General features: G+C 49.9%; 3 protein-coding genes across 22 annotated transcripts in view; 1 reads left to right on the forward strand and 2 right to left on the reverse strand.

The window, feature by feature from the left end:
- Positions 1–6450: 6450 nt before the first annotated feature.
- On the reverse strand, positions 6451–22489 carry PROM2 (prominin 2). Of its 12 annotated transcripts, XM_081484786.1 has the most exons (25): positions 22095–22317; positions 21824–21945; positions 21414–21463; positions 20396–20613; positions 20192–20312; positions 19840–19903; positions 19540–19629; positions 19097–19296; positions 18390–18464; positions 17537–17600; positions 17136–17295; positions 16683–16835; positions 15332–15455; positions 14680–14771; positions 14485–14569; positions 11614–11760; positions 11040–11111; positions 10008–10100; positions 9819–9872; positions 9452–9532; positions 9185–9253; positions 8439–8528; positions 8145–8251; positions 7727–7801; positions 6451–7538 (listed from the first exon to the last, which is right to left on the reverse strand). In XM_081484786.1, exons 5-24 carry the CDS (start codon positions 20309–20311, stop codon positions 7738–7740), a joined length of 2004 nt encoding a protein of 667 aa, XP_081340912.1. In that variant the 5' UTR covers position 20312; positions 20396–20613; positions 21414–21463; positions 21824–21945; positions 22095–22317; the 3' UTR covers positions 6451–7538; positions 7727–7737. The 12 variants fall into 12 exon arrangements, with proteins under 12 accessions (XP_081340912.1, XP_081340904.1, XP_081340905.1 ...); XM_081484778.1 differs by lacking the exon at positions 21824–21945 and having other exon boundaries at positions 7731–7801; positions 8439–8501; positions 20411–20613; positions 22095–22489; XM_081484779.1 differs by lacking the exon at positions 21824–21945 and having other exon boundaries at positions 8439–8501; positions 20411–20613; positions 22095–22489.
- Positions 22490–40911: 18422 nt separating this feature from the next.
- Positions 40912–64751, reverse strand: LOC145503957 (uncharacterized). 6 transcript variants are annotated; one of them, XM_081484788.1, is made up of 6 exons: positions 64703–64751; positions 59291–59359; positions 57720–57846; positions 56287–56400; positions 54794–55765; positions 40912–42348 (listed from the first exon to the last, which is right to left on the reverse strand). In XM_081484788.1, exons 2-6 carry the CDS (start codon positions 59330–59332, stop codon positions 41411–41413), a joined length of 2193 nt encoding a protein of 730 aa, XP_081340914.1. In that variant the 5' UTR covers positions 59333–59359; positions 64703–64751; the 3' UTR covers positions 40912–41410. The 6 variants fall into 6 exon arrangements, with proteins under 6 accessions (XP_081340914.1, XP_081340916.1, XP_081340917.1 ...); XM_081484792.1 differs by lacking the exons at positions 40912–42348; positions 64703–64751 and adding exons at positions 62039–62107; positions 63153–63774 and having other exon boundaries at positions 52715–55765; XM_081484790.1 differs by lacking the exons at positions 54794–55765; positions 56287–56400; positions 57720–57846; positions 59291–59359; positions 64703–64751 and adding exons at positions 44883–44969; positions 45749–45851; positions 49918–50006; positions 51005–51112 and having other exon boundaries at positions 40912–42681.
- A 1-nt stretch (position 64752) lies between these two features.
- ZNF514 (zinc finger protein 514) overlaps positions 64753–68870 on the forward strand; it is a 12279-nt gene continuing 8161 nt past the window's right edge. Inside the window, exons 1-2 of one of the 4 annotated variants that reach the window (XM_081484795.1) lie at positions 64753–64993; positions 68123–68244. In XM_081484795.1, the coding sequence (XP_081340921.1) occupies positions 64977–64993; positions 68123–68244 (139 nt within the window). In that variant the 5' untranslated portion in view covers positions 64753–64976. Of the gene's footprint in view, positions 66205–68122; positions 68245–68870 lie in introns of all 4 variants that reach the window. The other 3 variants (XM_081484796.1, XM_081484797.1, XM_081484798.1) reach the window with 3 other exon arrangements.

Below are 68870 nucleotides of genomic sequence, written 5' to 3' on the forward strand. Positions count from 1 at the left end.
GGGATCAAACCTGTGTCTCTTATGTCTCCTGCATTGGCAGGTGGGTTCTTTACCACTGGCGCCACTGGGACCTAGAAAGTGACAAAGCTGGTACACAAAGCCCATTACTTTCATCCCTAAGTGATGTACACAGCTAAGACCCTGCCGAACCTCCCATGCTGCATACATCAGCTTGGGACTTCGCCAGTCGTGCTGTCCATGACAGACCTGGCCATAATTATGGCCTAGTCAGCATGAGGCAGGACCAGAGAAGGCCCCAATCCCCGCTCCTGGTTTGGGGTGAGGGCTGAACTTCCATTACCAGATATGCTTTCTTCTGAATTCACAAGTTAATGAGCTTCAAGGAGCTCATCTTACGAAAAAACCCAAATGAGCTTTTTTACCCAATACAACAAAACAGGGCAGCTGCCCACACGCCCCCCACCACCAGTCCTCTACCACCTTGGGCCTGGAGAACCTCCAACCGTAGCTGCCACTAAGGGTGTCCCCTCATAAAACACACATGGGGTTGGCCTGCATGATCCGTGCCCCCATCTCTTTTCTCCTTAGCGCCCACAGGGAGGGGTTTTCCTAGAGCACCCTGAGCTGGTCCTGCCCAGGCCTGTGGGAAATGCAGGAAAGAGAAAGGTTAGGAGAGTGTGAAGGTCAAGGACACCCTGGAGCAGAGCTCCCCACATGGGCCTCAGCAAGCCTAGCAGTGGTATGGACACGTAGGCGGTGGCTAACTCTCCTTGTGAATGTCTGGGAGTTTCTGGAGATTCTTTGGCAGTGCATCAGACCCAAAAAGGAGAAGGCAATGGCAACCCACTCCGGTACTCTTGCCTGGAAAATCCCATGGACAGAGGAGCCTGGTAGGCTGCAGTCCATGGGGTCGCTAAGAGTCGGACATGACTGAGCGACTTCACTTTCACTTTTCACTTTCATGCATTGGAGAAGGAAATGGCAACCCACTCCAGTGTTCTTGCCTGGAGAATCCCAGGGACAGCGGAGCCTGGTGGGCTTCCGTCTATGGGGTCGCACAGAGTCGGACACGACTGAAGCGACTTAGCAGCAGCAGCAGCAGACCCAAAAAAGGTTAAGGAAGACTGCAGAAGGGCCTCAGTTTGTCAGCCACGATCCTCAGCCTCATGGCTCTCAGCTGTGCTTTCCCTTGTGCTGGGGGTTGATGAGCCCCAGGAGGGGGAGTTTGGAAGTGGGAAGGAATGGACCATTTCAAGCCTGGAAGAAGCTTGCATTTGGGAGGAGGCAGTGGCAAGCCATCTGAGCCAGCAGGGGGCCTCACTCTAATCCCATCTTGGTGAGGGCTCACATTGACCTATCCACAAGCCTTGGGGGTCTTCTGGACCTTCCTCAATTGTTGCAAACAATCCCCTCCACTTCCAGACCCAAGGCAGATTCCGCCTGCAATGCTAGAGACCTCAGTTTGATCCCTGGGTCAAGAAGATCCCCTGGAGAAGGAAATGGCAACCCAATGCAGTATTCTTGCCTGGAGAATTCCATGGACAGAGGAGCCTGGTGGGCTACAGTCCATGGGGCTGCAAAGAATTGGACATGACTGAGCGACAATACTTTCTTTCCAGATCCAACTTCAAATCCTTCCTCCTTGGTACCCCAAACCTGGATTCATGGAGTCCCCACTCTGTATCTTTTTTCCAGATTCCTTTGAGCCTGGTTCTGCTTACCCTTGGCTGAGTGGCACAAGAGACAGACAGTACAGTTTCAGGGTTTAGGTCCTTGCTCCACCAAGAGCCCCTACCTGTGAGGAAAGCCTCTCTGGGTGGTGGTGGGTCTCCCCAGGCAGGTGGAGGCTCCTCCCCACAGGAATTCAAGAAGAGTCTGTTGCCCTCAAACGGTTCTTCCCTGAAGGCCACAGCACCCAGGTGTCCCATGAAGTGGCACAGCTGTGGCATTGTCTTACTTGTCTTTATTTGTCTTTCACTGCCTGGAAACCTCTTCCGCTGCCCGCCTTTCTGGGACTGGATGGAAGCCCTGGCAGATCTGAGATGATGCTTGGTAGGGGTATACAGTGGTTCACTCCATCTCACCAGACCGTCTCAGCTCCAGTCCAGGCCTCGGTCAAGGCCAGCCCTCCTGGCACACAGCCGGGGTCTCCGCCCAACTCTGGGGGCAGGGCACAGCTCCCCAGTGGATCCATCCTGGGCTGTGCTCTGGGTTTGGCGAAAGTTGAAGGTCGGAAGCTATATGCCTGCTTCCCACGGGCCCCTCCACGGGTCCTCAGAGCCTGGCCATCGCTGGGCACCCCTGCACCTTGCCCCTGATGTCATTTGGTCCTCCCACCTTCCCTCGGGGCATCATGTGGACCTCAGGGGCGCCAAGGAGACTCCACACCCACAGGCAGACCCGTCTCCCCTCCGCTGGGGCCTGTGCACACTCCAGGCAGCCTCCACGCTGACCCTCCCTCACAGGGGGCCCTCGTCTGGCTTACTGGCCTCTCCTTGGCTCTGTGAGAGAAGAGCCAGCCTGTCTCTTGCTCTCTAGACCTTGAGGTGGGGCTGGGGCATCAGTTGCTGGGTTCCTCAAACCGCAGGGGATCCTGGGAAGCCCTGTGCTGGGTCTTCATTGCTGCACAGGCTTCCTCTAAGTGTGGTGAGCAGGGGCTCCTCTAGTTGCAGTGAGCAGGCTTCTCAGTGTGGTGGCTTCTCTTGCTGTGGAGCATGGGCTCTAGGCATTCAGGCTGCAGCAGCTGCGGCTCGTGGGCTTGGTAGCTGTGATGCACAGCCTTAGTTACTCCTCGGCTTGTCAAAGCTTCCAAGACCCGGGATCGAACCAGTCTCCTGCACTGGCAGGAGGATTCTTATCCACTGAGCCACCAAGGAAGCCCTGAAGGTTTTCTTTAAAGCCCCTTTCTTCTGGCTTGATGTGAAGGGAGGGTTCCCCCTGTTGTGTTCAGCTCACCACCCCCTAAAATTCCCCTTCAACCTCAAAGCCTGACTCCTGGGCACCGCTAGTGTGGTGAGGGCTCAGGCTATTGAAATTCTGCATCACTGCTGGGCAAAGGTAGGGGCCAGGCAGGGTCATCTCTGTGTACACCTCACCTTCCCCTTGCTGGGTACTGTGGGTGCTGTATTTGTAAGAGGGGTGACTGTTAACTGCTCCAGGAGTGGCACATCTCGTAAGTGCAGGAAGGATTAGGGGCCATAGAGAAGGGGCTTCATGCCAGTAGCACAGTATCACCTGAATTATAAAGAGCCACCATTATCAATTGTTTCTTTGGGGTAAGTGGGGTCCTTTCTACTCAGCCCACATCCAGTCCTGTGCCTTAGTTTTCTCAACCATAAACAGGTGATAAGTGTCTAGAGCTCTTAGTAAAGAGCTTCCTTGGTGGCTCAGCAGTAAAGAATCTGCCTGCCAATGCAGGAGACTTGGGTTCGATCCCTGGGTTGGGAAGATCCCCTGAAGAAAGAAATGGCAACCCACTCCAGTATTCTTGCCTGGGAAATCCCATGAACCCAAGAGCGTTAGCCTATTAACAAACAATGTTGTGATAGTTTCAGGTGGAGAGGGAAGGGACTCAGCCATACCTACTCGTGTATCCATTCTCTCCCAAACTCCCCTCCCATCCAGGCTGCCACATAAATTGAGCAGAGTTCCTTGTGCTGTATAGTAGGTCCTTGTTGGTTACCCATTTTAAATATAGCAGTGTGGACATGCCCATCCCAAACTATCTTTACCCCATTCTTCACCCCCGGTTCTCTAAGTCTGTGAGTCTGTTTCTGTTTTGTAAGTAAGCTCATTTGTATCTGAGACGAGACAGTTAAGAGAGCATCACCGACTCAATGGACATGAATTTGAGCAAACTCCCAGAGATAGTGGAGAACAGAGGAGCCTGGTGTTCTACGGTCCATGGGGTCACAAAGAGTCGGACACAACTTAGTGACTTAACAACAACAGTCTCTTAGTAAGTCCATGAGCAATGCTTAGCACACTTCCTCATTTATACTCAGAGCCCAATAAATGAAACTGTTTGTCCCCTCAGGTAGCCTGAGCGGGCCCCTGGCCATCTGACTTCTTTGCATACCTGGAGCCAGCCGGAACTGCTCTGGCCAGCCACCTGGGACCTGGCCCATGTGGCATTTCTCTGGCAGAATCTGCCACCTGTGGCTCATGGCCTTTGCTCTGGGGTGGCCAGGCTGGCAGAACTCCCAGGGCCTCTCATCTGTCTTCTCTCCTGTCACAGGGACAGCGAGGACACTTGGATCACATCTCCTTGGAGATGGTCCTCCCTCCCATACACCTACAGGGAACGTGGGCTGGCAGCGTGCCCAGGAGGAAACCTCCGGGGCCACCAGGGTCAAGGCATCTGAATCCAAGTCCTGGCAGGACTTCAGCGTATGGGACCTTGACTCAGCCACAGAGTTTCTCAGAGCTTCACCTGCTCAACCGTGAAACAAGGATGCCACTCTGCCTGCTTTGGGGAATGTCCTGAGAATAGATGAGACTATGAACCTCGAAGGGGCTTTGTTTCACACACAAAGGATAAGCATTTTAGGATCCCAGCACTTTAAAAACTTGGAAAATATGTAGTTTATTTCTCCTTGTGGCCATTTCTGTCACCTGCTGAGCGCCACCCTCACCCACAGGTTATCAGAGCCTACAAGTGATGCTCCCTGAATTGAGCTCCTTTGAAAAGTCCATGTTCAGTGCACTAGGCCAAGGTTTCTAGATACTAAATTCAATGAATGGCAGCCTTTCCCAATTCACAGGGGGAAAATCAGCTAGTTTTTTAGGACTATTACTTCTGATCATGTTGGACTAGGTAACTTGGACTAAATTCCCAACTGAGGACAACTAAAAGCTGCTCAAAAAATATTTTTTGAAAGTTTGATTCAGGGGTGCATGCTTAGTTGCTTCAGGTGTATTCAACTCTGTGTGACCCCATGACTGTAGCCCACTAGACTCCTCTGTCCACGGGATTCTCCAGGCAAGAATACTGGAGTGGGTTGCCATGCTCTCCTCCAGGGGATCTTCCTGACCCAGGGATCGAAACCCAAGATCGAATCTTGTCTGCTGCATTGGCAGATGAGTTATCACTAGTACCGCCTGGGAAGCCCTTGATTCAAGGGTATCAGGGAGCAAACAAGACAGTAAAGAAATCACAGGGCCAAGATCTGGAAAAAGAAAGAAACCCAGAGACATTTGGGGCTACTTTCTCCCTAAAGGATCTGGTGATACAGCAAAGATGCTGAGCAGAGCTGTTGACAGCTTCTGGATCTAAGGAGGTCAAAACTAGGGCCACCAAGAGCAGGGGCGTTGCCAGAAAAATCCTTCATGCTTTAGGTTGGGACCCCAGATGGTTTCATCCCCAAAGTATGAATGAACTGGAAACAGACAAGTGCTCCAAGGCACTGCAAATCATCTCAGTCCCTGAAAGTCAATTAAAACAACTTGGTTTGCAGGATCACAAGCCATCTGCCCAATGTACACATAATCCTCATGGAGCACATTAACCACATTCTGCCTCAAATTAGCTCTATAGATTTACAGATGAAATATGTGGCACTTAATTTTTTCCAAGTAGGCAAGGAGACAATACTAACAAAAACCAACAGAAACAATAGACAATAGAAATAGGCTCACAGAGGCTCCTTATTAGGGAGTTACTGAACTTAAACTATACCTAGTTTGGTCAAATATATAAAAGACAGGCAATGTTGATAGAGAATTAGAAATGATTTTTTAATCATTTTCTATTTTTATCCCATCAATTTCATTCTTAAAATGCAAGGTGCTACAGTTCCCTACGCAGGACAACAGATGAAAAGCAAGCCAAGAATGTTCTGGGAAAAGTCAAAAAGAGGCAACTGTGTCACATTTAAGGATGCTGGTCTGAGAGTGTGTTGGCAATAGTGAAAACTGGGACACCATCCCAATTTCTAGGAGCAAATTTGTTGCTGGTTGGTAAGATGCAATTAAAAACAGACACCCCCTGAAAACTCAGCAGATTCTTATCTTAAAGGGCTTTGCTCCTTTGAACAGGGACCTGCCTCCCTCTTCACTTATATCTGCCCAGACCCAGCTCTGCCCCTGGCCCAGAGTAGTCATAGCAAAAAAAAAAAAGAGAGAGAAATAGCAGCATTTGAGTATTTGTTTTGTGCCAGTCCCCTGCCAAGGGGTTTCCACACATTGTTACATTATTTACAACCCTATGAGATGGCTATGACTCTCTTCCCATTTTACAGGTGGAAAAACTGAGGTCTGGAGGATCCATGGATCATGTTCAAGGTACCCTGGTCACCATGCACTAGAGCCCAGAGTGAAGCCAGGTCTGACTGCTCCCAGAGTGGGCCCCACCCCCACCTGCTTATTGTTGGGGTGACCCCTGGATGCCTGTGGTCAGAGGAGGCCTTGAAGTTCCCTCTCCACACTCATTGAACACCAACCACATCCAGGGCCCCAGCCTGGGAGAGTTGAAAGACCCAAGGCCAAGGCTTAGCCAAGGAAAACACTTTAATGGATCCAAGGTCCTGTCCACTTCCTGTTCTTTCTCTTCCTCTTCCCCACTGCCAGAACTCAGGATCCAACACAAAGATGGAGATGGGATGACACCGGCCACATGCATGGGACTGAAGGAGTAAGGGCCATCGTGCAAAATCCTCTTGTGGCCACCAGATCTCTCCTGGAAAAGCTGGGTAGCTGTCAAAGAGGCTCCTTTCTTGGGTGCTGAGGGTGAGCCCCCACTGTAGCCCACACCCTAAGTCCCTTCCTAGGAAGCCAGTGTTCAGAGAAGGGCAAAGGGGCAGCAGCGTGATTCCCAGTCCAAGGTGCAGGTGGGGGCTCAGCCTTCACATGGGCCTCCTGCACTCTTGGGGCCAGAAATCCAGGCCGGGGTCTGTGGAGGGATGGTCCCAGTGCCCTAGGAGTGGAGGGCTCAGGGGAAACGAAGCAGAGCCTGCAGCTGTCCCAGGCCATGGAGGCCCCTGGCTTGCTTGGTGGCTTTACCTGATCAGTGTGGTTGGGCAGGAGGTGTCTTGGAGTCAGCAGGTAGTGGGATAAGGTAAAGAGGGGACACAGGGGGAAAGGGCTTTCCAGGGGGAGGAAGTGAGGGCCGGGGAGGGAACAGAGCAAAGAGGGCAAGTGGGGGGCCAGAGGAGAGGAGGGAAGTGAGCAAGGAGCTTGGAGAGGCGCAGGGAGGGGGCATGGGACAGCGTGGGGCTGGGCAGGGTCTCTGTCCCCCCCAGGGGCTGGGGGGGGGGTTCCTCTAGGTGGACAACAGGCTCTTCCTGGTGCTGATATACTGCAGGGAGGAGGAGAAGGGAGACACCAGAGGGATTCTGTTGGCTCTGAAGTTCAAAAGAAGCTAAGTGTGTTTTTGAGAATGAATGAATGAAGGGGTCATGAGCAGAAAATGGGGTGCAAAGGGATTAGCAAGAGGGTGTCTGGTAACTGGAGACAGGGGACAACCCAGGCCTGGATGCCAGCCTGGGCTCTGGCAGCAAAAGTGACAGAAGTCCTCTGGTCCCAGCCAAGTCAGTGGGGAGGCAGGCAGCCCCGAACGTCACCCTGCGGCCATACCCGTGCTGTGGATTAAGAACCAAGTTGGGGAGGGGGAGGAGGTGGGAGAGGAAGAGCCGAGCTCAGGCCTGTCTGTCCTGGCCACATCCCAGAACCTTCCTCCTGGGCCCTGGGGACCCCAGATCCCAGCCCTCCCCTTCCCTTCTTGCCCCCACCGGTGGCACCAAGGAATTACGGGCTTGGAAAAACTCACTCACTGGGGTCCTAGAGCTTCAGGGAGGTGACCCGGGGGATGTGGAAGAGCTGCGTCTCCTCGGAGCTGGTGGAGCTGCAGCATTGTCGCAGGGGATGAGTGCGTGAGCCCCCAGGCCCAGACCCTCAGCCCCAACACAGGAACAAGCCCAGAGCCCAGAAGAGCAGAGTTCCCCAAAGCTATGAACGGTGGGTGTGTTACAGCAAGAAGGCTTAGGGGCGGACACATGGAAGAACTTTATGGCCCTGGAGCTCCTCAGAGTATGTGACTCTTCAGGGTTAGGCACAGGCTTCCCTGGCCTGGAGGGGTGTGTGTCTTAAGAAGCGGGAGTGTGGGCAGCAGGGGGCCGGGTCCAGCAGCTGGAAGGGCTCCTTCCTCAGCCCCTTCTGCCCCCCTCTAGCCCTGGCAGCCTCCTCACCTGAGTCGTTTCCGGATGGGACGGAAGTACTTGGAGGTCTTGACAGCAAAGACGATGCTGGGGATCAGGAAGAAGGTGCACCACCCCAGGCAGAACCAGAAGGCGTTCTGGGACAGAGGATGTGAGGTCAGCACGCTGTGCTGGGCAGCGGCACCCTCCCACACTGCTCGAGACCCCAGTCCCCCCCAGACTCAATGAAGGACGTGGGGAAGGACCAGGGTGTAGGCTCACGCTGCCCTTCCCGTGGCAGCCTCCACGTCCATGAGCCCTGATGAGCTGAGGCAGGGCACTCACCCAGGGGTCAGCCACCATGTCACACAGGATCACACGGCCATTGTCCAGGGCTCTGGAGAGGGGCTGGCAGGTGGCAATGTGCTGAGTCACCTGTGGTGTTGACATGAGGCAGGTACATGCCAACACACTCAGACCCACGGGTGTTCAGAGAGAGGCTGACAAGGACGCGGGACAGGCCCAGGCAGGGGAACACAGAGCGATGAGGACCCACTGACATTGGCTTGTCGCTCACCTCCTGCACTTCCCACCCCATTCACCAGCCTGTGTTAAGCCCCTGCTGTGTGCCCAGAGATGTCCTCCAAGTCACTCACACTGGAAGACAACATGTGTGCACACACACAGTGCACTGCACACATTCATACCCACACATGCATGCAAACACACTCAGGGCTAAGCAAGACCCCTCCAGCCCAGTGCGAGCGGCAGACTGCCTGCAGAAGCTGTGATCAGCAAGGGCCCACAGAAGGAGGCAGACTCTGAGGGTTGTGCTGGCCTCAGACAGGCTAGCAAGGGGCCAGCACGAGGAAGGGCAGGGGGCCGATGGTTGGTGTGTCCTAGAGAGCTACACTGACCATGCTCAGGCCTCAGAGAAGGGCTGTGGCAGAGGCTGGGGGTGGGCAGAACTCAGCATCCGGATGCCAGGTTTGGGAGTTTGGGCCCAGGGCACCCCAGGGGCTCTAGGGGGCAGAGGAAGGTAAATATCTGGGAGCTTGCCTGAGGCCAGGAGGGTCTGAGCCCCTACTCACCTCCTCTCTCACCCAGGCCATGTACTGGGAGAAGTAGCCCATCTCCCGCATCAGGAAACACTCACTTTCCTGCAAGAAAGAGAGGAGTCCTGGGCTGGTAAGGGTCCCAGGCACCATCAGGACAGGCTGAGCTGTCTTTCCTGGGAGCCCCCAGTGAGGGAGCAGGGCTGGAAAATCCTAGGGTGTGAGGCCCCTGTGCCTTAACCACTCAACTCACTTCCAACTCTAAGGCTGCCCCCTGTCCCTGCCCCACGCCCCCCCACTCACATTCCTCAGGATATGGGTGGCCCGGGTAGGCAGCTCTCCTTTCAGGTGAGTGACTCTGTCCAGGACACCTGAGGTCTCCGACTGGGAGAGGAGAGAGGATCCATCAGGGAACAGTCACTCATTCACTCGTCCCTCCATTAACTCAACATACAACACACAACACACTCAACTTGGGATGGGGGGTGTTAGGCCCCAAGGACACAGAGGCCATATATGGTGGTCCCTGGGGGTCTGCCCACCCAGCCTCCACCTCCACTGGGACAGATCAGAGCAGGCAAGGTTTCGAGTCAGCTGAACCCCCAAGTCCTTCCTCCCTCTACTGCCCACCTACCCCATCCCACCCTCCCCACCCCTCCCTAGCGGCCACCTGGAGATGTGGGGCAGAGGATGCTAATGCCTGGATGCTGTGGTTGAGTTCAGCCTGTGAAAGAGTGGGCAGGGCTGGTTAGGGGAAGGGCTGGGCAGGAGGGAGGGTTCACAGCACCCCCCTCCTCTTCCACGCCCCCTCCCTGCATCTCCTCTCCAGGTCCCCAGCTCCCTGAGTGTCCAGACGTACCACAAGGCTCTGCTGGGGGAGGACCTTCTCCTGGTGGAGGTGTTGGAGCGCTTGGGCCTCCTCCTGCAGCTGCTGCCCCAGCGCAGCATTGCCCTGAGGGGAGACAGATCAGAATGGCACTCTGCCCAGGCCAAGACAGCCTCTGCCAACATATCCTTCACCAAACTGCTCAACAAGACACACTGCAGGGCGTGGAAAGTGCTGGAATCAGAGGCTGGGCTCAGAGGCAGGAAACTGAGGCCTCCTGAAGCTCCTGGACCACATCTGGGTTGGGGGGCCTACCTGAGCCCAAGTTCCAAGTTCAGCTCTCACTTGCTCTGCCCACCATGGGGGAACTGGGGAGGGCTGTCTGTGAGATGTCTCAAAGAGAACTTTTAAAACTCTCAATATTTATAAAGACAAAGTATTCTTTTTTCCAGTAGATTTTAAGCTTCTAGAGGCAACTGTCATGGCATCTGATCCATCCCACTGTCCTCACAGCATCTGATCCTGTGGATGCTACAAGCTGTGTGCACCTACTAATGCCTGCCCAGCTGTGTGATGTCAGACCACATCTGACATCATCTGATCTGAGGTGAGGGATAATCTACTTTAGAGATGAAGGCCCAGAGATGTAGAAAGATTTGCCCAAGGCCCCACAGCCAATTAGTGGTAGAGTTTGAGTCAGAACTGACCCTACAAAACTGACCCTTCATCCCAGTGAGGGGCCCAGGGTCTCAGCCCTCAGTGGTGGGGGCCCTCAATCCCCTGCCTTTGCCCTCATCCCATCCCCAATTCATAAGAGACACGGGTTCAATCCTGGGGTTGGGAAGATCCCCTGGAGGATGGCATGGCAACCCATTCCAGTATTCTTGCCTGGAAAATTCCGTGGATGGAGGAGCCTGGCAGGCTACAGTCCATGGGATCACAAAAAGTCGGACACGACTAAAGCAACTTCACACACACACCTCCCCAAGTCAGGCACTCTTGCCCATCCCCTCTCCCTGGCTTCTGTCTCCAGCCTGCCCAGCAGGGTCGCTGCTCCCTTCTCACTTGGGTCTGGGACAGTCCCTCCAGCTCTTGGGCCAGCTTCTCCACGTCGCTATTCACCACTGGCTTCTGAATCTAGAGATAGACAGGAGAGGCCAAGAGGGGATGAACCCCGGTTCCTCCAAGCCTAGAATTCCCAGTATTTTGAAAGTACCCACACCAGCTAAGTCTACTACAACAACACATCAGTCACAATGGGTTTGACCTGAAATTGTGGAATATATAAGACATTTTCCATTAGGAAAGAAGAAAAAAGTGAGGCACCCTCTGGTGTAACCCAATGGAGAGGCAACTTCCCAAGAGCCTTTGTAACAACAGTGGGTTCAGGACCATGGAGAACGATACCTGTGGTTGGGTGGGGCGCATTCACTCCCCCAGCCGGGGGTGGGAGGGAGGGGAGGGTGGCACTCTGGGACACAGGGTCTGGGGACATCCCCAACAGAAGAGGCCCCAGAGACACGTAGGGGAGTCAAAGGAGAGTGGAGGGCCCAAATGAGGTGAGATAGTACCCCACCCCCACCTCCTCTGTAGGCCCCACTGATCTACCAAGGTCTGGCATGAGGTGCCCACTGCTGACCTCGGCAAGGAAGCCAGGGTAGTGGATGCTCTCAAGCCCACTGCTCTGCAGAGCCTCCAGGTCCCGGCGGGCCGCTGGGCTCAGCAGGTCCAGATTCTTCACATCCACTTTGAGCTTCTGCAACTCCTGCTGCAGCTTGACAGTGTACTGGGAGGGAGGGGGCAGGCTGGAGCCATGCTCAGTGGCTGAGCCAGGACCCCAAAGCTGCTGTCCCAGGTGAGGAACCCCTCAAGGCCCTCCTTCTGTATATCGAGGACACTACCAGCCCCGGACAGGGTCCTAGCAGGCCTCTGCCCCCTACTCTCCCCACCCCCAACTCTAACTCACCCTCAACAAGACTCAGCTCTCCTCCAGCACCTGTCTGGCTACTGGACAGCAACACAGACCTTCCAAGGTCACCCAGTAGAAATAGCTTCCTTGGCCCCTCTTTATTATATCACCTTGTATTAAGGTCTTCATAGCATGCTATTTACTTATTTAACACATAGTGTGCTATGTGCTTTGGGCTTCCCTGGTGGCTCAGATGATAAGGAATCTGCCTGCAATGCAGGAGACCCGGGTTTAATCCCTGAATAGGGAAGATCCCTGGAGAAGGGAATGGCTACCCTCTTCAGTATTCTTGCCTGGAGAATTCCATGGACAGAGGAGCCTGGCAGGCTGTAGGGTTGCAAAGAGTTGGGCATGGCTGAGCAACTAACACACACATGCTATGTACTTTATTATATCACCAAGTATGCTATTTACTTATGTGGGTACTTGTTTATTGCCATCAGCCCCATGAGAATGGCATCTTCTCTGCTCAATTCTGTACCAAACCAGCAGTGTCTAGAGCAGAGATTCACATGTGATGGGTTCAGTACAAGTTTGTTGAATGGGTAAAAATAAATGAATGAATGAATGGACACAATCAACATTTCTAAGATTTGTTGTTGTTCAGTTGCTCAGTGGTGTCTGACTCTTTGCGACTCAGTGCTCATGGACTGCAGCACACCAGGCTTCCCTGTCCTTCACTATCTCCTGGAGTTTGCTCAAACTCATGTCCATTGAGTTGATGATGCCATCCAACCATCTCATCCTCTGTTGCCCCCTTCTCTTCTTGCCCTCAATCTTTCCCAGCATCAAGGTCTTTTGCAATGAGTCGGCTCTTCGCAACAGGCAGCCAAATTATTTCTAAGATAGAGCAGTTTAAAAAGGGATTCGACATTTTCCAACCATTGCTGGGAGAGATTTAAAGGGCATGAAATTCAGCCCCAAGTTTCACAGATGAGAAGCTGAAGCCAGGAAGGGCATCAGAGGATGCAGCTCAGCCTACCTCTCCCCATCCCCCACACTGCCTTCCTCAGGGGAGCAAAGGCCCATCCTCTCAGAGGCCAGAACCTTAGAGAAGGTTTTAGGCATCAGTAACAGACAGGTACACGTGTCTCCAGATGGGCAGAGCCCTCCTGGGGCCCGGGAAGGCACACCTTGTCTTACTTATCTCTGCATCATCAGCTCACTATTACCTCCTTTGAGGACAAGTTCTCCTAAGGTCGTATTTGGAATGTTGCCAGATGGCCCCCAAGGACTGCTCAATTCCTCTGGACCTGAAGCTCTTCTGTGACTTGGACCCCTTCCATGGACCAGGGCTGAGGGCGCCCCCTCCTTCCAGTCAGCAGAGCACAGGACCTCATCTCAGTGCTTAGGCCCCTCACAGAAGCCCTTCCTGGCCAGCTTTCATCCTGCAGCCTCCCACAAGGACAGAGTCTGCTCAGTCGACCTCCCATCTGATTAGAGATGTTGAAGGAGGAGGTGGCGACAGTGTTAGGGAAACTGCCCCAGTTTATACAGTTTAAGACATGGAGTTGGGACTGAAAATCTGGACCACTTGGCTATGCTGTGCTGTGGGCTAGGAATGGATGGTGAATTCAAAAGGAGTTGGAAGGGGACTTCCCTGGCAGTCCAGTGGTTAAGACTCTGCACTCCCCATGCAGGGGGCACAGGTTTGATCCCTGGTTGAGGAACTAAGATCCCACATGCCCCATAGGATGGCCTAAAAATAAATGCATAAAAATAAAGCAACAACAATGAAAATGCCATGAAAAAAAATAAAAGGGGCAGAAAATGCAAGTAGATACTTAAATAAATATTTTTTAAAAAGGAGTTGGAAGGATTCTGCAGGATTTAGCATCCTAGGAGGAGCGGAGGGAGGACAGGAGGGGTATTTTTACAGCCTCTGTGCACCCTTGGGAGAACCACATTCACAAAGCACGTCTCCTCTCATGAAGCAGATTTTCCTTCTCTTTGTTCTCGAACTGTCTCTTGCCAGTGTGAATAAGTTTCTCCAGTTCTACACACCAAGTTCTGGCAAAGTCCAATGGTTAGGGAACAGGCTGGTGGGGAGTCAAATCCTGACATCGCCTACGGGCTGTGTGAGCTCAGGCGGGGGCTGTAGGGAGCCCTACTCTAGTGGTACCCAGCTTCATCACCATCATTTTCACTGTCACAGCCCTCCCCAACCTCCCCACTCACAACTGGAGCATCCCAACCGATGCCTGTCCTGGGTCAGGACACACACCCGAGTCCTCTCACTCACTGTCACCACCCTGTCCGGTCTCAACCTCAGCTGTGTTCGGTTTTCCTAGGAGCACAGCACTCTGAGCTGATCACAGCCTCCAGGCACTCATGCGCCCACCCACACACTCTGGAACCTTCCCTGGGCTCTAGCCCTGGGCCATGCCCTGAGCTTGCACCTGGCTCTCCTGCCCCGGAGGCACCTCCATTGCCCTTGCGGACTTCTCCGGTTAAAGGAGAAGTTTCCTCCATAAAGGCAAGACCAAAAAAGGGGGGACCTGCAGAAGGGGGTCCCCACTGTGTTCCAGAAGGTTCTCTCACCTGGCTGATATCCAGGTGCTTCTCCAGGTCATAGGAGTCATTGAGCTGCAGGACAGTCCAGAGTGCAGCCCCTTGCTTGCACTGCCTGGGGATGGACATGGGAGATGACAGATGGAAGGGCAGGTGTGTCGTCCTAACGGGACACCCACCTTAGTGCCCCCTCACACCCCACTCCAGCCCAGGCTGCCCACTCACTCATAGGCCAGGAGGATGCTGAGGTTCTTCTTCAGGCCAAGAAGTTGGGACAAGTTCATGGACGGTGGCAAGTTCCCTGGAGTGTCTACAAACTGGGGGTGGGGCACGAGGGAATGGGCTTGGAGCAGGGAGTAGGGGACAGGGCTGCCCCACCTTCCCAGGGCCTGGTCCCCTGCCACCCTGGCAGAGCAGAGACCACACCCCTTTGACTTCAGCTCACACCTGCCTCTATCTCCAGTCATTCTTGGGCCCTAAATCCTTGCAGGGACTCTCCAGGAATCTCTAGGTGGGTGGCCAGCCTGCTCTTCGGCAGAGGATCTGGGCCAGCATCTCAGCTCACTTGCTCAGTGCAATAGGGAACCAGGATCCCCAATTCCCAGACTTAGTGTTAGGAAACAGAGGGGCTCATGTCTGGGTGCCATCCCTAGAGGTCCCTGCCTGGGGCCTGGGTGGCCTCCCAGGGACTCACTGGCTCTTTTCTCTTACTCCTTATTTACTGGTGAATTTCCGTCTCTCTTCTTAGCTGTCTCCATCATTCTTCCTGTGCCTTTCGCCCTCTGGCCCCCTCTGGCTCCCAACTTCCTTCTGAACCTCTAACTCTACCCATGTCTCTCTCCATGTTCCTCTGGGCCCCAGGGGTAAGTAAGCCCACCTCGTATAGCTCTCCGCTCTCCCAGCTCTGGCACACCAGCGTCTGCACATTGCCGCCCACCAGGAAGGTAGAGAAGACAAGGAGGATGAGGGGCACAGCGAAGAGGAAGCTGAAGCCCACACCCCTGAGGAAGGTGGAGGGACACGGTTGAGATGGGTTGAGGGGGGAGGATGCCCTGGACCATGCTCTCCATCCCCATTCTGCATCCCGGGGCCACCTTGGTCAGTGAGCCAGCCCCAGGGCAGGGTCCTCTGGGGAGAGGACCTCACAGGTCTCGGCCTCCAGGGCAGGAGAAAGGACTCAAAACTGGTGACTGTCCCACCTCATCCCGCCCCATCCCCACTCCATGCCCTGGATGGCAGCCTAGAGGAGAGGGCAGCTGTTTTGCTCAAAGAGCCGGGGCTTCAGGATGAGGGGGACACATGTATACCTCTGGCTGATTCATGTTGATGTATGGCAAAAACCATTACAATATTGTAATTATCCTCTAATTAAATAAATCAATTTTTTAGAAAAAGAGCCAGGGCTGCTGGTCTCTGGGCCAAGGGCACTTGCAGGTGGCCAGCTCCAAGGCTCAGCCTCAACATGACTACCTGGCATGGCCAGCCATGACTCACCCATGACTCACCAGCAGGGGCAGCCACCTATGGCATCTAAGTAGGACCCATACGACCATCCAGAGCTTCTTTATGAGGTAGGGATGGGTCCACGCCAGGGTTTGAAGCTTGGGGAGTGAAACGTGGGCTGGATTTCACTCACCCCTTGGGCCAGGCCCCTTTATGCAGTGCCCACCCTGCACAACTAAATGTGGCAGCCCTGGCCTTAGAGATGATCTAGTTCAGGGATGGCAAACAGATTCTACCTCTGGTGCCACCTGCTAATGGCTGGATACTGGATTAAGAAGGATTCTGAGGCTCAGAGAGAAAAGTGCCCATTGATTATTATAGTTAGCAAAGTTGCCATTTTCTTCTCCAGGGGATCTTCCCAACCCAGGGATCGAACCCTCATCTCCTGCATTGGCATGCAGACTCTTCACTGCTGAGCCACCATTATTCATCTGGGCTCAGAGAGAAAGGCACCCATCAATTACTATAGTTGCCACCAGTGGGGAAGGGGAAGTGCTTCCTCTTTGCCATTCCTGCTCTAGGCCAACCTTTTTATACAAAGAAGGACACTGAGGCCCAGTTGGGTTATAATTCACCCAGGGCCATGCAGCAAGTTGGCCCAGAGCCAGACCAGAGCTCAGTCTCTTGATCCCCAGGAGCAGCTTCTGTAGTCACACTAGCAGCATGAGAAGAATGTGCCAGCCCGGTGGGCAGAGACCCTTCCCCTCTCCCCCAGCCCTTCTTACACCATGAGGAAGCGGGCTCCGGCTTCTCCCTTGGCTTCCGAGTGGCTGGGGTCCTCTCTGGCAGACAGCCCCCAGATGCCCAGGTTGAGGCCCAGCAGGTTACATACCACCACGAGCAGGACCACAGAACACAGCACGCAGCCTGCAATCCACCTGCCAAGGAGGAGGTGGGGAGTCAGGGAAACAAGTGGGGGCTGACTGAGGACCTACTGGCTGGGTGAGGCGCCTAACCCTGAGGCCGGGGCTTTAGAAGGGTGACTTCCTATAGGGTCCTCAGGCTCAGATCCCCAGGGCGCACAACTAAGTCGGGGGCATGCAGGCCCAATGAGTAAGGGGTCTTGGCTTAAATGGAGGCAGGGACTTAGTACAAGGAGGGCTGACTAGGGTTGGAAACCAGGCCCAGGGTGGCTGAGAGGCTGAGCCGCCACCCCCACCCCCTCCGCAGGTTTCCACCTGTATCTCTCATATCTCTGCACTTCCTCCAGGAAGGGGCGGCTGCTCTCTTCGACCTCCTCCAGTGCCTGGCTCCAGCGAGAAGCTGCCTCCCAGACTGGGAACGCTTCTCCCATTGTGTTTAGCCCTCTGGGCTGCTCGGCCACCACCTTCTTCAGCTCTGCCCAAAGCAGCAGGGGCTTAAGGGATGGGGAAGACTCCCCAGGGGCCCAGGAAGGAGACAGATGGACAGGAAGAACATCAGGGATGCATAGAGATGGTCTAGCGGGCCTGCCCACCCCAGAGGGCAGCCTTCAGCCTCCCCCACCCCACTGTCCTGCTCCATTCTTGACAAGCTTCTTTGGTAGGAGTGTGGTGGGGGCATTCTGGACAGCCTGTCTGGCCCCTGGGCAGGCCCTCACCTCTGACCATGTCGGCCGTCTGCAAGGCAGCCAGGATTGGGAGGGCGTTGAAGGTGGTGTTCTCCTGCCGGAACCAAATGAGGCTGTGCCTCCTGTTTTCCACCCGGGGGGCCCAGCTTGGGGGACCCTTGTTTCACCAGGTCCGGGGGGAGAGCATCCCTCCATGGTGCTTCCAGCCCAGGAAATCAGGGAAATGGGTTTCCTTTTGCTCTCTTGGTCCTTCTCCCCTCCCTCGGCTCAGGCTGACTCAACTCCCCCAAACACGGCTCCTTTCTGTCTCCACCCTCCTGCTGGGACTATTGCGGCAGAGTCCCAGCCATTGTTTCATCTCTCCCAGCCATTCTACATAGGACCCTCTGTTTCCCTAAAGTCCAGCTCTGGGCTATTCTTCCAGCCTCCGGTTCCACTTCCTTCCTCCTGGAATACTTTGCTCTAGTCACCCAGCACAACTGACTCAGCAGTTCCCCAACCCTGGCATTTTCCAGGCCCTGGGTCACAGGTGCTGACTCACCCTGCACCCTCCTCCCACAGCCCGTCTCCACCCAGGAGAAGCTGCCTGTTTTCTGGGGCTCAGGGTGTGAGCTCGCTCCCTAGCCATCCCCAGCCCACAGCTCATGAGGATCCTAGCCCTTCCTTCTGAACTCCAGGCCTACCTCCCCCACCAGACTGTGCATGCAAGGACCAGCATCGTGAGCCTCCAGTCCAGAGTGCCACGTGGTAGGTGAGGCCCTGATTGGACCCAAGCCTTAGGTTCAACTGGCCTCCCACCACAAAAGAGCAGAACTGAGGTCTCTCAGTTTTGAGTTCCCAGGCAGGCGGGAGAGAAGTCAGGTAGCCCAGGGCAGGTACTCACCTCCCAGACCATGCTGTAGAAGTTGGCTTCTGGGACGCCTTTCAGCCGATGTAGGACATGGTCCACGGAGGGCAACTGAAATGGTTTTTTGAGAGGGGGTTGTTATGACAAAGTCCATGAAGAAGCCTGGGAGGGGTCCCTGGGGAAGGATGGGGGCAGAGGCCTCTGAACATTCAGTGTTCTCATGTTTACGATGGGGACCACCACAGCCCCGACAGCCCTGGGTGATAGTGAGAACTCAGGAAGCTAAGTCGTGACTTCCCTGGTGGTCCAGTGGTAGGGACATGGGTTCTATCCCTGATCTGGGAAGATCCCACATGCTGTGGGGCAACTAAGCCCATGCATGCTCCACAATAAGAGAAGCCACGGCAATGAGAAGCCTGTGCACCACAACCGGAGAGTAGCCCCCACTCGCCACAACTAGAGAAAAGCAGAGCAGCAGCGGAGACCCAGCACAGCCCAAAATAAAAACATAAACAAAAAATTAAAAAAAAAAGAAGTCAAGTCATGTGAGGCTCACGGCACATAGCATGGTACAGGATGACGGTCATTAACCCCAGGTGTGTGGAGAGAGGAGGGGCAGCTGGGGAAGGGGATTCGGTGTTCGCTTCAGAAGACACCCGGAACACAGGTTGCCCAGGGATGTCTGGAGCTGTGGGGCAGAGCAGCCCCCTTCACCCCAGGAGGACTCAGTCTTGGGCCAGCACCTGGCTGAAGTCTGCTCCCAGCTCCAGGGTGTGGCTTTTGTTCAGGGCCACTGAGCAGCCCTGGCAGTGGGGCTCCTGCAGTAGTGCCAGGAGGCGCTCCCGGTGCCCATGGAGAGCCGGTGCCAGGGCCTCCTGCCCCTCCTGCAGCTCCACAGAGGTGGCGTTCAGGCCTCGGAGGTGGTCCACGGAGACCTGCAGGGCTGAGAGACCCACATCCAGACTGAGGGGTCTCTGCTGCTACCAGCATCCTCAGAGGCCTTGGGGAAGTCAGAGCATCTTTTCCTCCCCCAACCCAAGGGGCCTGGTGGTCCCTGATCTCTGTAGTTGTAATGGAAGCGGCCCCAGGGCACATGAAGCCAGGAGTGGACAGAGAGTCCAGAAAGGTAGGGGTGGGGCAGAAGAAATGTAGGGCTGGGCGAGGGTGGGGCCGGGGAGACACTCACCCTGGCCCAGGCTGAGCACTGAGGCCAGCACCTCATACACAGTGCTCTTGAGCTGGGAGTGGATCGCCTTCCCGATGCTGCTGCCGACACCTGGAGAGCATAGGGCAGTCTGCAGGGTGGGCCGCGGGGCCTCCCCACCATACCATCCACCTCCCCTTGACCACTCGGGGTGCTGGGCAGTCGGGTGTCCTGCAGTGGAGTGAGTGCCATGCTGCCCAGCTGGGCCCGATCCCCACATCCTCAAGGGCATGAATGAGGGGATGAGAGGGCCCCCCGGGCAGAACCCCGCCCAAACCTCACCATTCAGTTCCTCCAAGACTTGCTCCTGAGGAAGGGAAAATTGCTCTGCCACGGCCTTCAGCTCCTAGGCAAACATAGGGCCAGAGGCTGCTCTTCCTTGTCACAGAACAGCCTGGCTCCCATCCCTTCCCAGGCCCTTCCTGCCCACCATCCCTGCACCTGGGCGTCCATCCTGAGAATAGCAAGAGTGCAGTTATAAAGATGACTCCCCAGCAGGGGGCAGTCAGGTGCACACTGGAAGAGGCACCCTTTCCAATGTGCCGGCTAAGCAGGAATTTGCAGGACTCACTATGTTCTGGCCCGTCTCGTCCACCTGGGGGCATGTGGGGGTGAGGGGCTACTCGGTGCTCACCTGGGGGACCTCGGAAACCAGTCCCCGGAGGCTGAGCAGAGTCTCTGCCACAGCCTCGGCACTGGGGCCCATCTGTTCGTGCATGTGCTGGTTGGTGACAAAGGCAGTGACCACACCCATCCTGCAGGGAGGGGGGAGAGGGAAGGGGGCTGCTGGCTGAATGCCCATGGCCCCTTGGGCCTCGGCCCATGCCTCCCGCCTGACCTGGGCGCCCCTCACAGCAGCACGAGGGTGGTCAGCAGCAGGAAGGTCATGAGGACACCACGCTCGCAGGCCATCGTCTTGTGCTCCATCTTCACTCGACCCCCGCAGCGCCGGCGGCAGCGAAAACAACAGAAGCAGAGCCCAGCAGTGGGCATCGCCAGAAGGTAGAGGCCGGCGATCACAGCGCACACCACGTAGCCTGCCTGGTACCGCACCACCTGGGCCAGCAGCGAGGCATGAGGGGCAGCCCTCTCCCGCCTGACATCAGAAGCAGGCGGGGGGCAGGGGGCACCTTGCCCACATCTCCTATCTCCTTGTGAGGGGCACCGTGTCCTTATAGTTATTTGTTGTTGTTCAGTCACTAAGTCATGTCTGACTCTTCTGTGACCCCATGGACGGTAGCCCGCCAGGCTTCTCTGTCCATGGGATTTACTAGGAAAGAATACTGGTGTGGATTGCCATTTCCTTCTCCAGGGGATCTTCCTGATCCAAGAATCGAACCTGCGTCTCCTGAATCGGCAGGCAGGTTCTTCACCACTGAGCCACCTGGGGAAGCCCCATATTGTTATTTGCCATCTTACAAATAAGGGAAGGGAAGTCCAGGGAGTTGGGGCTCCCTGTCCCAGGTGGCGCTAGTGGTAAAGAACTACTGCCAATGCAGGAGTCATAAGAGACACAGGTTCGATCCCTGGGTCAGGAAGATCTCCTGGAGGAGGGCATGGAAACCCACTGGAGAACACCGTGGACAGAACAACCTGGTAGACTACAGTTCATAGGGTTGCAGAGTTGGACACAACTGAAGCAACTTAGCACGCATGCACGCCAACCCCACAACCACTTAAGGGCAGAGCTGTGATTTGAAATCAAGTCCGTAGACTGCTCACAGAAGAGAGGAAGCGATGCCTGAACCCCACCCTGGGGGTCACCCAGCCATGTGGGCTCAGCTGAGAAGGCCTGTCTCCTCCTGCCCCATATGCTCACGCCTGAATGCCCTCCCCCAAACTGCCTCCATGCTCACCTCATCCACCTTCACAGAGGCCGGCTCATTCAGCAGGGTCTTAATCAGCTCTGGGGAAAGAGTCAAGCTGAGTCTGGAGGCAGCGGCCCTGCCTCTGTCCACCCCCACTGCCAGGCTAATCCCTCTCCGGAGGGGGTCCCCCCACCACCTGGCACCCTCAGAGAAGGCAGTGTCACCACAGACCAGTGCCCACATACCCTGGCCTCCACAGGGATACAGTAGGGTATGTTTGAGAGCAGGCCTGGCCCAAGGCTCCCTCTGAGCCCCCCAGGTAGGAAAGCTGGTTAAAAGCAGAGAAGGGGCCTGGTCTAGCAGCCCTCTCTGCTAAGAGTTAAGGGACAGGCTGCGAGGGGTCCGGCCGTCCCTCCTGGTCCTTGCAAGCCCCCCACAACACCAGTCCCAGAGTAGACCTCAGCCGGCTCTTTGAGAACTTTGAATGTATCTTCCTCTACTTGAGGGCCGAGAAACGGAGGCTCAGAGAGGAACAGGGGCTTGCCCAAGGTCACTCAGTAAGGTGATGCTCTGGGAGCTTCTGGGGAGGAAGATGGGGGTGGGGAGAGCTGGGGACCCTGTCCTCCAAGTGGCTGCCGAGTGTGGGCGCGCCCCGCGGTGGACAGGCGATTAAGGTGAGGCTGGGGACCCAACCTCGTCCAGGCTCGTCCGGGGGAGGGGCGCACTCACCCGCGGGGAAGGGGTTGAGCTGCACCACGGAGAGGAAGCCGCGCACGGCGCCGTACAGGGAGTCCAGGGGTCCCGGGGCGCGGACGCGAGGGGCCAGCCAGCGGGCCTTGGCCGCTGGGGCGAAAGCCAGGCGCTCCGCCGGGCCGAGGGCCCTGCAGCCCACCGCGCCCGCCCCCGGGAGGGTCAGGACTACCCCCAGGCCCAGGCCCAGGAGGGCCGCCAGGAGGTCGGGCGCGCGCACCATGGGGTCGGCCGGTAGGCTGCGGGTGGGCAGACGGCGTTCAGGGAGCCGAGAGTGCGAGAGGCGCACGGGGCAGGCCGCGCATCCTTCACCCGGCTCCGTCCCGCCGCTCTCTGCTCTCCAAACCTGCCCGACAGGTTTGGGCTACCTGGGCACCCGCCCGAGCGCGGCCGGGCCAGGGGTGGAGGCCTGGGCTGGGGGTGGGGTTGGGGTGGGGGCAGGGCCTGCTCCGGACCCGCCCCCCAGCGACCTCGGGTGGGAGCCTGGGTGCCCTCTGCCCTCCCCAGACGCTCTAGGGAGGGCTTGAGGGCGCGCACGTCAGTACCTCTGGATTATGGAGGATGGCCCAGTTTCAACGATTATATTCAGTGCCCAGACTCAGAAGCCAAATTTGGAGCCTGGGAAAACAGCCACCAGGTGAAGGACTGCAGCCACCTGGGCCCAGGAGCCAGGTTCCGCTCTGAGCTCCTCTTGGGCCTGTTCTGTTGGCTCCAGCCATGCCTGCGCCCATGCCAGGTCAGTCTGGAGCAGAGAGGCCACCAGGCTTTGTCCAGGGAGGCTCTCTGATGGATCACTCAGATGGGTACAATCCTTTGGGAGGGTGGATCCTGGTAAATATGTGCCCTTTAGCCCAGCAATGCCCCATCCAGTCATCGGCTGAAAGAACTGTCAAGAATATGCCCAGAGATGTGTCTGCACAGGCTTCTGTTTTGTCAGTGGCTGTGAGCCCAGTACACAGAGGGTGCCCATAGCTGAGCAGGTTGGAGGAATTATTTGCTAAATGGATGGATGTTCCTGGCAGCATTATTCACAATCCCAGAAACAGCCCTGATAGCACCATCATTGGGTGGTGGAGAAACTGGCAAAATGAGCATCTCACACACTGGGCTGTCAATAAAGAAAATTATGTGGAAATGGCTCTTTTGAAAGATACTCAGTGTCTTAACAAGTGTGAGTAGCTGATGACGAATAGCTGGGTACCTGGAGTGAAGGCATAAAACCATGATCATCTCCAAGTGGAACCTCGGGCAATTTCTAATTCTCTTCTGCTCATCTGCACTTACTAATGTGTGTGCAACAAACATGCATTACTCATGTTCAAAGAAGTGTGAGAAGTTTGTGAGTTGCCATAGCAGCCACCATGGAGCCCTGGAAGGAGAGGATGCACCTGTCCATGGAACCCCCCAGCTCAGGCTTGGTTTGTGGCGTGTGTGAGAGGAATAGGGGTTTGGGCTGCTCATGGGGGTCTGTGGTAGAGAAGTGACTCAAATTTTACCTTTTTTTTCTTTTAAAAAATATTTATTTGGCCACACCAAGATGCAGCATGCAGGATCTTCAATCTTTGCTGCAGCATGTGGGATCTAGTTCCCTGATCGGGCTCGGAGTCTTAGCCACTGGACCAGCAGGCAAGTCCTCTGAAGTGCCTTAAGTTTAAGCCAAGGCTGGGCCTGCAGCGGAGCCCCGAGTAGTTCCATCACTATCCCTGGAGAGCTGGGGGTTAAGAGGATGCAGTTGTGGAAAGAATAGTCTAATTAATAACAGGGTGCAGACAGGAAACGGAACCTCATCAAAGGGTGACTCAGAGATGAGGATCAGGGCTACCCAGGGAATGGACTGGGGGTGCCCTAGCTCCTCGGGTCTGGAAGGAGGGTGTCCAGGGTCAGCACTGACCCCTGGAGCCCAGCTGCAGTTGTGGAGGGAGGCCCCGGACAGCCCCGCCCTGTAACCATATTGAAAAGCTAAATGCAGGCTGTGCTCACCCCTCCCCCTTCCCATCTGACTCCCCTGAGCTCCGCACCTGAGCTGGGGACACCAAGGCTGCCATCAGGAAGGGCTGGTCTCCCCGGAGCCTGCCTGCTCCCCCTCACTCTCCTCCTCCAATGTGAGCTCCTAGAAGGAATGACTTACCTGGCCATCACTTTCTAACTTGAGTCCTGCCGCCAGTAGGATGGAAATAGCCCCTTCCTGGCTTGGTGTAATCCACCTGTGCAATTTTAGTAACTGCCATTTAGGCTTTTCTGTGTGTTTTGACTTGGGTGCAGCAGCAGCGGGAAAGTTGAGGCCCTAACTACATGGGGAAGATTAGAAACCCTTGGGGCTTTGGGAGATAAGCAGCCCAGACCCCCAGGTCCTGTCTCCCTGCCCACCCCTCTCTTAACAATTATTATTAAGCTAATTTTCATGTGTCTCTAACAAAAACACTGCACTTTGAAGATAAGAGTCTCCCCAGTCGGGACTTCCTTCTTGGTCTAGTGGCTTAAGACTCCGTACTCCCAATGCAGGGGGCCCAGGTTTTGATCCCTGATTGGGGAACTAGATCCCACAGGCCTCACCTAAGACCCATTGCAGCCAAATAAATAAATAAAAATTTAAAAAAAAAGAAAAAGAGTTTCTCCAAGAAAAAGCAAAACACACCAAGCCTCCTTTTTAGGGTAGGGTGAGGAGGGTTGATAAAGATACTGAATCTGCCTATTTTGTAGGTGGGCCAAGTGAGGCTCGGAAGCAGGGGCTGTCCCAAGGCAATGGTCAAGCCATGAGTCTCTCTCCTGAGCCAGATCCTGATGAAGCAATCTAAACAATCTATCGTCAGACTGGCTGGTGGCCCGAGTCTCCTCCCCTCCTCCAGCCCCACCTGGGAGAGCAGGTGAGGCTCAGGGGGTCAGCCCTGGGTGCTGGGCAGAGGAGGAGAGGAAATTGCCGCTGTAACTGAATTCCTAGGAGAAGCAGACCAAGCAGGCTGTGTGGGGACTGGGCCTCTGGGCCGCAAGGTTACCCCTGCAGCAGCCTCTAAGAGTGTGGAGCTGGCAGGCGGGGGCTGGAGGGCTTCTAGAATCAGGAAGGAGGTCCAAAGGAGGTTCTGTCCTGCTCCCCCTTTGTAGTCACACCTTTCCGGGCACACCTGCATGTCCCTTCCTCCTGCTATCCCTGGGACCCGCTACCATCCATGGAGATTCCTTGGTTGATCTAGGATTGACTGACCCTCGTTACCCTGGGAATATTTCTGGAGCCACTTTCCTACACTTGACCTCACACATCGTCAGAAGTTGATGGTTCCCAAATCTCACAGGCCTTGAGATTAGGGAGGGGAGTGTGGAGGTGGAGACCTGAGGGGGCGGGGGTGGAGGGGGGAATCTTTGCCATGATTCACAAAGCAGCTGGGTCCAAGGACACCAGGTGGCCCTCTGGCTGCCTCATGCCGCCTGCCCTGGAAACGGGAAGGAAGAGAAATGCCCAGCGAGGAAGCAGCAGACCATAGGGCTGGCTCCTCCTCTTTCTGGCCTCTGGAATCTGTCTCCTGCCCTGGGCTGTTGCTGTCCTGTGCTCAGTCGTGTCCGACTCTTTACGACCCCATGGTAGCCTGTCGGGCTCCTCTGTCCATGGGATTTCCCAGGCACAAACACTGGAGTGGGTTTCCATTTCCTCCTCCAGGGGGTCTTCCTGACCCAGGGATAGAACCCACGTTTCCTGCACGGCAGACGGGTTCTTTACCACTGAGTCGAATGGGTTGTAAATCATCCCAGGGGACAGATCAGCGAGATTAGAGCACAGCATTGCCTTAGTCAGCCTTCTTTTGATGGCAAGAGTCAGAGATCCACTTAGTGATTTAAAAAGTGAGCATTTATTATAGGGATACAGGGCATTTGAGGAGCCCACGCATGGGAAGTGGAGCTGGGACTCAGGAGGTCTGGGGGCCAAAACAGGAAACCACTGAGTGCTCCTGCTCTGTCTCAGAGGGTCTCTGGTCAGAGACCTCCCCCACTGCACACTGGCAAGGGATCAGACCCACAGGGCAGAGAAGGCTGTCCTGCCAGCCCAAGGCTACCTGTTCTCCCAGATCTGCTGGTGCCAGAGACCAAAGAACCACAAGCCACATCCTGAACTCAAGCAGCAAGACACTGACAGTGCCAACATGAAACAGCATCCCCCAGGCCACTGTGGCCCAGCCTGAAGAGAGAGCCTCTAGAGGTGCTATGCATCTATTTCTTCCCATTGGGTGCTCATGACAGCACCACGGATCAGACCCCTGGCAGCTCTGTCTGCACCCTGAGTCTTCTCCTGGACACGTTCCATTCAGGTGCCTAGCAGTTCCAGGCCAAAAATCTTAAAGAACTAGATCTTATATTATATCCAGGAAGAAGTGGCTCCACCCTCTGTCCCCACGATACTGCTCTGCAAGGACACAGGCTTAGAAGTGGAGGGTCCTTGTGAGTGGAGGGCTGGAAGAGGGGGGCTAGGCCCAAAAGATAAGCCCACCCAACCATGATTAGGAGATGAGTGACATCATGGAGAGTGGGGAAAAAACAATACCTAAAGTTTACAGGGAGTCTTTCCTGGTGGGTCCAGTGGTTAAGTCTCCACGCTCCCAATGCACGCAGCCCAGTTTCGACCCCTGGTCAGGGTACTAGAGTCCACATGCTGCAACTAAGAGTTCACAACTAAAGACCCGGCATCTGCAACTGACACCCAGTGCAGCCAGATAAATGCTTTAAAACAATGATTTAAAAAAAACCATAAAATCAACAGGGAAGTTTCACGTGACATGTTGCCTGCTTTGAATTAGAACCTGTCTCCTGCTTGATGCTGACTACATGAAACTGGGGAAGAAAGTTGTGTGGTCCTGATGACAGAAGGAAGATTCAAAAGAATCTCCATCCGCTGGACTGGGGTGGGGTTCAACTGTTCAGCATGAAATGGAGCAGGAGAACTGAAATAGCCATTTCACAGATTCCTAGATTCATAACTGTTTGTGGAAACAAAAAAGACTGTGATGGCCCAGCTGACTGCAAGGGAGCTCTGGTCAATAATGAGGTTAGACAGCTACGATGCCTTTGTAACGGGAGCCGGCCTGAGAGGCCAAAGGTCGCCCCTGTGGAGGCCTCTTGCCATTGTCCCGCGCTGCTCAACTGGACTCTGGAACTTTAAGTCCCTCTGGTGATGGCCACAACTAGGTGAGGCGGGACCAGAGCACCATGCCAGGAGTGGCCACCTGTGCCCAAGACAGGGCCACCCCCCAGGCCTCAAAAGGAAGTACAGAAGTGTCAAGGAAAAGACCCCCTTGACTTCTGGTCTTCCCCGCTGGAAGCAGCCAAGAGACCTGCCCTGCCTGTCCTCACCCCTCCTGCACCTCTCTCCTGCCTTCTCTGCCCCACTGCAGACCGGGCCACGGAGGCTGCTCACAGCTGCTGAGGATGGGGATGGGCACCGCAGCCCTCTCAGGGCTCCACCCCGGCAGCATTTCTCCGTTCCCACGCAGCTCCTACATCCCCAGGCTGACGGTGGGGCTGAACAAGTTGGGGCTCCCCAGACCCTGGGTGGGGACATAACATAGGAAACCCCTGACGCCTGAGATGGCACAGGCACTCCTGCACTCCCACAGCCAGCCCCGCGGAGGGAAGCCTGCAGCAACCACCCTCAGGAGGCAGGATGCTGCCTGCAGGAAGTGGCAAGTTGCTCTTCTGAGCCTCTTTGCTCATCTGGGAAGAAAGGAAGGTCTTTCTTCTCTGGGTAATTTACAGGTAGAACTGCCCTCAGCCTCATTTCATCGTTGTTGTTCAGTTGCCAAGTCGTGTCTGACTCTGCGACCCATGGACTGCAGCACGTCAGGCTTCCCGGTCCCTCACCATCTCCCAGAGTTTGCCCAAGTTCGTGTCCATTGAATCAGTGATACCACCCAACCATTTAATCCTCTGTCACCGCCTTCTCCTCCTGGCCTCAATCTTTCCCAGCATCAGGGTTTTTTCCAGTGAGTTGGCTCTTTGCATCAGGTGGCCAAAGTATTGAGGGCCATTTCATTAGAGAAGTTCAAATCCAAAGTGAGGGTTCACCAAGGTATGCATTTATGCTAATTAACACAAGTACCACAGAACAAAGTGTGGACATATTCACCTAGGAGTGTGAATTACATAGCAGTTCCCAGGTGGTGCAAGTGGTAAAGAACCCTCCTGCCAATGAACAAGGCATAAGAGACACAGGTTTGATTCCTGGGTCAGGAAGATCCCCTGGAGGAGGGCATGGCAACCCACTCCAGTATTCTTGCCTGGAGAATCCCATGGACAGAGGAGCCTGGCAGACTACAGTCTATGGGGTCCCAAAAAGTCGGACACGACTGAAGTGACTTAGCACACACTGTGTCGCTAAAATATAAAGAAGCCACATAAAACTGTGGGGCTTCTGAGCCATGTGCCCTCATCTGAAGTGACGCCAGCTTCTCTTTTTTAAAAATAATTGTATTTATTTATTTATTTTTGGCTGTGCTGGGTCTTTGCTGCTATGCAGGCTTTTCTCTAGTTGTGGAGACGCGCGGACTATTCTTTGTTGCAGTGCACGGGCTTGTCATTGTTGTGGCATCTCTTGTTGCAGAGCGGGGGCTCTAGGGTGCTTGGGCTTCAGTAGTTGTGGCCCCCAGACTCTAGAATACAGGCTCAGTAGTTGTGGCACATGGGCTTAGCTGCTGCATGGCACGTGGAATCCTTCCAGACTAGGGATCAAACCCGTGTCTCCTGAATTGGCAGGCAGATTTTTTTACCACTGAGCCACCAGGGAAGCCCCATAATGCCAATTTTTGAGGAATGGGGATAATGGCAAAAGCAATCATTCCCACAGGAGACCTTCTCTTCCTTGTAAGGTGCAAGTCCTGAAACTTCAGCATGAACTGGGCTTTTCAGGGCTGCAAAGGGAGCTGTCATCTGCACAGGAGCCTTGGGCTCAGCCAGCAAGAAGAGCAGAGACAAGGCTGGGGTGGGCTAGGGGGTCTCAGCAGGCTGCAGATGCCCCCAGCTGAATCACCTGCAGAGGCCTGGGTTGCAAATCTCCAGGGGTGTCGCTCAGGTGGATGTGGGTTCCTGCACTCCCCGGCGGTGCTGATGGGCTGAGAGTGACCTGAGAGCCACTGCCATGGGTGGTCCCAACCCCCCTCACAGGAGTGCAGCCCTTATCCTCAGGCACTCAGGAAATTTCCTGCGGGGATGCAGGGAGGGGGTATCAGGACTCTATCCCTGCCTGTGGCCATCCCCACCTTCTCCACCAACTGTAACCATGAGCTAGGCTTCAGGGACCACATCAGTGTAGGTGTGGGGAGGACATGTGAGCAGCCATTCTCAGGGCGTTGGGGGGCAGGAAGGAACTGGGGGGGCAGGGAGGAGGCTGGGCCCCACAAGGGCCCCAGGACCACCTTTTCGGAAGCCTTCAGTTACTTGTGGGCCAGCTGGGATTTGGGGGAGTAACACCTGTCCCCAGAATGTTTGGAGATGGGGAGACTTCCCTGCCAAGGTCCAGCAGTCTCTGGGGTTCCTTAGGGGGCTTCTGGGGGCCAGTGAGGCTACAGTGAGCTCTTTGGGATGCACTGCTATGCAGGCAAGAAAGCAGACGAGTCCGTGATCAAAGCAGGGGGGTCCCTACCTTGCTCCAGCTGGTCCTTCAATGTAGAAGGACTTTTCAATCAAGACGACAGAGGGGCAGGGACAATGGAAGCCTGTGTTTTCTAAATGCAGAAGATAGGAGGGTGAAGGGGTCTTTCCCAAATGCCAGAGGTGAGTAGACCAGCACAATGGGGATGCAGAGAACACAGGAGCAGTTCCTTCAAAAGCAAAGGACTATGGAGCAGTGACTCCAGATGAGAAGCTAGCAGAACAAGCCAGGGAAGTGGCCCACGGAGCTGTGCCTATGTGTTCAGAGAATGGTGGGCAGTGCCATCGAAACAAAAGGACATCTCAGCTGTGTCTTTAAAACACACTGGACAGTGGAGCAGGAACTGTTGACCAAAAAATATAGTCACAACCTGAAAGTAGAGAGTTATTTTATTCGGTGGGAATGTTTAGGGCTCCGAGCCCGGAGAGAGCATCTCAGTAGCTCTGAGAAAACTGCTCCCAGGAAGCAGGAGGGGAAGATGGGCTAAAGACAAGTTTGCAATAAAGGTAGCAGGTAGTCTGAACATCAAAGATCAGGTATCAAGTTAAGGAATTTAGCATTCTGTGTATGGGAAGATACAAGCCTCTGAGCTCAGTGAATTCATTCCTTTCACATGCACCTCAGCTATCTGAGACCAATTCTGTTTCCTCGTTTACCTTGCTTTTTGTATTCCTCCAGCTCCTCAGCAATCACCCTGGGGGAGGGTATGGGGGGTGGGGTGGCAGCATCCGCTGGATTCCAGTTTTGGGAGCCCTCATTCACATTTGGAGGCCAGAAATTGCTGATAGCGGTGACATTTTTTTTTTATTGATATGGCACGAGAAATTTTCATTTCACACCCCCTTAAGCCACGAGAGTGGCAGTGATGTCCTAATACAAGAACCAGTGGAGCAGAGGCTCTGGATGCACACGGTGGGGCTCAGTGCCTTCCACGCATGGAGCAGACAGGAGGACCACCTCCGGATGCAGAGGGTGACGGAGCAGTGACATCCCAAATAGTTGACAAAGGAGTGGTCCCTTGGAAAGACAGTGGAGCAGTGCCTTTTCACCACAGATGACAGGGGAGCATCAGCTTCCAAATGGAGAGGAGAGGGCAGCAGGGCCTCAGTCTGGGGCCCCTGTTTCCCAGCCGGCTGTCAGTCTTGAGCAGATCGTATTGGCTGCTCTCTGCTCCCCACAGGTGGGGACCCTACATCCCTCAGCCCGCTGAGATGGTGGGATCCTTCCCACGCTGACTTCCCCATCTATCATATTTCTCCTGCCTCTTCCACCCCTTCTTGCTGGTCAGCTCTTCTGCTTCCCAGTGTGTGACTAGGAACTCACACCTGAATGTTCTAGGACTGGCTTTCTATCTTCAAGCCAGATGATTAGTGACCTTAATTACATCTGCAAAGTCCCATCACAGCAGTGCCTAGAATAGTATTCAATTGAATAACCAAGGGACAGGACTTCCCTGGTGGCTCAGTGGTAAGGAATCTGCCTGCCAATGCAGGGCACACAAGTTTGATCCCTGGTCCAAGAAGATTTCATATGAGTTGGCTCTGTGCTCACTAGAGCTCTGGAGTCACAACTGCTAAGCCCAAGTGCTGCAACTACTGAAGCCCGTGCACCTAGAGCCCATGCTTTGCAACAAGAGAAGCCATCGCAGTGAGAAACCTGTACACTGCAACAAAGAGTGGGCCCTGCTGGCTGCAACTAGAGAAAGCCCACAAAAAGCAAAGAAGATCCAGCACAACCAAAAATAAATAAATAAGTAAATCCTTAAAAAAAATTAACCAAGGGACAGGAATCTTCAAGGGACATCTCTAGAATTCTGTGTATGATAGATTTCTTTATTGTAAAGCTTCTCATTTGTCTTGAATTAGCTAATATGCACTCTGACTCTTACAGAAGGAAGTCTTCTATGCAAGCCATTTCTGTTATGATTACATTCAACTGACTACATCAGAAAATCAAAATGACAATGGGTAAGCCAAAACAAAAATGGATTCTTATGTAAAGTGAGACAGGAGGTTGGTCATCCAGAGCTAGCCTAGAAGTTCCATGAAGTAGTAGTACCCAGGCCCCTCCTCCCTTTCGTTTACTCCAGCAGTTTCTAACCTCATGATTGCCTCATGGAACAAAATGAGAGTTGGAGGTCTGGTCATCACATTGACATTACAGGCTGGCAGACGGCTGGAAGGGGCTGATATCCCTCCTGGCTAAGGCAACTTCCTTTAAAGCACCCTCTACCCCACCACTCTCAAACACCCACCCCAAGTCACTCCCAGACCCTGAATTTACATTTCCCTGACCAGAGCTTAATCAGAAGGCCACACAGGGAGGCTGGGAACATGCTCTTTGGGCGGGGTGCTCTGTGACTGGAATAAAGCCAGGGTCCTGTGACTCCTGGAAGATGTGGGGTGTGGACACTGGTTAGATCCAGCTTTCACTCCCACCCTGGGTTCTCCAGGAGTGTGGGACTACAGATGCCTTGTTTTCAGAGCACAGTGCATAAAGTGTGTTTTCCTTTAACCTGCAGAAAAATGTGTTATATCTAGCTGCCCAGTACATTTATGTTCTATTCTCCTAGTTCCTGAGTAGTGAAAGTATTTTAAGGCCAAATGAGGCAGCACTGAAGAAAATATGGGCTTCCCAAGTGGCTCAAATGATAAAGAATCTGCCTGCCAATGCAGGAGACACAGGAGATGCGGATTTGATCCCTGGGTTGTGAAGATCCCCTGGAAGAGGAAATAGCAACCCACTCCAGCATGCTTGCCTGAAAAATCCCACGAACAGAGAAGCCTGGCGGGCTTCAGTCCATAAGGTCGCAAAGAACTGGATACGAGTACGCATGCACAAAGAAAACATAAACAATCATCCCTGAATTGTATCAAAAACGAATCCTGTGTTTGTCAAGCTCAAGCCACATCATTCATGTCTCCCTCTTTCCCTTTCACTCATGTTTGATGTGCTTAGTCACTCGTTGTGTCCGACTCTTTGCGACACTTTGGACTGTAGCCCGCCAGGCTCCTCTGTCCATATTTGACTGTGCTGGTATTCAGATGTGGTACAGCATGTGTGGCCAGTACAACAGCTCCAGGCAAAACGTTCAAGGCACAGGGGAGCTGCAGGGCCTGCCTTGGGGCCCATCTTGCCAGCTGCACCCCCAGGCCTGGACCTCTGAGAAGGAGGGTCCCCAGCTCCTCCTCTCTGCTTGTGTCCAACTCAAATAGCTCAATGCCCACCCCACACCACCCCTCTCCACTTCCTCTCAAGGTCACTTCTCTGGCAGGTCTTGGAGCAAAGGAAGCCTATCTCGGGTTCCCTGTTCACCTTGCAGCTGGGAAGCGGGTCCTTTTTCTTCATCCCTGACTCAACACTTAAATGATTATGTGAGGATCTCTGACTAATAGCTAGGGGGTGAAGGAAGGTGACTGCAGCAGAGGAGGGAAAAAAACAAACTTCAAACTGAAATGTCAATCATCACATTCCTGGCAACCAGCTCGGCTCTCTCCAGGGGGTTTCTCCTGGGGCCTGTCTGTCCTCAGTACCTTCCTCCCCTGCGTCCTCTTACGTCTTTCTCCTGCCTCAGACCCTGGTATTGAAAACCTCAGCTTGTAACCTGAGGGTACTAATGTCAAGGTTTTGTTCGGGCTGGAATTCAAGCGCCCTCTGTGTACACAGCAGAAAACACTTGATGGACACATCGCATCAGAGAGGTTGACCCTGGGTCTTGGCCTCCCACTGCAGCCTCATCAACCTCTAAGGATCTCAAATGCAGGAGGGAGGTTTGGTCTTGCTTGATTGCTGAGGTTGGCCCTTCAGCCTTACAAAGTGACGGCTGATCTCCGCTGATGGCCAGGAGAGTGAGTCCTGGCCCAGACAGCATCATTCCCAAACATGAGGCAGGCCTGGGACTAGAGGCAAGGACACTCATTTTCGGGGCTGAAGGGGACACAGCCTGGGTCTTCCTGGCCTGGAGGGAAGAGGGGTGAAAGCCCAAGAGACAGAGAACATCAGGGCATTGAAGGAGGGGCGGCCGGCTGAGTGCCGATGCCCTGTGAGCCATGGGATAAGTGACTGCACACTGGGATGCTGGAGGGTGGCCAGGTCAGGAGTGCACCTTGGTGGTAGGGACACTGTGCCCCAGAGAAGACCAGTCCTTCAAAGGAGGTAGGAGAAAGTGGGGGTATGGGTGCAACGAGAGGAAGAGCTAAGGGAATGCTCTGGAACCAAGGATCTAGGCTAAACTGGGAGCCAGGCAGGATGTATGAAGTCAGAGTCAGTGTGAGACAATGAGGTGTCAACCAGCGATGGGCAGAAGTTCGGCATCAAGAGATGGCAGTACGGAATTCTCTGGCGGCCCCGTGGTTGGGACTCTGCACTTTCATTGCCGAGGCCACAGGTTCAGTCCCTGGTCGGGGAACTAAGATCCCCTGCAGGCAGCAGGGTGCAGTCAAAAAACAAAAACAGAAAAAACACAGGTAGCATCAGGCTAGGCACAGCAAGAATTAGATACACAGGGGGAACCCAGGTGAGTGCAGGTATCAAGGCTCTGGCAGGGGAATGCAAGTCTCAGCAGGCAGGTAGCAGGCATCCAGGGCAGGAAAGCTGACCCAGGGCAGCAGGGAGAAGGAGGCCCTGACTCTGGAGCCTGTGGAGAGCCCTCCAGGGTCAGCCCAAGAACCCAGGTTCCACCAAACCCAAGTCCTCATGAGAAGCCTCGGGCCAAATGGGGCTCCTTTTGGGTAGATGTCAGGCAACCAGAAGCACCTGGACACTTTCAGGGAGAAACGGCCTTTGCTTCAGGCCAGAGAGGAGCTTCCCCAGTGGTGCAGTTGGTAAAGAATCTGCCTGCCAATGCAGGAGATGCAAGAGACTTGGGTTTGATCCCTGGGTTGGGAAGATCCCCTAGAGTAGGAAATGGCTACCCATTCCAGTATTCTTGCCTGGAGAATTCCATGGACAGAAGAGCCTGGTGGGCTACAGTACATGGGGTCACAAAGATTTGGACGCGACTGAGCATCAGCATGCATGCCCAGGAAAGTGGAAACAGTGGGAATCCCTTCTCCTGCTTCTCTGGCCGGTGAACATCCTTGTGTTTCAGCAGCACCTGCATACCCTCTGCTCATCCCGGGGGCCAAAGGTGGAGGACCACCAAGAGCCTGGCCGGGCCCAGTGGGGACCCCATCTGGTCATAGCACTTCCCTCCTTGCGACACTTCAGGGCTGCTCACACCCCTAATAACATTCTGTCCCCAGTGCTTGTCAGATGCTGTGGCAGACAACTTCTATGTTCACCAGCCCCATTCAGCCTCCTCTCCCAGAGGCCTCTGGGAAGACTGCATTTCCCAGCCTCCCCTGTAGTTGGGCTGAGGCCATGTGATTGGTGGACCATGGTGGACAGGCTGTGAGCAGAAGCAGAGGGAGTTACTTCCTGGCCACAGCACAGAAGGGCAGGTCCCATGACTCTGTCCCTGGGTGGGGCCCCTGAGGCCACATGTTGAGAAGGAGGTGTGACACACAGGTGGCCCCTCCCTCAGTTTGGATACCAGAGCTGCCCCAGACCACATACCCCCAACCTCAGCCACCAGCGGGAAAAACGCATCCTTGTCGGATTAAGCACTGAGAGCTGGAGTTATTCTGTTACTGAAGCATAACCTAGAGGATCCTTACTGAATACAGCCCCCAGGGGTCAGGCAGTCTCCCACCTCTTCCTAGGCTGGTCAGACCTCTCCCAGGGGACTATTATATCCAGTGACATCTGCTGTGCCCTTGCATCCCCAGACGGCCTCACTGAAGTTGCCCCGCCCCCAACCTGCCAGGGCTTCGTGCCTCTGTTTCTCTGCCGTTGAACAGACTGTGTCCCAGCACTAGTGACCTCCTGAAGTTCTCTGTGGCTAAGGCTTGGACTGCGGCTTCCCTGGTGGCTCAGTAGTAAAGTATCCACCTCCCAAGGAAGGAGACATGGGTTCAACCCCTGGGTCGGGAAGATCCCTTGGAGAAGGAAATGACGACCCGTTCCAGTATTCTTGCCTAGACAGAGGAGACAGCAGGCTGCAATCCGTGGGGTCACAGAATCGGACACGACCGAGGGGCTAAAAACAACAACAAAGCGTCTGATTGCATCCCCCAGGGGGGCCAGGGCCTGAGTGTCCATGCCCATACCTCTCCTCTGAGAGTGCAATTGTTTCTGTTCCTCCCTCCACTTGACTCACGTTCCTGAGACAAGAGTCTATATCCCTGGGAGAACTCAGGGCAGGCTCACGGGATGCTGGGCTGGGTTTCCATGGGAAGGCTTTGCTTGGGGCAGAACCACCCAGGGGCCCGTTTCCAGGCAAGGGGTCTTGGGCCTCACTTCTACGCACAGTCAGAAGGAGCCTCAACTCAAGGCACAGGGGCCTCATTCTTCCCAACTGAAAAGCCAGAGGCAGAGCCATCTCCCCACTGCAGGTTGTGTTCTGCTCCCCTCTCCCGAGGCCTCTGGTCATTTCTATGGCAACAGCTTTACAGACCTGACTCCATGGGAGCCTGGGTGATGAGCCATGTGCCACTGTTGGCCTGTGAGGCCACAGGAGCAAAAAGCAGCAGCCTGCCCCAGCTGAACAAATGTGTGTACTGAATGGGAAAAGGACCATTTAAAACGTCTGGGGTGTGTGTGTGTAAAAAGCTAAAACAAAGAGCTAGAATTTAGAGTCCTTAACAGAAACCTTGGACAAAGCTGTGCTTCTAAAATCTAAAAGCATAAGTCCCGAATGTGACTTGACGTCATCCCTGGAGAAAAGTGCATCTTTCAAACCCAATTAGTCCAACAGAGAACAGGACATCCCACATAATGAGGCAAGCTAGAATTAGAGAGCTAAAAATAATTTCAGGTGTGTTTTGCCAAGAATTCAAAAGGCCTTTCAGTCCACCAACCTTCGCTGAGTACCCATTGTGTATCTACCACTGTGCTGAGAGCTGGAAGCACGGGTATGTGGAGGAATATTTCTGCAACTCTGTTCCCTGAAGGTACAGGGCATGGAGGGAAGGGATCAGGGTACAGAGGTGTGCTCTGTGATGACAAGAGAGAATCAATTTTCTTGTTGCTGTTTCTCCATAGACGGGGCTTCTAAAGAGACACACCGCTTTATTCCTCTTTGAAGCAGACAGACTGAAAATCCTGTAGGCAAGCCCAGAGGAAGCACTAAGCTTGACAGGCATTGAAGTGGTGAGGCCACCCCAGCGTCTGGGAGGGATGAAAAGCCAAGTCCCGTCATAGAAACGCCAACTAAAACCTTTCTCTTGTTGCTTTGGAGAGGCCTAGGCCTTGACCATGTGCTTGGAGCCCAACTGCTGGGGCCACGCCCAGCTCCCCTCTTCCCAACATTGGGACATCACAAGGACTCCTTTTCATCTGTTTTGTAACCTGAAAGTTTGGTCTATGAATAGTCCCTCCCTCTGAAAGCAGAAATGATTTCATGTATATTCAGCACTTCCACAGTCCCTGCCACGTGGCAAACACTCAACAAAGGTTGGTAATTATCAGTATAATGAGTCTGGGGCTCATTAATAAATTGAAAATCTTGGGGGCATGGCTCTGTGAAGGTAAATCGTTTTCCAGACTCCTCCGCAGGCTGGAAAAAGATGAAAGGCATTTTTCGCTGAGGCTGGTAAGTTAAATAGGTAATCGAGATGAGTAATATCATCTGCCCCAAAGTGGACGATGATGATAACAAAACCTGTTCTCCTTAGGGGCTCTGGAGACCACAGGTGTCTCCAGTGATCTGACCTGTCCCAGCTCCAGACTGGTTGGGACAACACTGCCGCCTGGTGAAGACAAAGGGAGCTACAGGGAAGTTCTTAAAAGGAGAGTGGCTTTAGTTTAGTCGCTGAGTGCTGACTGATATGAGACCCCATGGACTGTATGTAGCCCACCAGGTTCCTCTGTCTATGGGATTTTCCAGGCAAGAATACTGGAGTGGGTTTCCATTTCCTCCTCCGGGGGATCTTCTTGACCCAGGGACTGAACCGGGTCTCCTCATTGATTCTTTACCACTGAGCCACCTAGGAAGCCCCCGTACATCTGTAGCTCATTCTTTTTATTGTTGAACAGTAGTCCATTGTGTGAATAAGCCTTAATTTAGTTTTCTATTGTACTGATGGTGACATTTGGGCTGTTTCCAGTTTTGACTACTAAAAATAGCACTACTAGGAACAATCTTGTGTAAGTGTTTTTGTGAACAAGTGTTTTCATTTCTCTTGGGTAAATATTCAGGAGTCAGAGATTTCTGGGTTAATGGGTAGGTACATGTTTAACTTTCTAAGAATCTGCTAAACCATTTTTTCAAAGTGGTGGTAGCATTTTCACCTTTCCGTCAACAGTATATGAGTTTCCTTTTATTTCTAAAGTTTGGAGAAGTCCAGTTCTACATGAGCCGCAAAACAAGGAGAATGAGCATTCATGTAAACTATTACGTCAGGATTTGATGAGGCAGCTGTTCTTTCTAAAACTCCCTGCACAGAGACTTCCCTGGCGGTCCAGTGGTTAAGGATCTGCCTTCCAATGTAGGGGACATGGGTTCGATCCCTGGTCAGGAAACTAAGATCCCTGGTCAGGAAACTAAGATCCCACATGTCATGGGGCAAATAAGCCTGCATGTGGGAACTACAGAGCCCACAGGCCACAACTGGAGAGAAGCCTTCACTTCACAAGAAAGATCCCTTGTGCCTCAACTAAGACCCAACACAGCCAAAAATAGATACGTAAATATTTTTAAAATAAAATCCCTACACAAATGGAAATGCTGGATTAAAACATCATAGGTCTGCTTATAAAAATATAAGAGCTACCTTCAGACATCAAAACCAAAAGAAGAAGAAGGACTTCTTACTAAAAGCAACCAAGAATTTTTGGAGAAAGGCTGGTTTCTGATTTGGTACCAGGAAACAAAAAAAAGTAAGCCTAGAACCCCTTCCATGTCAGACTAAGGATGGAGCAGCCAGCAAGAAGGGTTCTCACTTTCCACATTTTATTATAACAAAATGATGGGAGATAATATTCCTAATACAGATAACTAACAAAGAACTTCTATCAAGAATACGTATAAAGAACTTCCACAAATGAATCAGAATCTTTTTTAATGAACAAATGACTTAAATAGTTGTAATAGGGAACTCTGTGTTCTATTATTAAGTCAATCACTAAAGGGACATTGCCTATAAATTAAGTTACATATAATGGTCCATCTCTGAGAGGGGCTTCCCAGGTGGCTTGGTGGTAAAGAATCCACATGCCAATGCAGGAGATGTAGGTTCGATCCCTGGGTCGGGGAGACCCTTGGATATGGCAACCTACGCCAGTATTCTTGCCTGGGAAATACCATGGATAGAGAAGCCTGGCAGGGCTACAGTCCATGGAGTCAAAAAAGAGTTGGACTCGACTTAGCGACTAAACAACAACAATCTCTGAGAACCTGCCTCCCGGGTAATGAGTTTTAAGTGAAAATACCTTTGTTTAGCTCACAGTAAACATCCTGACCACACCCACCTGTGAATGGCTGCAGGCAGGAAGAAATTAATAATCTGCACTGGAGTCTGGCCAGAATCAGGACTTTACCTCCTCGCCTATTAGCATAAAAGAAGCCTGAATTCTAACTCAGGGAAGATGGTTCTTTGGGACATTAGTCTACCATCTTCTCGGTCTGCTGGCTTTTTGAACAAGTCATTACTCCTTGCCCCAACAACTCATCTCTCAATTTATTTGCCTGTCATTTTGGCAAGCCATAGTAGCTTGGTCTTGGTAAGATAGTCACTTAAAAAAAAAGATATCCAAATGCTTAATTAGCATTTGAAAAAGTGATCAGTATCATTAGTTATCAGAAAAATGAAAATTAAAACCATCATGAGAGACCACTGCACATGAACCAGATTGTTAAAAAATTTAAAGACTAAAATTAGAGCGTAGACAAACTGGAATGCTCATGCTTTAATAGCAGAGGTGTTTTGGTTATATTGGTAAAAGTTGTCTGGAAACCATCTGACATTATCTTCTAAAGCTAAATGTATGTCTGCTCCGTGACTCAGGAATTTTCCTCCTAGGTATATGCTCAAGAGAAAAGCATAGGCCTAACAGGAATGTTCACAGCAGTTGTATTTATAATAGCCCCAAACTAGAAACAACTCGAATATTCGTCAACAGTAGAACAGATTGTAGTATATTCATACAATGGAATATTATACCACCAATGGAAAAGAACCAATTACTGATGCATACAAGATAGTTGGGCTTCCCAGGTGGCGCTAGTGGTAAAGAACCTGCCTGCTAATGCAGGAGACATAAGAGATGCAGGTTCGATCCCTGGGTTGGGAAGATCCTCTGGAAGAGGGCACAGCAACCCACTCCAGTATTCTTGCCTGGAGAATCCCACGGACAGAGGAGCCTGGCAGAGTCCATGGGGTCACTAAGAGTCCGACATGACTGAAGTGACTTAACACAAATGCACAATGTAATAATTGATTCAGGCAAGGATCTTCAATGGAGTCCAAAAACACTAGGTGAAATTTTGTTGGGAAGCAATACATTCAGATGACTTATTAAGTCAAAAAGGAGAGATGATTAATTATAATGAGGGAATTTGGACAAACAAGTGAACAAAGTAATCAAATTTAGCATTAGGAACAACAGGACAAACTGGCATTTTGAGTTTCTTGATATGATTTGAGGATTACACAACAATTAGGTAGCTTTCTTGCTAAAAATGCTTAATCTGGATCTAATCATGAGAAACTAATCAGAAAATACAGATTGTGGGACATTCCACAAAACTGGCCTGGACTCCTCAAAATGTTAATGTCATGAAAGACAAAAAGAGGTTGAAAGATCATTCTAGACTGAAGCAGCCTACAGGGATAGGGCAAAGAAAATGCAATGTGTCATTGATTGAAAACGAATGGTGGAGCTGTAAATGACATTTTGGGATAACTGTGGATGAAATAAAACTGACTATATATTAGATAGGGCTTCCCAGGTGGCTCAGTGGTAAAGAATCTGCCTCCCAATGCAGGAGACGCAGGTTTGATCCCTGGGTCGGGAAGATTCCCTGGAGAAGGAAATGGCAACCCACTCCAGTCTTCTTGCCCGAGAAATCCCATGGGCAGGGGAGCCTGGCAGGCTATAGTCCATGGGGTTGCAAAGAGTTGGACATGATTTAGCAACTGAGCACACATTTAATTTTTGTATTTAAGACCAAGGACAACATCACTTCCACCACCACTCTCGACTCAGGACAGACAATGCAAATTGCCAACCTCTGATTTCTACCCCTCAATTTGCCTAAAAGGACCATTTATCCCTTTAAAATGTCATCCCCTTAGTATTATGAGACCATCTAGCCTAGTCAAGATGTCCTCTTTCCATCATGGCACACCCTGTTTCTCGTGCAAGGATTTGGTAGCTTACATACACATCAGGGTGTTGGAAATAATTTTTCTCTCTCCCTAGGGAAATTCACAGTGTCCTCTGTCAGGATATTTTTTAAAAATGCAAAACCCTTCTCTCACATTCTGAGTAAGCTACATCTCATATCACCAATGACTTCTCAATTAAATCTCTTTTGTAACATAGTCTTAAATTCCTTTGTAGCCCTCATAGCATTATAGTAATTGTTCAGTAAGGATGTTCTGAATGTATTGCATTTACATTGCTTTTATCCAGTATCAATTCTCTTTTGCTGGTTGAAGGCTGAATGCTCACTAAAGGCTTTTCCATATTCCCTGGTTTTCCCTCCAGAATGAGTTTTCTGATGTTGAGAAAGGGATGAACTCTGGCTGAAAGCCTTTCCACATTCTTTACACTTATAGGGTTTTTCTCCAGTGTGAGTTTTCTGATGCTTTGTAAGAGATGAGCTCTGGCTGAAGGCTTTTCCACAGTCCTTACACTTGTAAGGTTTCTCTCCAGTGTGTGTTCTCTGATGACGGATAAGGGCTGAACGGTCACTGAAGGCTTTGGCACAATCATTGCACTTGTAGGGTTTCTCCCCAGTGTGAGTTCTCTGGTGCTGAGTCAGGGCTGAGCAGTAGCCAAAGGCCTTCCCACATTCATTACACTCATAAGGCCTCTCCCCAGTATGAGTTCTCTGGTGCTGAATGAGGCCTGAGCGATCACTAAAAGCTTTTCCACACTCATTACACTTATAGGGTTTCTCTCCAGTGTGGATGACCTGATGCTGGGTAAGGAATGTGCTTTGGCTGAAGGCCTTCCCACATTCATTACACTCGTAAGGTTTCTCTCCAGTATGAATTCGCTGATGTTGAGTGAGGTATGAACTCTGATTGAAGGCCTTCCCGCATTCATTGCATTCATAAGGTTTCTCCCCAGTATGAATTATATGATGCCTAATAAGGGCTGAGCGGTGACTGAAGGCTTTTCCACATTCATGACATCTGTAAGGTTTCTCTCCCGTGTGAATCCTCTGGTGCAGAGTCAGGTGTATGCTCTGACTGAAGGCTTTACCGCATTCATTACATTCATAGGGTTTTTCTCCTGTGTGAATTCGCTGATGCAAGACAAAAGCTGAGTAGTAACTAAAGGCCTTCTCACACTCATTACACTTCCAAGGTTTCTTTCCTGCACAGATTTTCTCATGTTTCATTAGATCTGAATTTTGCCTCAAGTTCTTTTTAAATGAATCATGGCTGTGTTGTCTCGCTCCTTGCTGTTGAATGAGTAATGACCTCCGACTAAAATTTCTTCCAAATTCATCACACTGGTAGCTTCTTTCCCCAGAAGGTTTTGTCTGAGGGCCAACCTCTTGTATTAAATGTTTCTCATGGTTTTCCTGTTGATTCTTTAAAGAATCTTCACATTCACTGGAACTTTCCTTTGGAAATCTCTCTACTAACACCCCAGGGGTTGATTCTCCTTCAGAAATGTCCTGCTCTGGGGTTACCTCCTTGCTCTCTGGTCCTGTACCCCAGTCTGAAATAAACAAAACTACAATGTTATCATTTCTTACACTGGGAGAAAAATAATTGCTGTGAAAGGAAAATAATGAAAGAAACAAAAAATGCTTACAGGGAACAGAGGAGCTTGGAAGTTCTCACAAATAGCCTTGCAGTCTTGAGAGAGTATGAGAAAAGAAAGATGACTGGGTGAAGGGATGCAGAGGCATAAAGGGAGAGGTGAGCAGCTACTCAACCGTCCTGTGTCTAGCAGGGGAGGAAATGAGAAAGAGTAATAGAACAAGACTAAACAGAGGTGACGGGGCGAAACAGCAGATAACAAACATGGTCTGGTGGAGACTGGGCTGGGATCAGAGAGGGATGGTCTGCCAGGGACTGCCCACTGTCACAACCTTATCAGAGCATCATGTTCTGAGAATGTCCATTGTCAGCTGACCTTACCACCAACCTTTGCTTGTTCTAGTATGTCCCAATCACTGCTAGCAGATTGAACTTCTAAAACCATACGTCTTAACACAAAAATCTTTGTTGGTTCCACTGTCTCAGAGTGAGACACAAAATCCTAGAAGCTAGCATTCAAGGTAGTCCAGATCTACAAACTAAATTAGTAACTGAAAGGCAACTTAGCAGCTCTGATCACTCCACACGGAGAACACTGGGAAGAGTAAGCCAGAACCAAGTTTTTTCAAAAAATGAGCAGTGTGGGGAGGAGAAGTTCAAACCCCTCACAGACTCAGATTGGTCCTCGACCTGTTAATGACACTGGGCTTCAAATTCTAGACTTCTTAGTAAGAGTTTGGGGGAGGGGACGGGGAAAGCTGCACTGCTAGCAATGTTTAAATATTCCAGGCTTAAATGGTCATCAGTATCCATTCCAACCAAGACTTTACATGACATAAATCAATACAATACAATGGTCTCAATGACATATAATCAAGGAAGTGCTGGGACTTTTAAGGACAAGTAGGTAGAAACAGGTTAAAGGCAAACGGACTTTCCGCTAAGGGGAGTGGAAGAACTGAAGCCCCAAACATTCATAGAGAACACATGGTTAGTGCAGGGTAGTCAGAGACTTGCCTGTCTGGTGTTAAGGGTTCAAGTTGAAGAGAGAAGGTACAATGACTAGGCAGGTAGATTAGCAAAGGTCTTGAGGGCAGGAAGAGGAATACGGAACTGGAAGAGTTAAGTAGCTCACAGTGGGGAATCTGGCAGTAATATGCTGCCTAAGTAGACAAGGATAAGAAAATATAATTAAAATTTAAAGAAAGTATAATTAGCTGGTGGTCTATTACAGCATCCAGTTTGACAGAAGTGACAGGCTCAAATCTTTCAAAAAGTTAGCAGGACTTAGTCATTAGCTATCATTTGCTTAGCATATAGCCAGGTACTGTTCTAAGCCTTTCTCTTAGACTATTTCATTTGATCCTCACAACTACCCTTTGAGTTAAGAGCTATTGTTATCTATATTTTACATATTCCCCATTTTACTGTTGGGAAATTTGAGTCACAGAATGGATAATTCCCAGATGGCTCAGATGGCAAAGAATCTACCTGTCCATGCAAGAGACATGGGTTCAATCCCTGGGTTGGAAAGATCCCCTGGAGAAGGAAATGGCAACCCACTCCAGTATTCTTGTCCAGAAATCCCCCATGGACAGAGAAGCCTGGCAGGCTAGTCCATGGGTGGCAAAAGAGCTCGATACAACCTATCGACTAAACAAACAAATGGATAATTCACCTGTTAGAGGTTAGAGCCGATGAGTAGTTCAAATTGGCTTTGAATCCAGGAAAAGTTCCAAAGTCTGCACTCTTAACCATTATGCTATGCTGCCCCCGTTTAGATAGACAGGAAGGCAAGGGAAGACTCAGAGACCAATTTATAGTCACTAGTCTGAGACAAAAAGTCACCTTTATCCTGAAGAGATATTAATAAAACAGCGTATATTAAAAAGCCTGGTTTAGAGCCTTGCACCCAAATTATTAATAAATATTTAAGAGTTGATTTCACTTCACCTTATTTGGAGAAGAGAACTGATTTGAAAGGATGGAAAGTGTTAGTTTTCCAGAAAACAAGCCTATGACTTTACAACAGATCATCATCCACAGAGATACAATGAGGCCCAGGAGAACAGCACTTCAACCTCTCCTTGGGTCTAGCAAAATCAAGCATTTCTAAGATGCTGGATTTTCTGTTCATGGTTTCCGACAGTCACTCACCTGGATTAGCTGCTTTTGAGACTTTTCTTTCCAGCGCCTCCCCACTCTCCAACTGAGAGATTACATCAGGCTTGGAAATTGGAAGTCCTGTTTACAGGGAAAGAAAAGGAGTCTCAGTGTATATGTTCAGTGTTAGCGACTTGCTTGTCAGGGAGAACAGGATAAGACAGGATTTCTCTGAAGAAGTTAGGAAGATTGATATGGGGTCTACTTGAGTTCAGAACCAGTGAATCACCTGTTTTCACCTCTCCCTATTAAAAGAATAAGCACCCATTTCCTTTTTTTTCCCCCTTTAGCCACAGATTTATTATTTGAATATTTGCAACTATTATTCTATACAAATTTCTTATAAAACTCTACATTCTATATTGTTCAGTCGCTTCACTCTCCATTTTATGTACCATTTTCATGAAGAAATACTTCCCAAATCACAGTCTGCTTGATGGTGTTTCCTGTTGTTTAGTTGCCAAGTGTCCAACTCTTTGTGACCCCACAGACTGCAGCCCACCAGGCTCCTGTGTCAATGGGATTTCCCAGGCAAGAATACTGGAGTGGGTTGCCATTCCTTCTCCATACCCATTTCTGAAGAGGTGTTTCTCCTAGAACTTTGTCTCAGCATCCTCAGTCAGGAAATAGGGAAAAAGGATGGCTACTGCCTTGGCAAATACAATTTTTAAAAGGTGTTCATTTCTGATTCTAGAAGTGTTAAGCCTGTGTTTAGAAACAAAGAGCAGAGGATACCTGCCTTATACCGGGATTAGGACTCATTGCATCTAAGAACCTCAGAGCTCCTAGGAACTGAGGAAGCCAAGGTACCACACTGGGTAATTTTGCAAGGTGGGGGTGGGGCTGGGAGTGCTGCTTACCGAGCAAGACCAGATTCCTAGGCTTCTCAGGCTCGCCTCCCTGAGGAGGGTTCAGCTGTCCCCACTGGGTGAGAGCCTCGGCCATATCCCTGACCATCGATCCCTGAAAAACCAACCACATCAGTGCTCACCAAGAGACCTCCTACCAGAAGCCTCTGGGCAGGACTCAAGAAGATGGCATAGGAGAAGGAAGACAGGGAGAATAGGAAGGTTAGGCAAAATGACCTCTACCATTCCAACGTTGATGTATTTACAATCACAGACTCGCTCCTGACCTCCATGCACCAGAATCGAATATAACCTGCAGCTGGGAAGGAACATCCTCAGGGTAAAATCAGGATACCAAGTTCCTAGTTTATGTATTGACAAATTAAATGACAGAACTATAGAAATCCTTACTATTTAGACATGGGAGAGTAGAGGAAATATAAATTAAGCACTTTGTTTAGCACTTTAGCTAGGGTTTAAAAATATAAGAGATTCAATAAATAGGAAGTACTTTTCCCTCTAATTTTCCTTTGACAATATAATCAGTCCAATATATTAAAAAATAAATTAGGATGTTTGCTACACATGTTGCAGTATATAGATTTATTTATAAAACAGCATTTTAAGCCCCAATTATTATGAGTTTCCAAAGTGTTTTTGCCATTTCTCCCCAATCAGTCTGACCACTCTGCCACCCACCCCCACCATCTACTCTCTATCCCATCTCACTCCACGCCTCCTGTATTCTCTGTGCTCCAGCTGGTGGCTGCCTGAAATGTGGGCCACAACTACTTCTGCCTCTTTATACATGCTTCCTGTTCCTGAAAGTTCCCCTTTGCCCCATCCTTTCAGCTGTTTAAAAAAAAAAAAAATTGTATTTATTTTTTAAATTTTTTGGCTATGCCATGTGGCACGGGGGATCTTAGTTTCCATACCAGGGATCGAACCTGTGCCCCTTGCATTGGAAGCATGGAGTCTTACCCACTGGACCCCTTTCAGCTATTTTGATGCTATGCACACTTTGGCTCTCAGCTCAGGGCAGCCTTCCCTGACTCTCTAGGTTGTGGCACCATGGGCTTCCCCCTTTCCTGGGTTATGCACACGGCTGAGAGGACTCTGTGATGAACGTCTGTCTGTCCCATTAGACACTAATCTCCACAGGAGTGGAGACCAGGTTTAATTTGGCTCAATGAAGCAGCCCTGGTCTCTGGCACAGAGCAGGAACACTGTAAATATTTGTCAATGAGTTGAAAGGAGGAACGTTTAAACAAGAATGAATAGAAACAAGTTTAAATGGGGTGTTTTATGAAAGTGTGCATGGGGACAGAGGTGGGAGGGGAACGGAAGTTTATCAAATGTTGAAAGCACTGCAGAAGTGTTTACTTTACCTTCCCTTGACCTAGATGACAAGCAAAAAGTTTAGATTGTTCACTCAAATGTAGGGAGAGTGAGCAGGGTGGGTAATGCTCCTTTGAATCTATAGCTGAATCTGTTCATGAATGATAAAGCAAATGTCTCATAATTTTTCTAATTCTATTAAAACTTTTCTATACAACTTCAAGTTAAAGGAGACACATTGAAACAGATCAGTCCTTGGGATGCTAGCAAATGAACCAGTTATGGCTTCCTTTGAAACACCACTTTTGCCATAGCCCCTTGAATATAAATGTATTGGACTGGCTAAAAAGTTTGTTCAGCGTGTATATATTAAAAAAATTTAGGTGTTTGCTACACATATAGGTTTATTTATAAAACAGCATTTTAAGCCCCAATTATGAGTACACACACACACATGTGTATATATCCTCCAAAAACAACTGGTAAAGTAATTCACATAATGAAATAAAGTTAAAAGAACTACCTACTTGAATATTCTCTGCTCAAAATAAGTTAACTATTTTTCTAACACCTGAACTATGAAATCACTTCCCTTTTTAAGTTAGGGAGTGTTCAGCACAGGCAATATAATTTGTACAGTGTCTTTTCTTTACAAGCAAGGCAGCAGGGACAGACTACCTAGCACTTCCTTTCAGGCTTTAGTTCTAAGAAAACCTCAGCAATTTATGGAGGGAACTGCTGCTCAGTGTGCCTGTGTGGGGCATGGAGGGTAAGTAAACCAATCACCCACTGTCCAGTAGACAGCAGATCTCCCCCCTTTCCTCTGAAAGCTGTTGTTGTTCAATCTCTCAGCTGTGTCCGACTCTTTGCAGCCCCATGGACTACAGCACACCAGGCTTCCCTGTGTTTCACAGCCTCCTGGAGTTTGCTCAAACTCATGTCCATTGAGTTGGTGATGCCACCCAACCATCTCATCCTCTGTCACCTACTTCTCCTCCTCTGAAAGAGATCTACCCATTCAGGGCAGAATCAGTACTGATGTTTCCTCCCAGAGTTTTGCATAAATTGTCAGCACCTGGATGCTGTGAGGCACGTCTGAGGATGACGGGCAGTCCCAGCGCCTTTACCACAAGGTCTGCTGTTCTCCCAGGGTCCTGGACCAGATCCTACCAGGCACCTTGGCTCATCTTCTCTCTTTAATCAGTCATGGCATGTTTTGTCTTGCTGGGACTCTGAAAACTTTCATGGGGCCTTATCTGTCTTTGGAATAAGATCCTGTGTGGGACTTCCCTGGTGGTTACGAAGGGTGGTTAACCCTTCCCAGTGGTTAAGAATCTGCCTGCCGATGCAGGGGACATGGATTTGATACCTGATTCAGGAAGATTCCACACACCAAGGAGCAACTAAGCCCGTGCACCACAACTCCTGAGCCCCTGAGCCATAACTCTTGAAGCCCACACACCTAGAGCCTGTGCTCTGAAACAAGAGAAGCCGCCACAGTGAGACGCCCATGTGCCACAACAGAGAGCAGCCCCCATTTGTGGCAACTAGAGCAAGCCTGAGTGCAGCGACACAGACCCAGCACAGCCAAGAATAAATTTTAAAAAATAAATAAAAAGTTAAAAAAAGATCCTGTGTAGACTTTCCTGGGGTCTGGCTACAACAGGCACATGCTTATCTTACCACACTCCATCCAGCTCACTCTACAGTGACACATATTTCCTCTGAAAATCTCTGACTCTTCCATCACTTGGAGACTTTTCCAAAGCTGTTCTCTCTCTTGGAATATTCTATTTTCCAACTATGTACTCTCTCTTGTCTTTCAAAATGCAGCTTTTATGCCAGCACTTTCCCCCCTAAATACTCTAGAGGATGGAAAACTTCTTCAAGGCCTATGATGACTTGTCTGTATTAGCAATTTCTTTCTACTCTTTGTTTGATTTTTAAGTTTCTTTATTTAAAAATCTTACTATCTTACAGTCAAGAATTAAATCCTTATACACAACTAATGAAAGGAAACGATGTTCTTTTGGTGGCCACCACTCTTACAAGGCAACTGTATAATCTGTGGTCAGAAGTGAAATTTTTTGTTAATTGATTATTTTTTACTGGAGCATAATGCTTTGTTGTACTAGTAATTTCAGTATTTAAAAATTTTCTGCATTTAGAAAAATATATATTTCTTCTTGCTGTTTAATTATTTTTTAAAAAATATTTATTTATTGTTTTGGTTGTGCTAGGTCTTTGTTGCTGCATGCAGGCTTTCTCTAATCGTGTTAAGCGAGGGGCACTCTCTAGTTGTAGTGCGAGGGCTCTCATTGTGGTCGTTTCTCTTGTTGCAGAGCCCAGGCTCCAGGGTGTGCAGGCTTTGATAGTTGTGGCACATGGGCTCATTAGTTGCAGTGCAAGGGCTTAGTTGCCCCAAGGCACTTGGGATCTTCCCTGATCACGGATTCAACTAGTGTCCCTTGCATCGCAAGGTGGATTCTTAACCACTGGACCATGAGGAAAGCCCCCTGTTTAACTATCTTCCTTATCTATACCTTGTTTCCTCAGTAAACTTCACGAGGCAGAGGCAGCTGGCTTTTATTCCTTTGCATCTCACCAGCAGGCCAATTACAGCACAGAAGAGCTTGTGCACATCTAGTACTAAGCAGACAGAGAAGTCACGCCAGGAGGGAAAGTTCTGCATAAGACAGGAGCGATTACTATCAGGTTCATCACTCATCAGTTTATCAGGATGAAGCTAGTGGGCTAGGAATCAGGGCTGAGCAAATCCATAACAATGCTGGAAACCATATTCATGTCCCGAGAACAGAAAAAAATAAGAAATTTAAACCTACCTGGGATGCACGGGTCAGCAGCACAGTGGTCAGGCCATTTTCTTTGGGGTTTCCAGCCTGAGGAAGGTCTGAGTCCTCAGAAAGTGACCCTATAAATAGAAACAGGAACCAGGGTGACTACTCTTGTTTGCAGTAAACTCCCAGAAACTGCCAGACTTGTTATCTAGGAAGAATCAGCACAAGGAACCAAGGGACAATTCCACAACATCTCTGAAGCAAGACAGCCATGACCATGGCTGCCTCAGGAATCTCCTACACTACTCTGCCCTTAAATTCCAGCAGAACACTGCTGTAAGATCCTGGACACTTAAAGACATATTTATTTATATCTCTTATCTGCTGAGTGACAATCAAACTCGAAGTCCTGCTTATGTCAATCCCTGCCTCACTTAATGAGTCATTCCTGTTCTATTTCACAGGATGCAAGATTAGTTAAATTCTTTTTGAATACTGGCTTTCTCAGAAAAGCAATGGGCCGTGTGGGGAAAAAATTCAGGGCACTAAACAAATCCTGTGACTTCTCAAATCCTCACTTTCCCCATCTGCCAAATGGGTCTGTTTGGATAATCTCCTTCCTCTACAACAGCCTTATGGGGCTCCTGTGAGAACAAATGTCATGTCATTATCAAAAAGCCAAATGTTCAGACCTGTCGATTTCATGGGCAAAGAAGGCATACATCAACTTAGAGACGGCAGGGCACCCGAAAGACCAGCAGGGCAATGCAGGTCGGGGGCTCCCCTTAAACCCCAACGTGAGATCAACTAGTAGATGTTATGTGTGTTCTTCCTGAGCCTGCCCCAGCCAGAGGGCAGCCTTTCTCCTTTTTTCTCTCCAGCAGGCGGCATCCCTCTGAAATCCTCACCTCTGCCCTTCGGCTCCATGGTTACTCCCTCCACACTAGCGCTGGTGACGACTGCGGGAAAAGGGAGCGGCGAACGCGCGAGGGGCCGTGGGTCCACCGCGGCGGGCGGTCCACCTAGAGGCCTGGGAACGCTCGCGCGACCCTCGCCGGGCAGCTCGGCGCCCTCCACCCAGGGGCCCTCCCTGGCCCTCTTTCGGGGCACTCAGACTCAAGAGAACACGCACTCAGTCCTCCAGGACCCAGGCTCGACCTCATGAACAACACAGAGTAGGCTTGGCGGGCGACAAAGGCATCTAGGAGGCTGCGGGGCTGAGTCGCGCCGGCCCGAACTCTCTGCTGAACTACAATTCCCAGAATCCTCCGCAGGGCGCGGCGCGTATCACCGGATGCTGCTTCCCAGAGGACCCCGCGGGCGGCTGTGCTCCCTCGGAGGGTAGGCGCCGGCGTCCCAACGGCTGTTTACTCCACTCCGTTGCTTCCGCTCTACAGCGCCTCCACAGCATTGCGGCTCGGGGTGGGGGTGAGGTGGAGACAGAGATTACCTCAAGTAACCACGCAGCACCTTGGAATAAGGAAAAGTAGAATCTCAAAAATTAGATCTTGGTCTCACAAAACAGCAGAGTGGAGTTGGAATCCCTTGGGATAAAAACCTATTGGTCCCCAGTGAATCCCCATTGTCTTAAGGGTGGATTGACCGTAAGTTCTCCTAAATTTATTAGATTTCCTAAATTTAAATTTGAGAGTCACTCTTGCCTTCTAGTTTTTGTGTTTAGCACAACATCCTTCCGGGAAAGCATCCCTGTCTTCCTTAAGAAGCTCCAGTGCCATCAAAGGCCATTAACTTTAACGTGAAAGTTGATATTAAGAGAGGTAAAATAGGGAACCAGTGAATCACCATGGAAGAGGGAAAAACTGAAAAGGATCACCTCAGCTCAACATGTGCCACTTCAACTACTTTCTGCTTTTTTACCATAGAAGTCCCGCCTCCGTAGCAGAGACCACTGAGCAATTTAACATCCACAGCCCTTTTTCTCTTTGACTTCTTGAGGAATCACGATTCTGGCTTTATCAACATGTTACCTAGTGACTGGCACCTGGTAACCTTGCTCCCCAGCTCCTCCTCACCTCTTATTCATGTGAGTTGTGGGGGTTAATGTATTCTTAGTAGCACAGGCCTGGGGATGAGTTGAGGGGGTGAGTGCTGCAGAGCTCAGAAGCTGGCCCACCTGGCCATCCTGGCATCCCAGATAAATTTCTGGGATTAGTAGTCCCACCAGTTATCTGCCCCAGGCTTCGCTGCACAGGTTTGCTCTACCATATTCACTTCATCTCAGAGTTCATCTCATCTCAGAGTTGATCCTTTTCTTTGAAGAGGTGATTCCTGGAGTGCTTCTGGTAGTCTGTATGGTAAGTTTTCAGTTATCTCTTAAAATTTAGGGGTTATTTAAGCACTAGAGAAATTATTTCATTTCTTCAAAACCACTTTTAAAATCTTAGGCTAAAACCCTATAAACACTACCAAGTCTTTTGCCTTATATCCTAAGAATGCCAATTTCTGATTCCAAGATTTGATCTTATTAGTGGCCATTCGGTGAAGCTAAAACCTCAAAATGTAAAGCCTCCACTACTCCATGTCCTATTGGGAGGTATCAGTTAAAAGTTAAATGGCCCTTTCCTCAGAATTTTTGGCAGGAGATGGAAAGATAGTTCACCTTTTAAAAATGCTCTGCACATCTCCAAGTTTTAAAAGGTAACAAAGGGAGGACTGCTGAATTTATGTTCCCACTCTGTTTCAATTATCACTTTACCCAAATGTCGATTAGAATTCTGAATTCATTCTTGTCTAATCTTGCTGACAATGGCAGAGCATCTTAGGGAAATACTGGACCTTCAACTTACTTTTAACAAGGCAATAAAGATTCAGAACTCTCAGAGACAGTCATCAGCCAAAAGTTTGGCAGTAGTTCCTTTTATTTTCTACTTGACATTATTAAATAATAGCACGTATTATCCACTCCAACAGATTCTGCACTCTGGTTTTAACTCAGGTTGCTTTGAAAGTCCACATGTGAAAAGTCTTCCCTGCTGCTCATCTGCTTTAAGACAGGTAGACCAGTAGGTTTGAGTAGATTAGGGAAGGGTTTGTTTGGCAATCCAGTTTCTTGAACTAGATTTCAACTCCCAGGGAGAAATGGATCTTGGTCCATTAGGGTTCATGCAGGGTAGCTACATTCCAGACAGTCTTTTAGAATCAGGTCTTCTGGGCTTCACCTTAAGTAAACAGAAAGGGAATGCAGATGCCTGGAGGCAAAGTTGCCTGGTGCTTCACCTTCAAGAAAATAAAAATATAGGGTAGGGGCCAGGAAATAGAGCTTCCCTGGTGGCTCAGTGGTAAAGACCCCCTGCAGTGCAGGAGACATGGGTTTGATATCTGGGTTGGGAAGATCCCCTGGAGAAGGAAATGGCAACCCAGTCCAGTATTCTTGCCTGGGAAATCCCATGGACAGAGGAGCCTGGTGGGCTACAGTCCATGGGGCCAAAAGAATCAGAAATGACTTAGTGACTAAACAACAGGGAACAGAAGAATCTGGGGAGTCAGGGATTCAAGTTGAGTAATGCAGGGTCATGTCAGGGCAAACTTTAAATATTCAGAGACACCTTCATTAAATAGGGAGCTATTTTAGGTCTTGAATAAGGCAATGGTGGGCAGGAAGGGGGTCACTTGGAAAGGCTGACCTAACAGTGATATGGAAAAATGTAACTTGTGACAGGGGCTGTTGATATTAACCAATTACTGAGGTGCCTGTTGACCTTCTAGCCTTTTGGTGCTGGGTTCTGATCTGAGATATAAGTGATGGCTCTTAAAAATATCCTCCATGATGACATTGGAGGCAACATACTCTAAATAATGAGGGTGAGGAAGAAAGACTGACTCACATCTGATTTTATGTGAGAAATGAATCTTTGTTTCTTTGGGGTTTGCCTGTTATTGGACCATAACTTGATAGCCCCCTCCTCAATAAAGAGGAGCAAAGAATTCAGATCAAGGAGTGACTACTACAGTAATAGAAGCCCAAGATGACAAAAGTACAGGTGAGACTGAAATTCAGAGAAAGGCTGTGAATCTAAGAGGTGTTTTAAATAGAACTTGGTAAGTCAAAAAGTTATTAATCAGATAAATATTTATTGAGCACCTATTATTTGCAAGGCACTGTGTGAGATACAAAGACATATAAGTCATGCCTCTGCTTACAATCTAGTTAAGGAGATAATACACATACATAAATTATAAAGCAAACCTTATAGCCTTACGGTAAAGAGATTTTGAAGGAAGACCTGTATTCAAGACCTGAATTTCCTTGTACTAGCCGTTACGTTGGGTAAGTTATTTAATCTCTTTAAACTTCAGTTTGCTCATCTGTAAATTGTGGGGAGTAACAGTACCTACTTAAGAGGGTTGATGAAAGGACCAAATAATTTACTCCTTGCGAAACTCTCAGCTGAGTGCTTACTCCATAATAAGAGCTCAATAAGTGCTAGCTACTAGTAGTAGTATAAAGAGATTTAGATGCTGGCACACAACAGGACAAGGTCAGTGCCCAAAATCCTCCAAGAGAGAGGGACTAACGGCTATAAAAAAGGAACTTCTGGAAACAACAGTGCTGCTCTGACATAAGTGTGCCTTTCCTGTCCAGCTGTGGCCTCCAGTTATATAAAGTGCAGTGGGCTTCGGACAAAAGGCTTGTCTGAGGATTGCCTCCTAACCTTTGTCCCTAGTGTCTGACAATGTCTTCAGCATCCCACATCAGCTCTGTAACACAGTGGGTGGACAGTGTTCCTTCAAACACTGTGGGCGCAGAGAGGCAGAAAAGGAGAGGGGTAGCCAGCATAGGTGTGATGACCAGGTGATGGATATAAGAGGGGGAAGACCTATCTTGAGTTTTCGTGGAGGTCCTTGGACTAAAGCTTTCGCCCCACTCAGTCTATTCCCTGTTTGGCGTAACGCCGTTGATGCTGAATAACTGATGATTTAGAACTGAAGACTTTCCCACACACGCTGCATTCAAACGGCTTCTCCCCTGTGTGAACTCTCTGGTGTCGCGTGAGCCGGCACCTCTGGCTGAAGGCTTTCCCACATTCGCTGCATTCATATGGCTTGTCTCCAGTGTGAATCTTCTGGTGCTGAGTCAGGGAGGAGCGGTCAAAGAAAGCCTTCCCACACTCGCTGCACTGGTAGCGAGGCTCTCCAGCATGGGCTTTCTGATGTCTGTTCAGTGACGAGACCCCATAGAAGGCTTTCCCACACTCATTACATTCATATGGCTTCCGACCCGTGTGGATTAGCTGGTGTCGCGTAAGAATACTTTTCTGGCTAAAGGCTTTCCCGCACTGGTTACATTCATAAGGACTTTCTCCAGTATGGATTCTCTGGTGGCGGGTAAGGGATGAGCGGTCAAAGAAGGCTTTTCCACACTCGCTGCATTTGAAGGGTTTCTCTCCGGTATGAATTCGCTGATGTACAGTCAGGGACGAACGGTCGAAAAAAGCTTTCCCACAGGCGTTGCACTCGTAGGGGCTCTCTCCTGTGTGCGACATCAGGTGTCTACTGAGACTGCTCCTGTGGCTGAAGGCTTTCCCACACTCGGGACAGTCATAGGGCTTCTCACCAGTGTGCGTCCTCTGATGGCGGATGAGGGAGGAGTGGTCAAAAAAGGTCTTCCCACAGTTGCTGCATTCCTGGTCTCTCTCTTTCGTGAGAATTTTCTTGGGAGCGGTTGCCCTGTGCCGCAAGCTTTCCTCCAGAGAAGGGGGTTTCTTGCAGGCCTCAACTGTCAGGCTTTCCTTCTCTGTTCCCAACCTGCCATCCAGTGCATAAACTTCAAATTTAGGAGATGGAGGACCTCTTCTTCCAAGCTTTTCCTTCAATGATCCTTCTGATTTTTCTTCTTCTGAAGCACCTTGAATCTCAGGCTTAGTCTCCCAGTCTGGAATGGATAGAAAATACAGATGCATGTTTCTTTCCTGGGTTAGGAAATGTTAGCACAGAAAGGAGGGATGCTGTGATAAATCTGAAACGTAATGACAGTCACTGCATTGCTTGCTCCCACAAATAGTACTACACTCTAGGGAGAAACCAAGACCTGGGACTGAAACAGGGAATAGAACTGGTAGTGAAAAATCTCAAAAAAGAGGAGAATTTCCATCGGGAGCATAGCCAGATTAATTAGGAATGTCAGCTAAGTGGAGGGGATGGTAAGGAATAGGAAAATCAAAGTTTGAATGGACAACATGACAGGTCTAAGAAAGTAAACATTTGGTGAATGAAGGTGAACAATACTTTAAGGTGTAGAGGGGAAAAAAGAAAACTTGTGGGTGACAGAGAATAAACAATATAGGAGAAGACTTGAATTTGAGGAAAAATGTGATACCCAATACTCCCTCCCACATGCACCCAAATAACCACAAAGCAAAACAAAACTCTCCTGTCCAGTTCATACTCAATTACCTAGAGAGTCATTCTCTGCACATTCTTTCCCCTCAAATCCATGAAACTCCACTAGCCAAGGCTCGTCCCCCCTCTTCAACTGAAAAATCACATCAGGTCCGGGTATTGGAAGTCCTGCTCGTGGAGAAAGAACAAGCCAGGTGGTCATATGTGATGAAAATACACAATGAGTCCAAAGCGAATTCCAGCCTCTTAAGTATTTCAAAGAGAAAAACGCAAAAGGCAGGAAGTGCACACCAGGTATGCAGAGTAAGAAGTAATGCAAGAAGTGCAGGAACCTCTGAATGGAGGTCAAGACTGAGGTTCTAAAAGGGAACAAGCAGCAGCTAGTCAGGGTGGATAGATTCTATTTGAATTAATGTGTTTATTCTTCCCCATGAAGTGAATGGGATGCTCCTAGCTCTAGCACTGGTAGGATGGCAGGAAGAGTCCTTACCTCAGGGAAGATGAGAATGAAAAAAGATTACCTTAAATAAGAATGTGTAATGTAGGTGCCCATTTTTGCTTATTGTTTATGCTTTAGTACAATTATTTTTGGACACAACTGAGTGACTAACATACACATATTAAGTATGATTTTACTTAAACAAGTGGATTGTGTTCATTGTAGAAAAACTAGAGGCATAGACAATAAGAAAAATCACCTTTTGTATTTTGCATTCATTCTTTCTTTCTATTCACTTTAATACAGAAAGATACCTATAGATACATTTTGTTAAAAACTGGATAATGACAATTATATCTCAATTTTTTTGGGGAAAAAAAACTATTGGAGAGCATTATTTGGAAAATAAGGCTACCCCATCTAAAATCATTTCTATTTGATTTATTTTGATATCTACAAGTTGATAATTTCTAAATCCATCATGACTCACTGTATGTAATACACTCCAGATCCTTTTATATGTAAAAGATCATTTTAGGCACAAGGCTCTCAATTAAAAACAAAAAACAAAAGTTAAAACTGGAGGGCTTCGCTGGTGGCTCATGGTTTAAAAAATTGGATAATGAAATAACGCTGAATTGTAAACTTGATTTTTTTCACATAATAAATTTAAACTATTTTAATTAGCACAGCTCTGCCTCACCATTTAAAAAAAAATTTTATTTATTTGTGGCTGTGCTGGGTCTGCATTGCTGTGCGGGCTTTTCTCTAGTTGTGGCGAGCCCTCTGTGGTACAGGGCTAGGCTGCTCAGTGAGGGGGCCTGTGGTTGTCCAATCTGCTTACAGCTCAGGAGCAAGCCTGTCCTAGGCTAGGGTTCAGGATTAAGAAAGCCACTGTCACTGTAACCGCTAAGTCACATCCCTCTGCTTTTCCATCTTGTCTCTCAGGGGTTCCAACTCAGGTGGGAGAAGAAAAGGTGTCAATATATTAGCCTCTCAACTCCACATCACCTCATTACAGGGTCTACTGGTGGGAAGCTCTGCTTACCCAATGAGATGATGCTCTTGTAGTTCTCCAGCATCACCTCCTTGTAGAGGTCCCTCTGAGTAGGGACCAGACGCCTCCACTCTTCATCTGTGAAAACTACGGCCACATCCTCGAATGTCACTGGGTCCTGGAAACACAATCATGTTCTCCCTTATTCATAATCCTTCTCTTACATGGACCAGACAAATGTCATATTGACGACAGCTTGGAGGATGCTGGGGGAGTGGAAAGAAAATGGTTCTGACAAAGAACAAGTTTTGAAACATTTGGGTAAAGTGCCATAAAGCCCTGAGGCATGACTTTTTGGTCACAACCCCACACTACCTTTCTAGCTGAACCTCGGAGTATCAGGGGCTCTTTTATCAGACTTACAGAAAACCTGGAAGAATAGAACAAAGACCCTTCACCCAGCATCCCCAAATGTTAACATTTTCCACATTGGTTTTGTCTTTGTCTCAGAATATACACATTTGCCTATCTTTTCTCCAAACTTCTTTAAAGTAACTTGTAAACATGATGTCTTTTTACTCATTAATGTTTCGGTATATATTTTGTAAAAACAAGGATATTGTCTTGTATAATGACAGTATAATTGTAAAAATCAGGAGAGGAGTGATATTATTATCTAATCTATAAACTTAGTCCAATTTCACCAATTGTCTTTATGTGAGTGTGCGTAGTGTGTGCTCAGTCACTCAGTCATGTCCAACTCTTTGCGACCCCATGGAATGTAGCCTGCCAGGTTCCTCTGTCCATGGAATTTTCCAGGCAAGCATACTGGAGTGGGTGGCCATTTCCTCCTCCAGGGAATCTTCCCGACCCAAGGATCGAACCCAAATCTCCAGCATCTCCAGCATTGGCAGGCGGATTCTTTACCACTGAGCCATCTGGGAAGCCCTTATGTATGTGTATGTGTGAACAAATCCTTCAAAAGTGGTGTTGATTAGATCATCTCTAGGCTTTCTCTCAATTCACTCTGATGTTCTTTGATTATGTAAGTTCCATCTTTATCCCCAAGTCTAAAACCCAGATGAGTCTCCAGAGTGTCTGCACAGGTTCTAAGCCAGAGCTCAGAAATAAAAACTCTCTGCCCTGGGGCAGAAAGGGGGTAAGCTGTGTGTCTCTACCCACACAAAAACTCTCTCTCTAGGACTCTTTCAACCTCACTGGGGTGCTTTATAGTATGTGTCACATTCTCTGCCTAACCCAACACTCCCTGGAATATGGGGGCCTACTTTCAGTCCATCTGTGGATGTACTAAAGGGAAATCAGAACTAGAAACTGCCTGCTGCTCCCCTGACCTTCTCATCAGACCCCTACCATCAGTTTTAAGGCAAAATCAGAGTGAAGGCAATGGAGGCTGTGTCCCTGGTGACAGGCTAGCATGCACATATTCAAGGCAAGAAGGGGTCACTGAAAGATACCAACACAAGTCAAATGGGAAGGAGACATTCCTTATGGAGTCCTTTCTCCACTTTGTTGGGTTTGAGCAAAGAAGCCCCAAGACAGAAAGAAAAGTGGTTACATTCTGGAGCCTAACAGTATTTCAGGAACACAAGAGTCTACCTCACCTGGCATCTAGTCGGAGACACAGCAGCCATTCCCTCCAGCATGCTCTCCTTGCAGAGAAGAGCCGAGTCCTAATGAGGTAGAGAGGTGGGATGAGAAACAGGCTGTGAGAAAGACCAGTCTCATTTAGTAGTTTTGTGACCCACACACAGGAAACCTCCACACACAAACAGTGAGTTATGTACCCACCCTCATCCTCAATACCCTACACAAAGGGAAAGCAAAGAAAAGCAAGGCCAAGAGCAAGCCCAGCCCATCCCAGAATTGGAGTGCAAGGCCATAGACACTGCTGTGTAGAAAACAGTGTGGTGCTTGTTTTTACCGTGATCTTAGAGATAAAGTTCTGTTCCTGGCAGTTGAGAATATATTAAGGCTCATATTGTCTTGATAAATTCACATTAAATATTGTTCCTCATGGGGCTTCCCAGTGGCGCTAGTGGTAAAGAACAGGTCAGTGCAGGAGATGTAAGTGATGTGGGTTCGACCCCTGGGTAGGGAAGATAACCTGATGGAGGAGGAAATGGCACCCTACTCCAGTATTCTTTCCTGGAGAATCCCATGGACAGAAGAGCCTGCTATATTCCATGAGGCTGCAAAGAGTCAGACATGACTGAGCATCTGAGATCAGATCAGATTGTTCATCATGATTACCAGACAAAAACTGTAAGAAGTTTTATGAATGGCTATATGAACAAGTCCTGTCAAGGAAACACCTACAGCCTCTTCAAAGGAAAAATATTCCATTCACAGCAACACCCGGTGCTAACGGAGCAACCCTGGGGCAGCCACAGCTTGTTCCACATGATCCTGAGTCTCAATCCTGGGGCCATGCTGATTAGGCCACAGGTGGGCAGTGCAGAGGCTGACCTGTGGACTGACAAGTGGTCTGGTTTCAAAAGATGATGTCCATCCTCAGGATCGTGAATTAAGAAATGCTAGGACCACAAGTTAGATGGGTGAATGAATAACAAGGATCAATGAATAGAGTGCCTTGACTGCAGGACAGTATTCAGCAAGCCTCAGACACACCTTTCCCTCTTCCTTCTCAGGACCACACACTCCCCACACCCCACTCATGAATCCCCCAAATGCTTGATTTGACTGTCTGAATTAGACTCTTTATGTGAGAAACTGAGATATACACAGTTAACTCAAGTAAAGTTTAATGACAAAGATTCACACAAAGCCTAAGAGGCTTTCACAAAATAAAAGGAACCTAGTTCCACCAGTGGGCGATGAGCTGAAAGTATATAACAAGGGACAAAAGTAGCCACAAGGGTCAGAGGAGCCAAAGGTACCAGGAGGCAGAATCCATGAGTATGTGAGGGCATGGGGTAGAGAACAGGCTGTAATAGACTAACACAGGCAGGTATGTTGGTGGTGAAGCGCTGAAAGCAAAGCCCCAAGAATCTCTGGCCCCTGAAACCCTACTTCACCCCAGCATCAGCCTGGACTGCAATTTGCATGTAGACTAGCTGTATTTCTTCTTAGATTTCCATAAGGCTCTGACCCCACCAGAAAGGCTTCCCTGGTGGCTCAGCTGGTAAAGCATCCGTTTGCAATGTGGGAGACCTGGGTTCGATCCCTGGGTTGGGAAGATCCCCTGGAGAAGGGAAAGCCTACCCACTCCAGTATTCTGGCCTGGAGAATTTGTAATTTGTATCAAGGGCCTTAAAACACATACTTTTGACCCAGCAACTTCCTCTTTGGAGTTTTTCCTAAGGAAAAACACATGCAAAGCTTTTTATTAATTATCATTAATGCTAACCTCCCCAGGTCAGTAGGTGCCTAATGTGTTACTGGAGATCAGTGGAGAAATAACTCCAGAAAGAATGAAGGGATGGAGCCAAAGCAAAAACAACACCCAGTTGTGGATGTGACTGATGATAGAAGCAAGGTCCGATGCTGTAAAGAGCAACATTGCATAGGAACCTGGAATGTTAGGTCCATGAGTCAAGGCAAATTGGAAGTAGTCAAACAGGAGATGGAAACTCCAATACTTTGGCTACCTCATGCGAAGAGTTGACTCACTGGAAAAGACCTTGATGCTGGGAAGGATTGGGGGCAGGAGGAGAAGGGGAACGACAGAGGATGAGATGGCTGGATGGCATCACTGACTCGATGGACATGAATGAGTTTGGGTAAACTCCGGGAATTGGTGATGGACAAGGAGGCCTGGCGTGCTGTAATTCATGGGGTCGCAAAGAGTCAGACGCGACTGAGCGACTGAACTGAACTAATGCTAACCTTTACTGAGTGCCATGTGAGCAACCTCCTAAGCACTCTATATGTCATCTCATTTAATCTACAGAAGAGCAAAAAAAAATTTACTTCCTTATTTTTGGCTGTGCAGGGTCTTGGCTGCAGGGTACGAGCTTTCTCTGGTTGTGGCGAGTGGGGGCTACTCTTCTTATGGAGTATGGGCTCCAGAGCTGGGGCTTAGTAGTTGCGCACAGGCTTAGCTGCCCCATGGCATGTGAAATCTTCCTGAAGCAGGGATTGAACTGGTATCCCCTGCATTGCAAGGTGGATTCCTAACCAGTGGACCACCAGGGAAGTCCCAGAAGAGCAAAAATTTGAAATATCCCAAGTTTCTAAAATACAGGATTTGATGCCATTGTGTGTATGGTCCAGTCCATACACACAATGGAATACCACTAATATTATCATATTAATATGGTAATGTTATCATTTTGAAATATTATGATATATTAGTAATAACTAGCATTTACTGAACTTTTGCTACTTACCAGGCACTATGCTAAGTACTCTTTACAAGAACAGTTGAATTCCGTGTTCGTAAATCAATAAGGTAGGTACTGTTTTACAGATTAGGAAATTTAGGCTTTGTAAGAGGCTGAAGCAGAATTTGAACCCAGGAACAGCTAGCACTTTTTAATCTCTATGTTATAATGATTTATTTTTATGAAAAGATAGCCACGTAAATAACAGACAGATAAACTATAAAATCCTCAAACACATCAGACACAACTTAGTGACTGAACAAGCCCGCATACACCTGAAACTGTATGCTTGAAAACTGCCAAGGCATTTATGAGCTCTGATTCCAATAGTCCTCTTCTCCTTATTTCTCTGAAGTAGGTAGGAAACCTTGATATATGACTGCAGTGGTGACACAAATCTGAAGTGGGGAAAAGATCACTAGGGTAAACTACAAACAACTTTCATGTTCATTGATAGGATAAATTGCAATTTTATATGTGTGTGTTGAATATTACACATTCATGGCAAACAGAAGATGAAAAAAGTAAAAGCAATGACAGATTTTCTTTTCTTGGGCTCCAAAATCACTCTGGATGGTGACTGCAGCCATGAAATTAAAATGCTTGCTCCTTGCAAGAAAAGCTATGACAAACCTAGACAGCATATTTAAAAAGTAAAGAAATCACTTTGCCAACAAGGTCTGTATAGTCAAAGCTATGCTTTTTCCAGTAGTCATGTATGGGTGTGACAGTTGGACCATAAAGAAGGCTGAGCACTGAAGAATTGATGGACTCTTGAGAATCCTCTAGACTGCAAGGAGATCCAACCAGTCAATCCTAAAGGAAATCAGTCCTGAATATTCATTGGAAGGACTGATGCTGAAGCTGAAGCTCCAATACTTTAGCCACCTGATTCAAAGAACTGACTCACTGGAAAAATCCCTGATGCTGAGAAAGACTGAGGGCAGGAGGAGAAGGGGGCAACAGAGGGTGAGATGGTTGGATGACATCACCGACTCAATGGACATGAATTTGAGTGAACTTTGGGAGACAGTGAAGGACAGGAAAGCCTGGTGTGCTGCAGTCCATGGGGTCACAGAGAGTCAGACACAACTTAGTGATTGAACAAGCCCGCACACACCTGAAACTGTATGCTTGAAAACTGCCAAGGCATTTATGAGCTCTGATTCCAATAGTCCTCTTCTTATTTCTCTGAAGCTTTTTGACTGTTTCAGCAAGTTTCTCATGCTGCCCAGTGCTCAGACTGTGTACAGTGTTCTTGCTGTCTTGCAGAAAGTCCATCTACACCTGGTGCTCCATTTTCCCCCTCTACAGAAATGCTTCTTGAATCTAGTCCCAATCCCTCTTCCAAACTCATCCTGCATTTCCAAATGACTAAATATTTTGAGTTAGGCATTCTGTCAGCATCTTAAAACCATCTATCCCTGTGCAGTTCCCCACATCAATTCCTTTCCCTGCCCGTACAGTTCTCCTTGTTTAGTCAATAAGTTGTGTCTGATTCTTTGTGACCCCATGGACTATAGTCTGCCAGGCTCCTCTGTCCATGGGATTCTGCAGGCAAGAATACTGGAGTGGGTTGCCATTTCTTCCTCCAGGGGATCTTCCCAATCCAGGGATTGAACCTGCGTCTTCTGTGTTGGCAGGCAGGTTCTTTACTGCTGAGCCACAAGGAAGCCGTTACACTTACAGCAGATATTTTTTTATTTTCCTAGGTGCCCCAAATTCAAACTCTTTCCTGGCTCTCTTACCTCCCAAATCTAGTCAGTCACCAGGTCCTTTGGACTCTTCTTTTGCAATGTCATTTGTATCTTTCCCTACCACTGACACCATCATAATTCAAGCTCATGACAGCATGATTCACAACTGTGACCACTACCAAGCATTCCTGACTGGCCCTCTACACTAGTCCCTTCCCCTCTCTAGTTCTGAATGTGACCTCTAGAATAAAAGCACCAAAATTAGCTTTATTCCTGTCAATCCCCTATCCGTCCCATACAATCCATCCTGCTGACCGTGTCTTGTCCTGATCCTCTATGCCCTGACCACAGTGCTCTTCCCCATTCTTGTCTCCCACTATTCCTCGACGCTTCACTCTAATAAAAAGCATTTCCTTCTCAAATCTGCCTATCACTTCGCTACTTCTTTCGTATTTTTTTTTTCCCCACATCAAATCCTACCTCCCCCCACGAAGGCTCCCTGATCACTCGTACGGAGGTCTAGGGAGGGGAGCTAAACAAAACAATCTGAGGCGCTTTTTGGAAAAGAGAGGAACTAGAGTGGGCGGAACTCTAGATTTAGTGTCAATTCCACCCACGTTTATTAAGCAATTGTTATGAGAAGAAGGTACCGGAGGGACGAAGGAAGCCTCCAAACTTCCAACCGCAGAGCTGGGATCTGACATACAGTTGGGGCACGCCGAAAGGCCACTGCTAACAGTGCCCACACCCCACGGAACACGCACATATTGGGATGCGGGTACAACTTTCCTGGTCCGCACTTGTCCGAGCAGGGACGTCGCTGCACGCACAACAAACACACACACGTTCTGCAGGCTGGCTCCGCCCGCCTCACCCCTTTTACTCCTCCTGCACCTCCCCCAAGTCCTCAGTATGCCATTCTCTGCCGCTGCGCTCTCTCGGCGGCTCAATGGCACACACCCGCAGCTCTCACCTCCGGCACAGACTGCTCAGGACCCAGGAAGACGGCGCCTCTTCGGGTCGGGAAAGCAGTGCGCCTGCGCAGAGAGTTCTGACTCCCGCGCTCCCAACCGTAGCTTGGCCTTGGCCGACTCCATTTCCCAGAAGTCTCAGCGGAGGGGGCGCTTTAATATGACGTCTAAAGATCTGCGCAAGCGTACTCTCCTAAGAAGAGTTGGCGGCGCTGGACCGAATCCTACCTGCTAGTGCGGCAGTTTCCACTCCAGTACTCTTGCCTGGAAAATCCTATGGATGGAGAAGCCTGGTAGGCTGCAGTCCATGGGGTCGCGAAGAGTCGGACACGACTGAGCGACTTCCCTTTCACTGTTCACTTTCATGCATTGGAGAAGGAAATGGCAACCCACTCCAGTATTCTTGCTTGGAGAATCCCAGGGATGGCGGAGCCTGGTGGGCTGCCGTCTATGGGGTCGCACAGAGTCGGACACTACTGAAGCGACTTAGCAGTGCGGCAGCTCGATCTTGAAAAAGCAACCGGTCGTGGATGCTTGTGAGGCTTGTGTTCCCCCTGGAAGTACTGCTTATGTGTGATGTCAGGTCCCTCCGGTCCTCCGATGGGAGGGCCGTTCTAAGGAAATAGTCTCTCTCAGCCTTGGGACTCGTCCCTACTGAGAAGGACTTCTAGTCTTCTGACCCTCCGAAGGGCGTAGTTTCTGCTTCAGGTTGTTTGTTAACTGTTGGTCGTAAAGTTTGGGCAGGAGAGACGCAGAGTTTGGGTCTGAGGATGGGGCTGTGCATGCGCACATTTTTGTGCTTGAGAGAGAAGAACCCGGGATATGCGTGTATTTAATTGGGCAGCAGTGCGGACTTCCGACATCTTGAGCATACAGGAGCCTGCCTTCCATGGTACTACTGCAAGGACCCTCGTTGGAGATATCGTAGCGATTCTCGACCATAGCTGCATGCCGGAATCACCTGAAGACCTTTAACATATTGATGCATGGGCCTCCTTCTGAGGAGTGAGAGTTTGAAAAGATCTGCAAGTGATCCTCAGTTCCGTTCAGTCGCCCAGTTAAGTCCGACTCTTTCCGACCCCATGGACTGCAGCACACGAGGCTTCCCAGTACATCATCAACTCCCAGAGTTTACTCAGACTCATGTCCATCCAGTCAGTGATGCCATCCAACCATCTCATCTTCTCTCGTCCCCTTCTCCTCCTGCTTTCAATCTTTCCCAGCATCAAGGTCTTTTCCAATCAGTCAGTTCTTCACATCAGGTGGCCAAAGTATTGAAGTTTCAGCTTCAGCATCAGTCCTTCAAATGAATATTCAGGACTGATTTCCTTTAGGATTGACTGGTTGGATCTCCTTGCAGTCCAAGGGACTCTCAAGAGTCTTCTCCAACACCACAGTTCAAAAGCATCAATTCTTCGGCACTCAGCTTTCTTTATAGTCCAACTCTCACATCCATACATGATTACTGGAAAAACCATAGCTTTGACTAGACGGACCTTTGTTGGTAAAGTAATGTCTCTGCTTTTTAATATGCTGTCTAGTTTGATCATAACTTTTCTTCCAAGGAGCAAGTGTCCTTTAATTTCATGGCTGCAGGCACCATCTGCAGTGATTTTGGAGCCCCCCAAAATAGGGTCTTTCACTGTTTCCATTGTTTCCCCATCTATTTGCTATGAAGTGATGGGACCAGATGCCATGATCTTAGTTTTCTGAATGTTGACCTTTAAGCCAACTTTTTCACTCTCCTCTTTCTCTTTCATCAAGAGGCTCTTTAGTTCTTCTTCACTTTCTGCCATAAGGATGGTGTCATCTGCATATCTGAGGTTATTGATACTTCTCCCAGCAATCTTGATTCCAGCTTGTGCTTCATCCAGCCCAGGGTTTTTCATGATGTACTCTACATATAAGTTAAATAAGCAGGGTGACAATATACAGCCTTGATGTACTCCTTTCCCAATTTGGAACCAGTCTGTTGTTCCATGTCCAGTTCTAACTGTTGCTTCTTGACCTGCATACAGATTTCTCTGTATGCAAGTGATCCTAATGTGCAGCTAAAGCTAAGACTCACTGATCTCTAACTCCAGGGAAGACTTGAAATTATACAAAAAAATGTGATAAAGTCTACAGTCAGGAACAAGGCTACACTTACACTAAAAAAAAAACCTAAATTGCCTACAATAGGCAAGTTCAGTTCAGTTCAGTCGCTCAGTTGTGTCCGACTCTTTGCAACCCCATGAATTGCAGCACACCAGGCCTCTCTGTCCATCACCAACTCCCGGAGTCTACCCAAACCCATGTCCATCGAGCCAGTGATAAAACACAGTTACTGCCCCCAATGCAACTCATGGTCCAATGGACAAATCAGAATGTGAAATTATTACAACACAAAGCAGTGTGTGCTACAATTATGTCATGTCGAAGACACTATGGGAGTAGAATGAAAGAAGCAATAAACTATGGCTGAGAAAGCTGGAAAAAGGCTTCCTCTAACTGATACAGTTGATGATTAATTACCTTCTTAACGTAATTACCTTTTTACTTTTCTTTAAGAAAAAAGCAACTTAGGCAGAGAGTATAGGACCAGCAAAGGTATAGGCTAGAGGATAAAAGTGCAAAGAATCAGTAGCATCTGAAGCAGTTCAATTTCTGGTTATGTCAGCCACTAATGAGATGACACTCTTCTCATGTGTTCATACCCTCACCTTTTTTGGTTACAGAGCACAGAAGAGAACAGAAACTCCTGTGCCAGCCATGGTTCCCAGGCAGCCCTGCCCCCCTTTCCTCACTCTGGCTCCGGAGAAGGAGGGCTTACTTGCTGGGCACTTGCTGAACCATCTTGGCCATCTGTGTCTCCAGAAGTGGTGGCAGAAAGGTGAAACATTAAAAGAGCAAGAAGGGATAAAAGGCCTTTTGTCCTGATAGGTTATTTGTCCCAACTGTAAGGTATAGTTAGAGACAAGGCAATGAAGAACGGAAGACGACCTTAACGGAGACAGGTTACCTTCATTCAGGCAAGGAGGGGCGACTGTCGGTCTAACGACCAGGCTGAGCGCGTGCAGGATCAGGGAGGCTTCATATTTAAGGGGAGGTTTTGCAGAAGCGATAGGGGAAGATTTAGTCAGGCGGATGAACAGGGGTGGGGGGTCCCGGGCCGGGGATGGAGGGTCCCAGGATGACGCAATCTGCCCGGGTGGGACTTAAAGTTCAGTTTTGTCATCCCCGAAGTCAGATGGTTCAGCAAGGGCCCTTGAGGTCTTTATCTTCTTTTTCCAGGCCCGAGGGCTTTGAGGTCTTTATCTTCTTTTCTAAGCCCGAGGGCTCCTTCACCAACCTCTCAGTCCTCAAAAGTCTCTTCTCTGGTTGAAGAGTGCCTCCGGAGAACCATCGTTTTAATATCCAGATCATTTCTCTATTTCTTTTAGGTCTGAAATGATCCTCGCTTCTAGAGGAGGAAGGAGTCCAAAGTCCTCTCTTCGAGTTCACCCTTCGCTGAACCTAAACTTGGGGGCAGGCGGGTGGGGAGCAGTGGGAGAAAGACGGAGAGGTAGGGAACAGCCTGTAGAACAGCAGTTAGTAGCCCGCAATGAGCCATCAGCATCTCCTGGACACTTTATAAGAAATTCACATGTCCGGAAAGCCTCCTAGAAATTCTTACTTGGCAGGCTCGGGGTTTAGGCCAGGATTCTTTTTTTTTTTTAAACTCCAGTGGCTTCTGTTGAACTGCCCCAAACCCGGCTGTTGGGCCCAGTTACTAAAGGCACTTCCAATACGGGGGTTGCTTCCGGTTCCCACCCCGTGGCGCGGGGCAGAGTGAAACCTCCGTCCAGGTAGCTGGTGCGCACTTGCCCAGCCTGCCATTGCCAGAGCAGAGCGCCCAAGGTCCCCATGCCGCCAGTGCGCAGGCGCCGCTCGTTCGCCCTCCCCCCGCAGAACCGCCCCCGATGCTTGTTCTGGGGACCCCGGCGTGGCCTCCTTCCTCTCGCTCAGGCTCAGGACGGGTCTCGGGAGGCGGGGCTGGAACACGGGTGTTGCTTGGATCTTTGTGGGTTCAGCTACTTCTGGTGCGCAGCCCAGCCATAGGCATTGCGTCCTGAGCCAGTGACAGAGTGGGAAGTGTCCCTCCGTCTGCCCGCCTGTGAGGGGCTGAGGAGGCCTGGAATTGGGCGCAGA

Source organism: Giraffa tippelskirchi, chromosome 4 (genome assembly GCF_054371585.1).
Source record: "Giraffa tippelskirchi isolate mGirTip1 chromosome 4, T2T-mGirTip1v1.2.pri, whole genome shotgun sequence".
NCBI classification, from domain to species: Eukaryota; Metazoa; Chordata; class Mammalia; order Artiodactyla; family Giraffidae; genus Giraffa; species Giraffa tippelskirchi.

Bases quoted from the DNA above. Each gene is read 5' to 3' on its own strand.
- LOC145503957 (XM_081484788.1), bottom strand. From the start codon at position 59,332: ATGCTGGAGGGAATGGCTGCTGTGTCTCCGACTAGATGCCAG. The intron at 56,401-57,719 runs GTAAGCAGAGCT...CTCCACGAGCAG, and splicing joins CAAGAGCATCATCTCATTGG to GACTTCCAATACCCGGACCT. The intron at 42,349-54,793 runs ATCAACGGCGTT...ATCTAATGAAAC, and splicing joins TAAATCATCAGTTATTCAGC to ATGAGAAAATCTGTGCAGGA.
- PROM2 (XM_081484776.1), bottom strand. From the start codon at position 22,338: ATGGTGCGCGCGCCCGACCTCCTGGCGGCCCTCCTGGGCCTGGGCCTG. The intron at 17,296-17,536 runs GTGAGGGCCTGC...TGCTTTGGGCAG, and splicing joins GACGGCCGACATGGTCAGAG to AGCTGAAGAAGGTGGTGGCC. The intron at 14,570-14,679 runs GTGAGTGGGCAG...GTCCATCCCCAG, and splicing joins AGCATCCTCCTGGCCTATGA to GCAGTGCAAGCAAGGGGCTG.